A 56,650-nucleotide genomic window follows, 5' to 3' on the forward strand; every position below is an offset into this window, starting at 1 on the left:
ACTAACTGTTGAGAAATGAGGAATTGATGTTCGAAGGTTATGTCATGTAGTCATGCTTCGTTTTATGAAGGGTAATAGGGCTACATATAAGTATTAAATACATTTCTTTAAATGAAAACAGTCTAAAAATTCAAAACACATTTTCACATCAACTAAGGTAATAAATACTTGATTCAATATTTTATTTCCATTTTAAGTACATTATACATAGCCCTAAGGGCTATATATATCATTTTCCTTTTATGAAAAGGTTTTGAATCGTAGTTTGATCCTCATCCTCATCAATCACTGCAGATAGGCTTTCTCAAGGGAAGATGCAATTGCTACCTCGTTATGTGTAAAATCTTCAACCTCCACTCAAAACTCTAATTTATTTGATTAGGAGCTCAATTATTATAATGCTCTGTGTGTTAAACATGAAGATTGGGGCAAATAAAAGAAAGGTCATCAAACCCTAAACCCTAATTGACTATCCTACTGTTTTGTCATAGCTTTTGGATTCAACCCTTTGAAATTACTACTGTCCACTGAACATTGATGAAATTGCGCGGTCAGTTTGTTCGAGAGTACCTATATTACTGATAGGAATTTTGCTCAAGAAAGCTGATCATTTAGTTGCTTTGATTCTATGGCTAATCTTGTAAGGCTAAAACAGTGTTGCTTGTATAGCGGAATAGGTGCGCATTCTTATATGGAGGGGATGTGGCTAGTTTACTGTATTATCTGAGGGAATTTGGAGTTTGTCTTTTCTAATTTTAAGCGTCGTTTGGTTCATTATTTTTGGGCTTCAATAAACGCAGTCAATTACTGATTTTCTTTCTTTTTATTTGGTTCAATCCCTCATGAATCCTTTACCATTACTTGATGGTAATGGATTCCCCCAATTTGTTACCTTCCCCTCCCCCTCAAGTAACAAAATCCATTACTTAAAGTAGTGTTTGGGAATGAGCATTTCATTTAAAATGATTCATTTGAAATTTGTATTCTCAAATCATGGAATCTAAAATCAAATTCATTGTTTGGTAAACTTAAGAATTTCAAATTTAGGATTTCAAATCCATCTTCATTGTTTGGCTTATTACCATAGAATTTACAGAGAGGAGATTGAATAGTTAGAAGCTAGAGATTCGATAATGGAGGAAAAAAAGCTAAGAGATTCGTTAATGGAGGAGAGAAAGCTAGGGTTTATAATTGAGGAGACAGAAAGTTAGGAATATGTTGAAAACTTAAAGAGGAAAGTAGAAAATAGTTAGGATTTAGAATTTGCAAATGACACCCTTGCACATGAAATTTGAGAATTCTTAAAATTGGGCTATTATTATAAAGGTTGGAATTTGGTTGGAATTGGGCCAATTCCAATTCCAAATTTATGGATTTCCCAAACATGTTATTTGGCCCAATTTCACATTTAGAAATGAAATGCTCATTCCCAAACATAGCATAAAGGTAATGGTTACCCTCATTTTCATTCCTTGGCTTGAATTAAACAGTCATAAAGGTAACCATTTTTGTTACTATTCCCCTGCTTTATTTGTATCCATTCCCTTTCCGTTCCATATCTTAAACCAAACGACCTCTTAGGACTTAGGAACCTTAGACTCCGCGCTATTAATCAACTATTATATGGAGGGAATGTGGCTGATTTTCTGTGATCGATTGAATTTGATAATGTTTCTGTTCTTAGAGTATCCTCGTTTACTTTAATGGTTTGGATGATCTTGGATTTTGGTGCAAATTACAATGCATAGCATAAAACCCTATTCTGCTAAGATGTAATTTGGAGTGATTTTTGCCGAGAATACCATACTGCAGATTTCGAAGGAAAATAGGATAAAAACTATATTTGATATCTATTCAGTGATGGCGTTAAGAGAGACCATTTCCCTGAAAAATTTGTTTTTGTTACAAAGATGTGGCTCAGGAGCTGTGTTCAGTTTGCAGGAATTTTGGTACAAGTTAAAGTCAGTGGTAGAATTCTGAAGAAAGTAACACTTGCATCTGCCATCTTGCACATTTAGTAAACATACTTGACACATCTAACATAAGGATTTATGAAAATGAAGAATGTTTCTTTTCCTGTTAATTTTAGTGTTGTATAGGCCTATAGCGTGCAACTTCAGCATTCCATTGTTTTCTTGACCCTAGCGTTGTGCTGTTTCCTTACAAGTGATTCAGTAACTCTTTTGTTACTTGTGTTAGCTTAATGATGGATACTCTAACTTTGCTTCCTGAAATATGGTATATTTAATCATCAGTTTATCACTATGGTGATAACTATAGGACTGCAGGAAGGCCAGTAGGCCATACACTATTGTTGTATAGGTAAGATGTGGATATGGGCTGTTTGAAGTAGCTTGGTTTGAAATCGGATTTGTGACTGTGAACGTGGTAACTGACTAAACGCTAGTAGATAATTTTCTTTAAAAAAAAAATTGGGAGAAGGGATGGGGTTAAATGCCCTCATAGCATATGGTCTTAGCTGAGAATATCTGTGTCGAAGGAGATGCTGAGAGAGGGAAGTTCTTAGGTTTCGGACTTGTGCTGATCCAGTTCACGGGGGAGTTTGCTGTGTGTAGTGTTTGCTGTGTGTAGTAAGACAAAAACTAAAAAATTGAATGTAGATTATTGCTTAAGTGAGAGCACTAAGGGAAAGGGGGTATCCATTATGTCCTGTTGAGACAGTACACTGTCATCTTGGCTAAATTCCTTGAGTTAAAGGCTTCTAGTTCTGAAATGGTTGTGAGGAGAAATGTATGAGTCCCTTGAGTGGGGTAAACTGATGGATTGGGCTGATCCAGACAACATATTGTATAATGAGCTTGAAAGTAAACATTCTCGTCTTTTCTGTCTGTGTAAACTTTTATTTTCGTTTACTGGTTGCAAATGGTGAGGATATCTTATCCAAGGCCAAAAAGTGTGAGGCAGTTCTTATATCTTGTCATGGAGATGTTACACCTCTAGATTGACGAGATTGAAATTCTTAAGCACATATTTATTCATATAACTGCTCATAGAATTTTTTAACCACTAGTTCTGCACAGATGGTGACATTTTTTTTGCTTATCTTAGCGAGCAAAAAATCAGCATTCTTATCATTAACCTGGTGTGATGAATAATTTGATAATGTGTCGAGATTATATATTGATTTTCTATCACAATACAGAATGTAGTCAGATTAAAACTTGTACCTATTTTGCCATCATGAATTTTCGTGGCTGTCTTTTCTGTAATTTTAATTCTTTAGTCATATCATTGCAAAATGCTTTGATGCAATCTGGGTGCCTTAACAAACTTATCAAAATAAAAACGAACTTGGGGAGCCTTACGAGGGGAAGAACTCTGTCTAGAACTCTTTTTTTTGTTTCTGCAGAGCGCCCTAGAGCCAGAGGTCAGTGAGGTAGACAAAATTCGACCTCAGGCCTTGAGTACCACCCCACAGGACCTTATCTCTTAAGCTAGGTGGCATCAACTCTTTTAAGAGCTAATGACTTTTATTTCTATGTCTAATGTAGCTGTGTTAGACAAGATAATTGGCCAGAATTGAAATTTTATGGAATTTGTGATATTAGTCCTCTGTGCTCTGGTGATGTTAGACCTCCATATAGCCGGACTTTGGACGGGGAAGTGGGAGATCTGATTTTGAAGCTGTTGCCTCGAAATTGATAGATAACAGTCACCTGTATATTAACCTGAAAAACTGATCTGGAAATTTGTTTCAAATTATTTATCTGATATATCTTGATGACCATTCTGGGCTAACTGTCTTGTACTAGCAGGAAGAATTTGAATCAAAGAAATGAAGAATGCACCCCAAAAAAGGATATGTGCTTGCTTCCGAGCTAAGTAGTACATACATGAAGACTGATATACAGTCGACATACCCAATTTCAGTAGGACTACTGTTCTATAAACTTCTTATTTCTTCTAATCTGGCACTAATGTATGCTGCAGCTGATGCTTCACATCATAAGCAGCGCAGTATAAATGTATAATCCTGCCATCAGCAACTTCAAGGTCTCTCATGGCTATTACATGCATGGCATCAGACGGCGTGCATCAGCATCATGAGCCTTGCTATGTATGATGCATTCATGTATATCAGAGACTTGGTACTTGAATGGCCAGTATGAACGTAGAAACTGGTATATATTGTAAAATCATCGGATAAAATCATAACAGGCTAACAGCAGAAGTGCCTACTTCTTAATTAGGCATTTTTGTCGGTAAGGATTTTAGTGAACTCTATTTTCATTGGCTGATTGCAATCTCTGGCATTGAGTATTTGATAATTTGAACTAAAGTTACAGAGTTGCAAATTTCTGACCATTATTAATCCAACACTTCGATTTATGTAACCTCGATGCAATAGATGAAACACCAAGAAAATGTGGCTGCAAGTTCTCCTGCATGATTTGACTCTTGTCCTTATTTTTTTGTTGATTATGTTTTATTTGGTAATTAAGGAAATCTTACCAAAAGAGAGATACATATTAGTTTTATTCCATTTATTCGGACCAAGAGTACATTTTTCTGTGTTTTGTATTAGTATTCCCTTCTGCCAAATCTTCTGCAAAGAGTTGAGGAAGGGAACTCATCCCTTCGATCAGATACTGTGAACTTGGTTCTTTAAACAAACTTCCCGAGGTTTACATATACAGTCCAATAAGTGATAATATATGGTGCCAACGATAACAAATTCACAGGTAATGTTTCGAAGAAAATCTCATGTTAATGTTCATCTCCATGTCCATGATAATGCTTAGCTTGTTCATTCCCAGAATAAGAACCTCATTTTCCTTCATAAATTTCCATTACCAATTTAAAGGTGGTATTCAGTACTATTAGATTTACATAAAAAGAACAAATATTCCGTGATAGAAGTTCATTAACTACCATATGCATCGGCATGAGACCTTCTTTATAAAATTACATATAACGGTGTTATTATTACTACCTATGACCAACTAGCAGTATTTACAACTAATGTTCTAAACAAAACACCACTTCTTTATTCAGTATATCAAGTGTTATTGAAATTATTCTCTTGTCTGAAATGGTAAATAACTAAATATGCATCCTGGGACATGAAACTGGATTGTCACTTTTATCAGAAAGGGATTATATGATGTGCTTAATCATGATTATCTTTTTCCTGATTTCATCACTTAATTTCCTGCCTTTGTGTTTTGTACTAAAAGTTTTCAATGTTTTTTGTGAGAAAAAAGCACAAGTATTCCTTCTCATTCAAGTCAGTAAGCCCCACGATATGAAGCATGAAGAGGCTGCAGGTTAGCACGTATTGTGGACCTGCTATACTATCAAATCATACTCTTAGACAACAGCATGCAATGTAAGTTACCCTACCATCTAGTCCCTTTCAAGGGGGAATTAGTAAAACAACATTAAGGTAATTAAAACAAACATAGCTCATTATTATGTTTGATAGCAAATACAAGTATTCTCTATATTCTTTCCATCATGTCTTCACCTGATGATGTATGAAATCACATTAGATTAATTTCTAATCTTTCCATGTAATGTTGAATTGTTGACTATTGGAGGTTTTTGAGATGGCATTTTGTTGCTGCTTTTTAGATCAAATGCATGGTTGGTTTGAAGTCGACCTGGCAAAACATACTGCATTCTAGTAACTAAGTCTAGAAGAAACCTAACCTACATTATTAGAGTAATATTGATGTAAAAGAATAGTAGGGACTTTTACTAGTCTTAGGTTGTATTGTAAACATTATATATATTAAATATCAGGGTTAACCTAATCAGGTTAACACAATTATTCTCCACACTTGTATATACATGGTTGTACCTAAGTTGTGCCAAAAACCAGTTAACCTAATTTTGACTCTTATCCAATCACAACCCAAGTGTGGCCAAGCCGCACCGTTAATTGAAATGAGTAATATTGATTGTTCTTTACTAATAAACTAATTGTAATAGATCTAAATATGATCACATTCAATTTTGACCTGACCTGAACTAAACCGAACTCACTGACTCATCACCAAAACTGAACACCGATCCAAATGACTTGTTAAAAGGACTAGACTATAGATAATTAGTTATTGAGTTGTGATCGAGGTGGGACCAAAATCAAAGTGATATGTGGTTGAAACTTGAATGTATGCAGTTTGTAGATGTGGATAATTCCATGCGAAGGGGGTAATGTAACAATGAGCATATGTGCCCACCAAAAATTGCATGCCCACTGGAGTGATGTCTCTTTCATCAATTAGACTTAAGGCAAACATGCTCTTTCTTTGAAAGTGGCTTGTCTCTCAAACTATACCTTCCAAACGCTCTCAAATTGCTGTCATCGCTACTTAACCTTGCCAAACCTCTCTCTTTTTTGGTAGCATTTTTGTCATACAATTATTTTTGTAGTGAACAACAAACATGCTTTAGCTTTTGATAATTGGTGAAGATGTCATCAATCTGCTTTATCTAACTTTTTTTCATTTTCTGACTTGCATGTGAGCATTTTGGAGTTAGTTTTCCAACTTAGGGATTTTACAAAATGTGGTGCCCTTTTATAACATTCAATTGGATGTTCAAAATATTTAACAAATGTATGGGACAACTATGTGGTTTTTAGCCATTGTACATCATCATAACTTGCTGTTAACTTAGGGTCATTAGATGATGATGTGACGAGAAAAAAAATCTATTTTTTGACTCAAAATATGACATATTGAGCTGGAAAATTGATCCAACTACTAGATAATTATCATCTTGGTACTTCATTGTAGAGAAATTGTTATGGAAGAAGACAACTTATCTTATTGAGAAATCATGAATTCCTTACATCTAATTCAAGCGACGATTTTATGTATATTATGTATTGTGCGAAAATTAATTAAAAACTATAGATAAAAATGGCAAATTGTCCCTTAACTTCTTTTTGATTGTAAATTTTTTCTATTTACAAATCTCGGAGTATTAAAACAAATAAAGTTTTATCCAATTACATCAACATATGTATGGTTAAATTTATTTTGTTGGTTCTTGAGACCAAATAGGAATGATAAAAGTAACTAAATTTTATTTCATAGAAAGATTCCTTTCAATAAATTTCATGTGATAATTACCAAATTGAAAGATATTATCACAATTCACACCATTATCAACGTTTGATCTCCTTCATCATGCCCCACCGTCGTCGTTGGGGCATCTAGGATTAAATTTTTACATCATTATTGCATTAATTAGAAGATATAAACGTGACTAGCAAAGCTTTCGAGAACGAATAAGGAATAGATGTCTTGTACTACTTGTGGTTAAAAACTAATCCTCTTATGATATTATTAGCTTGAAATAAAAAAAGGAAAATAGAAAATCATAGAGCTACACGAATAATATTACTCAATTTGTGCTTGATGCATTTCAAGGGCTCTAACCTACGATCATTGGTTAAGGTAGAAGATTTTTTTTATTAACCGGTTCAAGCACTTATTGGTCTTTTTTAACTTTTTTTCTTATTATATATCTATATTTTGACGAACTTTCTTCCAATCTACCTCTTCTTATCACATTTGTAACACGTTCTCTCCACATTTTTCTTATCCATACCTCTACATGCAACATACTATCTCCACCTTAATACAAAAAACCTCACTTTACAACATTACTTATTAATCAAGGATCTTGTCTCACATTACATCTCATCTATGGTTCTGCATAGTTTACGTCTTACCACCTCACATACTTTAGTAATAAGGTGACTAAATTTAGTTTGATGAGGTGGTAAAATTAGAATTTAAACACAATCAAGATGAGATATTAGATCGGACATATGATCTCAACCTCTATTTTTGCTACTCACTTTGATATCTAAATTTCACTACAGGCGTATAATATAAAAGGTTGAAAAGAATTATAAGCAACAGGTCTCGCAAGAAATCATAATGAAAAGGTACTTCCTCCGTTTCAAAATAGATGGGACATTGTGATTAAAACGGACTCCTAGGCAAAATTTCATAAGTATGTTTAAGGGAGGTAGATTAAATGTAGTGGTCCCATGTGAAAAGGAGGGAGAAAATAAATTGTTGGGGACCACTTGCTGTTTTGCCGCCAGCTCTTTTGGAACAAAGGGGACCATTTTTTTTTCCCTCCATATTTTTTGGAAGTACATTAACCTTTTACACATTAATACACTACAAACAACAAAACAGAAAATTTAAAGTTTCCCTCTCAAATTTCAAAACCACTTAAAATTTAACTTAAGTTTAGTAGCAGATTTTTGTTTTCCCCTATTTAAGGGTTACAAACATTCCCCAAAAAATTTAGTGTTCCTACCAACCAAAATGTAATTAAGGAGAACATTCTCTCCTACACATTCACTGCACACACGCAGCACTAGTTTAAGCAACAGAATTCGAAGGCAAAAAAAGTCAGTTTGTTAATCTCTTCATCATTTGCTGCATCTGGACAAAATGGATGCAGCACAAGAAATGTACAATGCTGTTGTTGATGAAGAGGCTTGGATGAGTACTATCTACAACTACTTGATGAGATTGTGCCCAACTTCAACAGTCAAATCTCCTCTGAACCAATCTGCTGCACAAGACAAAACAGAAAAATTAAACCTGAGATGAAGCATGAAAAGAGAAGGAAAGCTGTAGATGAATTGTTAATTATGGAAGAGAACGAAGTATTACCATATGGTGCATTGAAGAAGACAGCAGATAAGTATGGTGTTTCAAGACACACAATAGAGAGATTATGGAAAAGAGCATGCAATCAAAGAGTTACGGGTGATGTCATTGATGTCAGGTCAAGGAAAAAGGGAACTGTGGGGAGGAAATCAATGGAATATAGTGAGGAGTTTCTCCAATCAGTGCCACTGAATTTACGCACTTCAGTTAGATGCTTTGCTGGGGCACTCAAAGTGTCTCCTTCAGCAATTTATAGACTGCTCAAGAAGGGGAAGCTCAGAAGCCATACAAGTAGCAACCATCCAAGTTTGACAGAGACTCACAAATTGGAGAGGATGAAGTGGGTGCTATCCCACATTCTACCTGGCACACCCACTGTACAAGCAGAGTTTATACACATGGAGAACATCATAACATTGATGAGAAATGGTTCTATTTGAACCCAGATACAAGGAGATTTTATTTATTGCCAAGAGAAGATGATCCATATAGATGTTGCCAATCAAAGAGATTCAAAATTAAAGCTATGTTTATGGGGGTAGTATCAAAACCAATGTATGATGGTCAAGGTAATCTCATTCATGATGGCAAGTTTGGCATCTTTCCTTTTGTAGAGAGGGTGGCAGCAAAATACACTACCAAAAACAGAGATAAGGGCACTATTGAAACAAAGGCTGTTGAGAGGATCACTCAGAAGATCATCAGAGACATGATTATACAGAATGTACTGCCATCTATAATGAGTAAGTGGCCTGCTGGTATGTCCAAGGATATATTCATCCAACAGGACAATGCTAGGCCTCACATACAAGGAAATGATGAGGCATTCAAGGCAGCAGCAACTGAAAATGGGTTCAACATCATGCTCATTCAACAGCCACCTCAGTCCCCAGATTTAAATGTTCTTGATTTAGGTTTTTTTTAGAGCCATACAAGCTTTAATGTATCAAACATTTCCTAAGAACATAGATGAGCTCATAACAAATGTGCAAGATGCATATGACAGATTTGATCCTAGTGTTATGAAATACACATGGTTACAATTACAGTGGATTATGGTTGAGATTCTACAGGTTAGAGGAGGTAATAATTACAAGAACCCTCATCATGGGAAGGCAAGATTAGAAAGGTTGGGTCTTCTCCCAAAAACTGTCAAATGTGATCAAGTTATTGTGGATGAAGCTGTGCACTATTTGAATGAGAAGTTACCAAATGAAAGTGAACAACTTGAGTACTTTGACAGTGAGGGGGTCATTGATGAAGACTAAAATGAATGGTACGTGTGTATTTTTTTGTGAAGATAATAGTTTTTTGGAAGTACATTAAAAGTGGGTGAATTTTGGGAAGAATATAGTTTTTGCAAAGAACATGTTTTATTTGGTAAAACATAACAATGCCATTGAAGTAGGAACTTTTGTTAAACTGCACACCAAACCTAAATTATGTACATGTAGTGGAGGAATGTAGGTTTGTAAATGCAGTTTATATCAATGATTATGCTTATTCTATTTACAGTTATGTTTCTTATTTACACCATTGTTATTGTTTTTTTTAGTTATAGGGACCGAGGCATACCTATGAATTAGCAAAGAACCACAATCACAATTACTCATGTAAAGACATCATTTGACCTTCTACAATCCATCAGGGAGACTTTTAACTTATGAAGGAGTTCAAATCATTAACACCTCAAGGCACAATGCGAGCAAATCAATGACTCACTTCAAGTTTTTGGTGAGTCCTTCATCATATGGATTAGGGAGTGATTTTAAAAACAGGGGGACTCAATATACAACAACAAACCAATCCCACAACAAAAGTGCTTTCTATATTCATAAGTCATCATTCATCAATTTGACATCACCCTTAAACTCTAGGTCAAGCTCAACATAACCAATAATCAGCCAACACAACCAACAGCTCCCAAGAACACAAGTATCAAACACAATCCAAGCTTATCCAATAGCAAGCCAAACATTGAACATCACCAACAGAAACATTCAACATCACCAATCAGATTCAAGATCACCAACACAAGGCAAATATACATAACCATTAAAACAGAATAACACAAACCAACAACAGAAAATATTAACATGCAAAAAAAACGCAAGTAAATAAGGATAACAATGGGACAGTAGTCAAACCTCCCTTACTGTAATTTTTTTCCAAATCTGTACCACCAATCACTATCCCTTCCTCTTTGAACCAGATTTCATGAATGATTTACTCCACCACCACTTTCTTTAAAAGAACCCACCTTAGCCTTTCCTTTTCGGTTGTATGAATAGTAATTCATCTCAGAACCCATACAAGGAAGAGCACAAACAGTAATGTGTTCAGAATTAGGTTTTTTTGAGACAGAGAGTGGGGGTAAAGTGGGAGTTCTGAAAACCACTTTTTCTTTCACATCTTCCTCGGAACTCACCAGATCTATAATTTCTTCTTCGTCAGAGGACTCATTAAATAAATCATCAGGAAACCATGGTTCCTTCATGTCCTTGATTTCCTCAAGAACAACACCCAAAGCTTTGCAAGCAGTTGGACCCATACATTTTGAAGCAGCCCCTGAATCGTAAAGTCTACGGGGCCAAGGAGAACCATTTTCAATTGATCGAATGACGTCAATTATGAACGTCGCCTCTCCCTCATCCGTAGTTTCAAAATGCGCATCAATCAAAGGTTCCAAATTGATATCACAAACCATTTTTTAGGAGAGAGAAAATGATTTTCAAGAAAATTGCGAAGAACAGAAAGAAAAACGAAGATGAGGAGAGAGAGAAAGAAGATCTGAAGACGAAGTTATGAGGGGAGAGAGAGTAGATCTGAAAAAGTTATAGAGAGATGAGCAGTTATGAGGGAGAGGGAGATCAGCAGTTATGAGGGAGATGAGCAGTTATGAGGGAGATGAATGATGAGGGAGATGAATGATGATGAAGAACCCTAGGTTAGATGAAGAGGTGGGGTGGGAATTCAATTGGGGTAGTTGGTGGGTCATAAAAAATGGTGGGAATCATTAGTTTTAGGTTAGGATTAATCAGATTATTAGATGTAGATTAAAGAACATAACACAAGTTAGTAAGGGTAAAATGGTAAAATTGTAAGGCAAAAGTTACTAAATAAGGAAAAAAAATAACAATGTATCATCTATTTGAAACACCCCAAAATAGACAATGTCCCATCTATTTTGAAACGGAGGAAGTATAAAAAAAGATGCATGTATGGCTCTATAACTCTATAGTACTTGATGAACAGGTTTTGACTAATTCATGAGTAGTTTGAATATATCGACAAATTGAGTGCTCTTTACAAATTGCAAATTAAAGTGGACTTATTATTTATTTTCAACTAGATTAGTTGGTAAAGTTTTAGGAGCGAAAACATAGTTTCTAATCCATCTACATGCATCACAGTGGGTCTTTATAGGATTGCGAAATACAATGTTAATTAGCTGGTCTAATAAGAAAAAGAAAACAAAGCACTACATATAAGGGTATTTCCAATGGCAAAAAGGGGCCTAGATGAGCTTCCTTACACTACACATAAGGTTATGAGATAATTGTGTATCCTTACGAGAAAAGGACGGTAATTAGTTATGGATTTAGGTGTATCTATTTGTTTTATTCAAATTAGAAGATGAGCAAGCTCATATGTGTTGGTTCGTAGGTGGAAAGGGGAGCTAAAGCCAAAATTTAAGAGGAATATATGGACAATTAAGAAAATGATAACCAACAAAAACCTATCTCGAGGAAATTGTCTAGAATGTCACCAACATACTCCTCACATTCTTATGCAGAAGCCTAGTAATAACTTATAACTAAAATATTCAAATGATCCAAGACCATTAAGACCCGCTCAAAGAATATTATTGATTTTGGAGAGTTTTTTTGGAGGTGTTTTTTTTTCATTTTAAAAAGAGGTTTTGGGGGGTTGGTTCTTGAAACTAGAATAATGTATACATTATGTTACCAAACCATGTGAGCTTCTCTATGGGACGACATCAATTAGGACTAGCAAAAATTAATCCGATTTGATAACTTGTTCGAACTTATCGTATAAAAGAGTGAATTATTATGGTTGGAATTTTCATTCTCATTCAATTAGATAAATTGATCAGATTAAATACGCATGTCAAGTTGTGGTTTATATTTTCAACCTGAAAAGCTCTTACTTTGAATGGTTTAGTTCGTTTATATTGAGATCTGAGATCTCCATGTAATGTTGGCTTAAATTTTTTAACACTTAACAAACTTATCCTACGCAATTTTAATGACAAACAAGATTCTGCAAGATTAGAGAAAAAGCATCTAATTACCAAATTACGAAAACAAAGGAGATGCTTAAAACTCTTCAAATTATCCATGGATAGAACTTTTTTTTTTTTACTCGACCCATGGAGAGAACTTGTTTAGTTCATACTTTCTCTGTTCTTTTAGTTAACCCATTTTCTTTAGATACGTTTGCCGAGAAACTAATTTGAACCTTTACATCTTTAATTATGAATAAGCAAACATTACAAAAAGTTGATATTTGGAAAATATACGTCAAGAAGAATCTAACAAGATCTCACATGACTATATTTTTCCTTAAGTACAAATCATAACAAGAGATAGTCAAACTCGTGTATGTGAATAGTATCAAGAGTCAAAATGAGTCATCTAAAAAAACGGATGAAGTGTCATAAAATTGTGAAGGAGAGTGATAAAGTATAAGATTAAGATGAGGACTATGACTGGGTGAGGAAAACATATTTGCACAAGAATTTTATTGATCTCGGAGATGTGTTTATGTTGGCATTGTCGAAAAGGGTGTACAATGTTTTGTTAAGAATATGTATCATGACGTAAAACATATTTTCTACGCTTTTAAAAGATTGTTATACATTCACTTTTTACGCATGTCTTTTTTTTGACATCGGGAAAACGTGCATTGATTGAAAAGCAAAGTACGACCTATTACTAAAAACAACCACAAAAAGAACAAAAGAAAGCCTAAAGGAGTTTTATGAGCTCTTACATGCCCTAAAAAACATAAATAAGCAAAGCTGATAAAAAGTTGCTTAGGAAGTAGCGCGCCGCTGGTCGATGAATGTGTTGGTGGAATCAAAACTCTGATGAGTGACAGATGTGGTAGGAGAAGCAAACGTCGATCACAATCTGGACAATGAATCAAAGGTAAGATTTGCATCTCATCGCATGAGCAACCCTATCGAACTTCTAACGCGTGAGATTCTTGGCTCATGATCTGTGGAAGACTCACAATCCTAGGTGACTCATGACACTCTTTCGAGAGTACTTCATGTTTCTCCGCAAGGTAGGAGAAACGGGGCATGCTGAAATCCACCAGATGAAACAAGGGTGTCGCCTGCAGATTTGAATTTTTCAAGGCAAAGACCATTAAGATCATTGTCGAGCGACAGGAGAGCTAAACATGGTGATCTCTCGAACACACCTCCGATTTGTGAAACCGGAAAACATAAAGTCCAACCGTGAATAACGAACATCGCCTCGACCATACTCACATTTCTCATCCATGTGATATACCCGTTCCTTCAACAAACATTATTTCAAGGAAAGTACAGACGTAACTACTACAACCTTACACCACCATCCCTTATTCGTCTGGCAAACATTTTTTAAAAGCCAGAACCAACAACAAACTATGTCCTGAACAAGGCGGACAAACCAACTAACACCAACTAGGGGGGAGGGGTAAAGGGAAGCCCAACTACTGGGGGAAGGGAAGGGGATGCCCAAACAAAACCAAACAACAACAGGGGGAGGGGGAGTCGACCGAACACTCGAACAGGGGATACAGGGGATGGGGTTAGGACTTGACTAAACCACTCGAACATACGGGGGAAAGGGGAGGGGAAGCCCGATTAACTAAAACAGGGGAGGCCCGATGAAGGAACAAGGCAGGGGGAAGGGAGCGAGGGTCGGCGAAGGAATAGGGCAGGGGTAGGGATACCTAACTGACGTGACTGGGGAGGGGGGAGGTGAACGATGCGAACTCCCGGCGACATGGGCTTACAAGCGGCGGCGGTTGACCGGAGACGCGAACGGAGAAAACAAAACACGCGAGCGAAAAGCCGGCGACAGAGGAAAAACCGACAACGTCACTACAAGCAGCAAGATCGCCGGCGACCTGCGCCCACCAGCAAGCCTGCTGCGGCGGATTTCTGTGGAGGGAGGATAGGGTTTTGTGGTTTGGGCAAAGAGATAATAGAAGGAGGCTAGGGTTTTATTTACTTTTTACGCATGTCAATGTAAAATTTTGAGCACTAATATTTCTAATTTTGGTATTTGTAAAAATTATAAAAGTATATATTTAAATATTAAGACGAACATAACAAGATTTCATGTGATTATATTTTTCCTCACGTACATTGAATCACAAACGATGGTTAAAGTGAAACTTGTGAATAGTGAAAATGTCAAAAAGTAACCATTAAAAAAATGGAGGTATTCTGATAGAACTTGAAGAAGAATATATCATACTTGATTGAATTACCATTAATTGCTTATTTAATTTAGTGAAAGTATCAAAGTAAATTACATATATATTTTCGTCATTTTAATCCTCTATTGGAATTTTAGTTTTAAATTATTATGTAATTTGGTATGTTTAAATGGCAATAACTATGCCCATCAAAGTTGTCATTTCATATATCTATTTTTAATCATTTCAAATCTGGCCTTTACATTAATTTGCAATGTGAAATTATTTGTTTTTTGTTGTTGCGAAAGAGGGGCTAATCCTCGAAAGAAAAAACAGAAAATTACATAGACATTGAGGCTCTGTTTGGTAGTACATAAAATATTTTTAGTGTAAAATAATTTTCATGGAAAATAATTCACAATGGAAAAACAATTTCAAAATTAGTTTTCCATTATTTGGTTTCATGTAAGAAAAATTATGAAATGAAAGGAACATAAAAAGAAAAGTAAGGAGGTAGTGAGAGGAGTGTACAAGAGAGATAAGGAAAACAATTTTCCCTTCATTTTAAAGGGAAAATGGTTTTCCATCATTGGGAGAGTAATTTTACTCCAATGAAAAATGGTTTTACACTAATTTACCAACCAAACAATGTAAAACTGAAAATATAGAAAAATAATTTTCCAAGAAAACGTTTTACGCCATACCAAACAGAGCCTGAGTGTGGTCAAGCCACCCCACGCGTATCAGCAACTTAAGAGGAGGCTTATGCATTAATGTGATCTGATCAAATTGCTCCACTTCATGGTTGACTAAACTATCTGCAGCAAGATTACCTTTCTTATAAACATGAATGAAGAGGACCTCCCATTGATGATCCGAAGCAAGTTGTCGATACTTATTTTATGATGTGAATACATTCTCCCACTTGAAGTAGCTACATACAAGCTTGGTTATCCAAATTTCCTCTTCTAGACAGATAACTAATAGATTTGTTTTTACAACATCGTTTATGAGCTTGGAGATAGTTTCTCTACCTCTAATATCAATTGTATGGAGTATTTTCATTCTGCTCGTCCAATTCTCTTAGGAATTTAAGCTATTGACTCAGACACATTTGGAAAGAACAAAACAAATCCTAACATGAAGAGAATATATTATATAGTCCTGTCATTTGTATTTACAATGGACTACACATTAGAAAGTTGATATTTTCCTTACTAACTGCATTGAATATTGCAGGTTCCTAAGATCATTCATGTTCTCTGGCATCCTCCTTCTCCAGATAGCTATAAATTTGATTATTATGTCACACTGTTGTGGCTATTAGGGTTGTGAGTCAAGATTCTCAAGATAGTCTTCTTGCTGCTCAAACCTAATGAAATAAGAAATAGGGCCATTTAATCCATGCTCCTACTATTGATTTTCCTGCTACCTTTGATCTCAACTTAGATTTTTCATTAGGTCACTATCTTAAAATTTGAAAGAAGGATGCTCTATCTTTCTCATTTCTACTTTTTTAAGAAAAATGAATTATTTTTTTAAGAAAAATCAACAATATTAGTAATTCTCTAGTTAAATCAGTTAAGCCAATTTAATCTATTATGAGTAAAGATCTTATGATCTACTTTCATGTACAATTCACATTTGAATCTAATAAGTTTGGTTTATCTCTTACTATTAATTGCAAATTAAACCCAAAATTTCTTTCCTTTTCCTCCCTTCTTCCTTTTATTCCCCCTCCTTTTTTGCCAAATCACATTAAAAAAAAAGTAGAGATTAACTCTCTCTGACCAAATTTTGAAGGGGTTTGGCAGTTGGCACTTGGCACCCCAATCCCAACCCCAAAGATCAAAGATGACTAGACCATTCCAAAAGTGCCAAACACAAATCTTGCATACCTAAACCATACTGACATGTGTACATGATTTACTACACAACAACCTGTAAATCTTATTTCCATTTTTTGTCAACACCCCCTGAACCCCAAGTAAAATATTTTTTTTAAATAAAAGAAAAACAATATTGTATAAAAAACAATAAAATCTACACATAAAATTGTCAAATTATAATTCCCTCCCACTTTCTTACATGTGACCACACTCTATTGCCAACTTGGTACTTCCCCCTCTCCCTCTATTTTCTCTCTCCTTTTTTTTTTTAAGTCATGTACACCACCACTATCACCACCGCGTTCGCCACCACAACCGCCACACACCACCACCAAAATTAATTAAATAGTAAACACAATTTCAATAAAAACTAAACAAACCCAAAAAAAAAACAACAACAATAACATACTAATAGTAAAAAGAAAAAGAACTAAAAAAAACCCCCACAAAAAGTAAAGGAATGTCTTAACCCAGTTCTGATTTTCAGCCCTTTTTCTCAGAACAAATTGCAGAGAAGAAAAACAGAGGAAAAAAAAACAGGGGAAGAGAGAGAAAGTAGTAGAGAGAGAAAGTAGTAGAGAGAGAAAGTAGAAGAGAGAGAGAAAGATGGGAGGGGTGACATCTTCAATGGCTGCTAAATTTGCATTTTTCCCACCAAACCCACCTTCATATAGAGTAATGAAAGATGAATCAACAGGTTTACTACTTTTAGACCCATACCCACATAGGGAAAACGTCGACGTTTTGAAGATCCCAACAAGAAGAAATACTGAGATTGTTGCTATGTATGTGAGGTATCCAATGGCAACTTCTACTTTGCTATATTCTCATGGAAATGCTGCTGATATTGGTCAGATGTATGAGCTTTTTGTTGAGTTGAGCATCCATTTGAAGGTTAATATCATGGGGTATGTTTTCTTCTTCATTTTTTTGGTTTTCTCTCTCCTCTGTTTGCTGGAGTTTGCACTTGATTGATTCATTGTTTTCTGGGTTTTTCTTGAAATTATTCTGTTAATAAAGGGTTTTTGGAATTTTTTGGAGTTCTTTTGTGTGTGTGGAGATTTTGTCAATTTGTGTGGAAAATGGGAGTGGACAAATTTGGAAATCGTTACCATGTGATTTGTGCTAAGAGTGTTGTATCTGGACATTTTCTTGTTTGTTTTTATTCTGATTGGAGATTTGGTAATTTGGGGGTTTTGGAAGATCAACTAAAAACAAAAATAAAATAAAAATAAGTAAAATATGTGGGTTCTTCTTTTAGTGGTTTTTTTTTTTTTGGAATTGATTATATAATGGGTTGCTTGAGAATTTTGCTTGTTGTTTTAGGATTGAGTTTAATCAAAGTGGTTAGAGAGAGATTCTGGACTTGGGTGTTTTTCTAATTAGTGAGATGTTATTAGAATTGCTGAAAATCTAGTGCTGATCTTTTATCCTTTGACTGTTTTTTGCTGGGTTGTTCAATGATGGAGTTTAGACCGTTGGAGTAGTTACAATCAACTATAAGATGCGATTTAGACTGTTATAATGCCTTGATTTTGGTTGACTAATGATTTTCTTGTTGAAAGTTTGTACATATGAATTGTGTATGAGAGTGGGTTTGGCATACTTAAGAGCTAGCTAGTGTAATTTGAGGATGCTAATGAGCTGATGGCTTCCTTATTTTGATCTCGTTGCGTTTGAGAAGTCGTTGTCTTTCGAGGTCCCAAATTTTCTAATTCTGTTTAGGGAAGATTTGTCCCTCTTGTGCTTGTCATTTTGGTCTTTTATTAATGTTGTAGATTTCACTTTGTAATTATCCTTATACCAAATGGAAGAAGTTGGATTGTTTACTTATAAGAAAGTTTTGTATCAAACAACTTACTTTAAGCAATCTAATAACCTTTTTTTATTTATGGTAAAGTAATAACTGAGCATATACTTGAGCTATTGAGCAAATTCCAAATCTCTGTTTGGTTTTGGTCCACCACTAGATAGTGTGGTTTAAGATTTAGAGGATCATACTGTTGAACGGTTCTTTTATCCCCATGTATAAGTTCTCTAGTATTCCATTAAGAAAGCTTAAGTTGTTGAGGGCATCGTAGAAGGTTTTAGTTTAGTGTTCTTCTTGACATATAGATTGCTCTGTGATGTCATCTAATGCTGCTAGATTTGGGAAATTTCTTTGTTCATATTGCTGATTGGCTTCAGCGAAATGTAGTTTGTATGATGCAGTATACCTTGTCCAGAACAAAAAGATCTTTAGAGCGATGAAGTATATTGGAAAATTTTACGTGAAATCTGAAGTTTTGACCACCTTGTGGGAATAATCCCCAACTTTGGATTAACTCCAGATATCCCAATATCTGGTTCAGCCTTAATTGATATTTAGTAAGTCCTGGAATTCTTAAGTATCTGTTTATGAGAACATGGCCCCTAAAGTTGGAATTCTATTGAGACAATCTTACATTGGGATTAATTTAAGATGGTTGTCAAAATATCAGGCACATAAAGTTTTCTTGTAATATATCTGTCTTGTGTCAAAGGTAGAATTTTAACACATTCACCTGCAGATAACTCTTTATGGTTTCCATTAGTATGTTGGATGGTTGATGTGGAATTTATCGATTCCTATTCTGCTAATTATGTAGCCAAACTAGTATAGGAATGTTAATCACATAATATTGCTAGAGTTATTGAGTGGGAGCGGTTCCTCTTCTTCCTAGGCTATCAACCGCAATTGTTAGCATATAGCTGGAAATGTACACCATCAGAGAGCACTACTCCTGTTCCCCTAAACAACTCTTGCTAGGCTTGACCCGATTGAAGTCATAAAATCAACCTCTAGATATTATCCACAGGCAACATAAGCGACTGATATCACATGATTACGGTGTTCAACATTGTATTGCTTTTTACTGTCCACAACTTTTGTACTGTTATATTGTTTAGTTTAGGGCTTTACTAGTATTGAAACCGTTTATTCGGTTGGGCGTAATTCTGGGATAGAGAGAAATATCAAAGTTCTGAATTCCCTTTCAGTGTATTGGATGATATATTGTGAAGGGCGGTGAGGGTGAACGGGGGGGGGGGGGGGGGGGGGGGGGAGGGGGGGGAGTGGATATAAATTCCTAGTGTCATGAAACAAGGTTGAAAAGTTAGTCTTCAGTAGGGGAGTACTTAGAGAAAGTTTAGGGGGTGTTTGGTTCATTAGTTCAAGGCATGAGGTATGGGTTTGGAATGAACAAAACCCATACCTAGTGTTTGTTTAATTTATTTCTTAATTTTAAACTCATACCTCAAACCCATAAGGTATGGGGTTTAGAAACCCATGGGGGGAGGTGGGTATGGCTCATACCTTACCTCTAGGTATCAAATAAAAGAAGATTTTTCATTCCTAAATGAAACCAAACACAAGGTATTAAGTATCAAGTTCCAAACCTATACCACCTTGGTTTCATTCCTGATTCCAAACCCATACCATTATATGAACCAAACACCCCGTTATTAATCCCCGTTCCTTCTCTCCCTTTTTCACCTCATGCATTCCTTGATTGTACTGGAAGGGCTGCTTGTACAATCTGTACGACAAGGGACCAAGAAATAATAGTTATATAAGTGCTGATACAAACCTCTTATCATGGTTCCAGACTTCCAGTTTATATGTGAATATGCTATAATCATAAATTCCCAAGTGCTTAAGGCTTTCTTCATTTTGAGAGTTTTGCCATTGTTTTGCTTGTACAAGCAGAAAATTGTGGATAAGAAACCTGTTGTTTAACTCAGCTGAAATAAATTGGTTATTGCAGGTATGATTATGCCGGGTATGGACAATCAACAGGAAAGGTAACTTCACTTATTTTCTAAATTAGTTAATTGCCTGAAAAAAGAAACAAAAGAAGCTTTTGAATTGATTAGTTCCTTCTTGCCAAAAAAAGAAAAAAAGAAGAGTGAACACCAGAGAGTAGCCACTTACTCCTGTGTCTTGATTTCTTTTGCAGCCCACTGAGAATAACACATATGCGGATATTGAAGCTGCATACAAGTGTCTTGAAGAGAACTATGGTGCCAAGCAGGAAGATATAATTCTTTATGGTCAATCTGTTGGTAGTGGCCCCACTTTGGATCTTGCCTCTCGTTTACCTCGATTAAGGGCTGTTGTTTTGCATAGTCCTATACTCTCTGGCTTGAGAGTCATGTATCCTGTGAAGCGCACCTATTGGTTTGACATCTACAAGGTACATTATCATGTCTGGTTTTAACAAGTTGCTATTGTATGGAACTGCCACATGTATATGTAATTTTGTGATATTTTTCTGCAGAATATTGATAAGATTCCATTGGTGAAGTGTCCTATTCTGGTAATTCATGTAAGTATCAGTTTCTCACCTTCATATCTTTATTTGTGTCCTTTCTTTCTGAATGCTTATGGATAGAAGAAGCTTCATTTAAGTTTCTTACCACTTTCTAGAAAGTATTGAGCTACTTCTGCTATTCTTTAAGTGGGTATCTGTTAACTGTGCATGCTATGCTATAGGGAATGGCTGATGATGTAGTTGATTTTTCTCATGGTAAAACATTGTGGGAATTATCCCAAGAAAAATATGAACCTTTGTGGCTCAAAGGAGGAAGTCATTGTGACTTGGAACTTTTCCCCGAGTACATCAAACATCTCAAGAAATTTGTGTCCACAGTGGAGAAACCACCCTCCCAAAGGCACAACATCTCAAGAAGAAGTGTAGACAAGCCTGAAAACTCACGAAAGAGCGTTGACGGTATTGATCCTTCTAGGAAAAGTACTGACCGCAGAGAGAAACCAAGGAAAAGCACAGACCGACCAGAAATGCTGAGGTTACACGAGTACAAAGCCAGCAGCATCAATAAGCTAGAGAAATTGAACATTCCTTTTGAACAGTTGGAGAGGTCCCGCAGAAGTGTTGAATATCATGACAGGTCTCGGAAAAGTGTCGATTTACAGTTTGAGAAGGGTCGGCGTAGTGTGGATTGGGTGGATAGAATAAGAGCTGTTTGAAGGTTGTGAGATCACTGTAAAGTAATGTTTCATGTGAAAGGGAAAGAGGACAGAAGAAAATACATACAAGTGAATAGAACAAGCAAACTGGGTAAAGAAATGGTGAACAATTCATTGGATGGTATAACTTAAGGATTTCGGAATTGGATGTTTTTAGATTCTTGGATATTCGATTGAAGTTTCAATCTGGAAATTTAGATATGGCGTAGGAGTAATTGGGTTCTTGTTTCATAGGTATTTCAAATGGAAGAGTCCTAACATGTAGTGTTTTCCTTCATTATAAGGAAATTATGTGTTTTTTTCGAACTCGTTGGTTTAGCAGTAAATTTGACTTGTATCAATGTTCTTGAATTTTACATTGCTTTCTTGGTAAATAGTAAAACATGGTTCAAAACATGTAATGTCTTACATGCTTGTTTACCTCGCATTATAACTTTGACCCTTGACACCTATGTGTAGACTGTAGTAGTAGGAAGAAATGATGCTTAATTAGTGGAAGCCTGAATTTGTTAAATAAGTAAGTGGCATCTTTAGAACGTGTGTAGAACTATCTGCCTGTTGCTTTTTCTTCAGTCAGAATTGTTCCATGTTTTTTTTTTTGATTTATGGTATCCCATTATTTGTTGAACTTTTATTTTTTACTGCTATCATTTTAGAAAAAAGTTTCTTAGGTACCCTTGTGGTTATGAAATGTGTTGGATTACTGTTATCTCTTAGATAAATTTCAGTAGTGAGGTAATTTAAAGTCAGTTTTTTTTTTTCCGGATCTGATTTATTAGCTAAATTTCTTATAAGTAAAAGATATATAACTTAAACCCATTTTGTCTCTACTTTTAAATATAAAATTTATTAAATCGATTTCAATTCTAGACCAAGATAAGTTTGCATAAAATATCTTTTTAATTGCAAAGAGATAGCAATAGGCAATATATGTAAAGGTATAATGTAGATTTGCAACAAGATAAAGCGATAATGCGGAAAACATATAATAACCTACGGGAGATAAACATTGATACATAATGAATGAGATTCAACTCATTAAGGGTGCGTTCTGTTCAACTTAAAAAATTAAGTTTCAGGTCCAATAAGTTTAGATAAGTTCAGATAAGTTCAGATAAGTTGCAGTAAGGTCTAATAAGTGCAATAAGTTCCAATAAGTTCCAATCAGGTCCAATAAGTTCAATCAGGTCAAGTTCCAATAGATAAAGTTCCAATCAGGTCTAAGTTCCAATCGGTCTCAATAAGTTCCAATCAGGTCTAATAAGGTCCAATAAGGGCCAAATAGTCAATGTTTGATAAACATTTGTATTATTGTCTACTATTTTGTTATTCATAATTTCATATCACTATTAGCGGATTATGTTATTATTAGAATTTTAATTAAAGTACCACAATGATTATATAGTATTATACTTGTATTAGTGTCTATTATTTTATTATTTATTTGTATTATGTCTATTATTTTATTATTTATTTGTATTATGTCTATTATTTTATTATTCATATTACTATTAGCTGATTATGTTATTATTAGATTTTTTTATTAAAGTACCACAATGTATAGTATTATACTTGTATTATTGTCTATTATTTGATTATTCATATTGCTATTGAATAATATTATAATCATGGTCAAATAATTAAGGTTAACAATAACAATAATAATAATAATAATAATAATAATAATAATAATTACATATAATAATAATAATAATAATAATAATAATAATAATAATAATTACATATAATAATAATAATAATTACATAATAATAATTAAGGTTAACAATAATTATAATCATGGTCAAATAATTAAGGTTAACAATAATAATAATAATAATAATAATAATAATAATAATAATTAAGGTTAACAATAATAATAATGATTATTAACTTTTTGATTTTCTACTAGTGTTTTATAAAATTAAAACAACACTATTAGATATATTAGTGATGAAAGTTATGTATAGGCAAATATATAAATAGTAATTTTTTTGTTAAATTAATTATCATAAGAGATAATTAATAATCATTATTTTTTAAAGGACGAATTATAATAATTATTATTCCATAAAAATTTTTGAGGGGTAGTATTTACGTTAGTGGTAATATTTATGTTATTCATGGTCAATGTTTTGTCTAATAAGGTCAAATAAGTTTCAATCAGGTTCAATAAGGTCTAATAAGTTTCAATCAGGTCCAATAAGGTCTAATAAGTTTCAATCAGGGTCAATAAGTTACAATAAGGTCCAATAAGGTCAATCAGGTTCAATCAGGTCCAATAAGTTCCAATCAGGTTCAATCAGGTCCAATCAGGTCCAATCAGGTTTAATAAGTTCCAATAAGTTCAGTTCAGGTTCAATAAGTTCAGTTCAGATAAGTTCCAATAAGTTCAGGTCCAATAAGTTGAATAGAACGCACCCTAAGTTTAATAGTTTTTGAATGTTTTATCTCTAATGATTTAATATAGATGTAAAGAGAATGCATCGAAAAACTCCTTTCTAGAAGATTTCTTGATGTGCTATCTAAGTAAAACGTGTTGGGCACCTTCACCTTGCTATTTGCTAATTGCTAGTTGCTAGTTGCTAGTTGCTAGTTGCTAGTTGCTTGTTGGTTGTTTCATCAATTTATTTAAAAGTCAAACAAGTGGTTTCATTTACAAACGCATGAAGCTGCAGTTTTAACAGTGATTACCTGGACCATTCCATGCCACGTCCTTCCTATAAATGGAATTAATAGAAGAACTAGAATCTTATTCTCATTTAAATGTGGAATAAATCCAATAATGATGCGTCCAACTCCCAACATTTAGTTATTACCCGTATCTTATCTATCTCCTATTCAATCATACACGAATATGATGTTTCTTTCTTCTTATCTCCCAATAAACGCCATATATAAGATGTTAGATGTGATCAATGAGAGAACCGGATATCCCACTCCAAGGTACGGAAACTACGCTTTCCTATTAGTTTAATTTCGCCCCTCTAGGATCACCGGGTTACCACGAAATAACTAATGAGATACAATGGAGAGAAACAATCCACTTAGATGATCTTCTAAGTGAATCAACAACAACTTGTGTTTTTTGTGTTTGTGAAGAACACTCAAGAGAAGATTGCAAGGTTTCTCTTAAGCAAAGCAAGAAGGTTTTTGAGAGTATAGAAAATCTGAATTTTCTTCTAACCTCTCACTCATAAGAATCCCAAGGTTTATATAGGAAGAATAAACCTTTCATTGACTAGAGTAGTTAATCCTAACCCCCATTTTAATCACCCATCAAAGGCCTTTAATCTACTGATTTAAGGGCCTTAAAGGTCATTAAAATGCGACCATAACATCACAACGGACATAAAACCGTCAAGGCATATTTTCGCATTCCAAGGCAGAAGACACGTCGCGAAGAAGCTCGCGAGTCGCGAGGCGCTGGTCGCGACCCGCACGCCTGTCGCGACTCGCGACGGGCCACTGGTCGCGACTCGCGACGGTTGTCGCGACTCGCGGCCAGTCTTCTGTCTCCCTTGGTTTATCAATGCGTTTTGCCACTTGATGCACTCTAGCCTTTTGCATACTAGACCTCCTCCTCTTCTAGTACATACCCTTATGAGTTTCAAACCCATTACCCTATAAATGTTCCAACAATCCTCCTCCCATTTATAGGGTAATGTTGAAAAGTTTTTCAACTTGCTATAAATCGCAAACACACATGTTCATGCATCATGGAAATATCTAACGATTGAATTTCCATTTAGTAAAAGTAATCTTTACAATAATTTAGATCATAATGATAGACAAAGCTTTGAATCATATAACCATTACAAATTATTGAAGTTACTAATACACACAAACATAAACTAGGTTCTTAAAACCTCCGACACCTATGAAGCCTTGGTGTCCATATCCATTCATAAGCATTCCAAGTCAAGCCTTAGACTTGATGAAGCGGCCAAACTTCTAGCTTACATAGGTAAATCTTTCCGGACATGCTCCTACAATTGAGCACCTTATCAAAGATTTATTAAGAATAAAATTCAACCTCTTTATCATTGTAGCAACAAGCACTAACCTCGGGATGTATTAAACAAGTGCTCCCAACCTCTTAGAGAAGTACTATCCTCCTTGAATTTGAGATCTAACGTTGTATTAGACATCAAATAGAGTTTTCCTTCACCATAGGTTGATCAATAGGCTTAAGACCCATCCCTTTGTTCATTTTGTTCACTAGTTCCCTTGACAACGGTTTTGTAAACGTATCCGCCAAGTTCAAACTAGACCGAACAAAATTAATAGTTATACAACTATTCCTTATCATTTCCCGCACATAGCTATGTCTAACTCCAATGTGCCTTGACTTGCCATTGTAGACTTCACTATATGCTTTAGCTATGGTTGATGCACTATCACAATGGATAGCAAGAGGTGACATTGGTTTCACCCATAAGTCCACCTCACTCAACACATTCCTTAGCCATTCCGCTTCTTGGCAACAAGAAGCCAAAGCAATGAATTCCGATGCCATAGTGGAATCCGTTATACATGTTTGCTTCTTGGATGCCCATGAAATGGCACCTCCTCCAAGAAGAAACACCCAACCACTAGTGGATGAATAATCTTCCTTATTCGAAATCCAACTAGCATCCGAGTAACCTTCTAAGATAGAAGGTTCTCTATTGTATGTTATAACATAATCCAAGGTCTTATTCAAGTACCTTAACACTCTTCTCAATGCTTGCCAATGCAACATACTAGGATTACTAGTATACCTACTGAGCTTGCCAATAGCAAAGGCTATATCCGGCCGAGTGCTAGTCATAGCATACATCAAGCTTCCAATTAAGCTTGCATACTCCAATTGTGAAATTGGAGTACCACTACTCGGAACCAAGTGAATACTAGGATCCATAGGAGTAGCAAAATGAGTCGAATTTGACTCATTATACCTCTTGACCACTTTCTCAATATAATGAGATTGTGATAAAGAAAACGACCCTTTCCCTCTTATTATTCTAATACCTAGAATAACATCCGCTTCACCCAAATCTTTCATGGAGAAGCTAGAGGAAAGGAAGACTTTGGTCTTTTCCACTTGTTCCAAATCAGTCCCAAAAATAAGCATATCATCAACATATAAGCAAATTATAACTCCTTTACCGTTATTATCAAATTTGCTATATACACACTTATCGGACTGATTTATTTTGAACCCACTAGACAACACAACTTCATCAAATTTTTGATGCCATTGCTTAGGTGCTTGTTTAAGACCATACAAAGATCTAACTAATTTGCAAACTTTAGTTTCTTGACCTTTAACCACAAACCCTTCAGGTTGATTCATGTACACTTCCTCCTCCAATTCACCATTAAGAAAAGCAGTTTTTACATCCATTTGGTGAATTACTAGACCATGAATCGCAGCTAATGCTATCAATAGTCTAATAGTAGCTATTCTAGCTACTGGAGCATAAGTATCAAAGTAATCGATACCATATCTTTGCCTAAAACCTTGGACCACTAACCGGGCCTTATGTTTTAGTATGGTTCCATCGATTTTCTTTTTCCTTACAAAAATCCATTTACAACCTAGGGTTTCAACCGGGAGGTAAATTAGCTAAAATCCAAGTGTGATTACCCATTATAGAATCCATTTCATCATTCACTGCCTCTTTCCAGAAAGCAGAATCATGAGACTTCATAGCCTCATCAAAGGACCTAGGATCCTCCTCCATATTGTAACAATATGAAATTTGAGTCGAAATTGACTCCCTTGACCCTTCAACTAAATATAGTTGAAAATCCGGTCCAAAAGATTTCTCTTTTCTAATTCTTTACTTTTCCTAATTTCCGGTGTTGTAGTATCATGATCATTAGAAATGTCATCTACAACATTGGAACTAGTACTAGGTATCATGTCCTTTGGTCTTGGAATCGATGAGAATCTAGTCTCATCAAATATTGCATCCCTTGACTCTATCACGGAGTGAATAGAGACAAAGTCATTGGGCTCAATGACATAAAACCTATAGGCTTTGCTATGTACCGCATAGCCTATAAAAATGCAATCAATTCCTTTTTCACCTAAAGTTTTCCTTTTAGGTTCCGTCAATTTGACAATTGCCCTACAACCCCATACCTTAAGGTAATTGAGATTAGGCTTTTTATTACACCAAAGTTCATAAGGGGTTGTCTTATTCCTTTTATTAGGAACTCGATTTAAGATGTAACATGCAGTTAAAATTGCATCACCCCAAAAACCGTCATTAAGACCCGAATTAGAAAGCATGGTATTAACCATTTCTTTTAGGACCCTATTTTTCCTTTCCGCTATACCATTACTTTGAGGTGAGTATGGGGCGGTTGTTTCATGAATTACACCAATGGAACTAAAATAACTTGGATTATAATATTCACCACCCCTATCCGTTCGAAGTCTTTTAATCTTTTGATTAAGTTGGAGTTCCACTTCGATTTTAAAGGTCTTAAACTTTTCTAGTGCTTCATCTTTAGTAAATAATAAATATATGTAACAAAACCTTGAAAAATCATCAATAAAAGTTACAATATATTTTTTATTTCCTAAAGAAGGTGAACTATGAAAGTCACACAAGTCACTATGCACCAATTCAAGCAATACCGTTTGTCTAGTCACACTAGGATAAGGATTTTTTGTAATTTTATTTAGCACGCAAGTGTGACACTTCTCTAACTTTAAATCGAAAGGAGGTATCAACCCCATTTTAGACATGTCATATAATCTACGATAATTCACATGACATAAACGATTGTGCCATAGAGAAGAAACATCAAGCATGTAAATAGAACTAGTACCAATTTTATTATCAATACTAAATTTAAACATTCCATTACAAAAGAAACCTTGTCCAACAAAAATACCACCCTTGGAAAGTACAAATTTATCCGACTCAAAAACAACTTTAAAACCATACTTATTCAAGAGACCTCCTGACACAAGATTCTTCCTAACTTCCGGTACATACACAACATCCCGGAGAGTTAAAGTCTTTCCCGAGGTTAACAAAATTCTACTTGGCCTATCCTCTAGCCTTTACCGTAGAATCATTCCCCATATACAAGATTGGACCATCATCCAAATCTTTCAAAGACTTGAAGAAATCCTTGTTATTGCACACATGTCTAGAGGCTCCCGAATCTATCCACCAAGAATCATCAACCTGCACACACATAATTTCAGAAATCATAGCAACAAAATGCATTTCTTCAATTACATTAACATGTGCATTGTTACCTTGGTTTTGAACAACACTAGGTTGTGTGTTCTTTGTCTTCTTCTTGTTGTTAGAAGGACAATCCCTCTTAAGATGAGGACCATTGCATATCCAACAAGAGAGGGTCTTCCTCTTCTTGTTTGCAACATTGGTTTTGTTATGTTGTTGTTGTTGTTGTTGGATTTCTTGGTCTTACTAGACCCACCAACCTCTACCAAATTAACGGTAGATTTAGGAATACTAGGAGTAGTATCCTTAACCCCATCTTGAGCCCGGATCCCCTCTTCAATACGAAGATGAGTTCCTAATTGCTCCATGGACATGTCTTCCTTTTTATGTTTTAAAAGATGTTTTGTATCTTTCCAAGAATTTGGTAATTTGTCAATGATTGAGGCAACCGCAATTGCCTCATCCATCACCATACCATGTGATCTTATTTGGTTCAAAATATGATGAACCTCATGGAATTGCTCCATAATAGGCCGATCATTAGTCATTTTAAAAGAATTAAAATTACTAACAAGGAATTTCTTACTTGAAGCATCTTCCGAAATGTACTTGGCCTCAAGAGCATCCCAAAGTTCCTTTGCACTCTCCACATTTTGGTAGAGATCAAACAACGGGTCGGTGAGAGTGTTGAGAATATGACCACGACATATGTAGTCATCATTCTCCCACTTGATCCTCTTCCTAGTAGTCTCAAGAGGCTCTTCCTCTCCATCTTCCGGGAGTGGTGGCATAGGAGTTGATAAAACATACACCACATTCAAAGCGGTCAACAAGAAGTGCATCTTCTTTTGCCACCTCATACCCACCCCCTCAAACTTATCCAACTTTTGGAAGTTCATAGTCATGTCCTTGAGTGTTTGAGCCATATCCGAAAGAAAGAGAAATTAAACTAATAGATTGTTAGATGTGATCAATGAGAGAACCGGATATCCACTCCAAGGACGGAAACTACGCTTTCCTATTAGTTTAATTTCGCCCCTCTAGGATCACCGGGTTACACGAAATAACTAATGAGATACAATGGAGAGAAACAATCCACTTAGATGATCTTCTAAGTGAATCAACAAAACTTGTGTTTTTTGTTTGTGTGAAGAACACTCAAGAGAAGATTGCAAGTTTCTCTTAAGCAAAGCAAGAAGGTTTTTGAGAGTATAGAAAATCTGATTTTTCTTCTAACCTCTCACTCATAAGAATCCCAAGGTTTATATAGGAAGAATAAACCTTTCATTGACTAGAGTAGTTAATCCCATAACCCCCATTTTAATCACCCATCAAAGGCCTTTAATCTACTGATTTAAGGACCTTAAAGGTCATTAAAATGAGACCATAACATCACAACGGACATAAAACCGTCAAGGCATCTTTTCGCATTTCAAGGCAGAAGACACGTCGCGACTCGCGAAGAAGCTCGCGAGTCGCGAGGCGCTGGTCGCGACCCGCGACGCTTGTCGCGACTCGCGACGGTTGTCGCGACTCGCGGCCAGTCTTCTGTCTCCCTTGGTTTATCAATGCGTTTTGCCACTTGATGCACTCTAGCCTTTTGCATACTAGACCTCCTCCTCTTCTAGTACATACACATATGAGTTTCAAACCCATTACCCTATAAATGTTCCAACATAAGAGTCCTATACAACTAACTTTTTATAGATATATTTGACTTTTCTCCATTCAAAGAAATAAAAATGACATTTTTGTTATTGTCATGATTAGAATTTTTAAACATATTCAATTACTACTTCATCTGAGTGTGATAATTAATTTACCAAACAAGGGAGGAGTGACGAGGTTGATATATATTGAATTATGCTTCTAAACTTTATTGTATAGCTTTGATTATTAATCTAAAGATAATCTGGCAAATCATCAATTTCTTCAACCCCATACAACTTAAGCACACTAGAGTAGTTTTAAGAACCAAAATCATTCCATCTAAACAGTCGCCACATCTCCTCGATCTATAATTGAAGAGAGATTCATGTTTTACCAACACATTTGAGCTCTTTTAGCCAATCATTTTTACAAGGGACTACCTAACTATTAATGATTTGTTTGATATACTTCATATAAATAGATAGATGTAAATTTTTCTTATGACTTAAATTATAAGTGTGCTGCTTTTGTTTATTAACATTCTTTTGGGAAAATCTCAAAGCCTTCGTTTTCTCCCTTGGTGGCGTTTAATTCTTGCCTTTAATAGTTCACAGTTAGATGGCATAGTTTATGTATGGGGACTGTCTATGTTCGTTATCGGTCCGACTGGACCACTACTGATCGTCATGATCAACTCATAAGTACAGAAGAGATTGACCTAGAATGAGTCAATCTCTGATACCGACATCTATGTTATGCAGGCCATATCGGAATATCTTAACGGTGTTCACCACTTGGGCCATTGTTAAATGGGCCTGGGTCTGATCCAGTACTTACTCAATGCACCTATGGGCCTAAATATAAGTATCAAAAGAGGACAGAATTGTATTCAACCAATAGGAGCAGTGTCCTACTTTGCTTAGGACACTGTTGGCTCCTATAATACCTCATGATCTAAATCATAAGGTACATACACATATACTAATATACTCTACTTGAGATATACCGGTTATTATCCTTTGCTGACTTAGGCACCGAAAGAGCGTTCCTCGAATCAACACCAGAGGTTAGTTTACGTGTTCTATCTTGAAGGACATCAAACCGGTATACGAATCTGAAGGATACCGGTTCACTCCTACAACATTTATTCCATACTGGAACAATTTCATAAGTTTTAGTTCCTTTGGCATGTAACATGACACTTATGGTGCATTTGGTAGTTGTTAATAAATGATGGTGATGGTAATGAATTATAAGAGAAGCACCTTTAAAATCTCTATGTGGAGCCAATTTCAACCCCCAACTTTGTGCTCTTTTCTTTATAGGAAAGCAATTTCCCCCCCTAAGTTTATGTTTTTTTCTCCAAGGGGAAGCAATTTTCATTACCATCCATTACCACCTACAAGCTGATATTGGATCATAATGGAAATTCAAAAAGAAAGATAGACACTTTATAATAAAGTAGCATTACCATGGGAATGAATAATGATTTTCTTTGCAAATTTACATACAAATTCATTACTATTACCACTATTTATAACTAACTATCAAACAAGTCGTTAAGTAAAGTTGCAAACTTGCAACTATTCTTAAGCATTGTTAGTGATAACCATTTCTCCATCCGAGCGATGAATTAAAACAAGCAAGCATGCATGTTTTTTTTTTGTTCTAGCTGGAGAAGTCGTCAATTCAGTCGACATAGGTTAAAACACACTTCCTCCATCGTCCTTTTTTATTACAACAATTAAGTTTTCACGCTTGCCAATGCACAATGTAAATTATGGAAATCTTTGATTACTTCGTAATGAAATTCAAAAAATTGATTTTTGAAAGCATATATCAAGACAAAACCCGCATGACTATATTTTTCCTTACGTAAAAATCACGATAAATCGTGAAAAGAGTGATGGATGAATAGTGTAAAAACTCAAGTCTTGCAATAGAAAACGAACATAGGAAGTATGAACTATGTAAAACATAGTATAATAACAAACGATGATTAATTGCGAGTTTCTAGATTCAATTCTAGTTTCAATCAAATTTCTTTCAATAATACATTTAGGTCAATTTATCGGATCGAGTCAAAGATTTTCAGTGATATGATTTCAATTGGGAAAGCTGGTGGAAATAAAAATAAATCAAAAGAAGCTGAGCTGGAGGAATTGGAGCATGAGCTGGAGGAATTGGAGCCTAACAGAATTTAGCTCAACAGTCATGAGCTCACATGATGTCAGTAACCAATTTTTTTTGGGGGGGGGGGGTGTACGGCTACCTGTCATAACCACCTAGCTATTATAAGTTCTTTTTATGTAATTTTCCTTCTGTTATTTCCTTTCTGTTAGGATTGAATGAAATGGCTATTGACAGTCAGATGGTGTAAGTATGAGATATATATGAAAATACACCTTCTCTCTCTCTCTCTCTCTTAAATTTCTTCTTACTGTTCTGTAGAGTTTTTCCTTCAGACTCCTTCTCTTGTGGAGTTTCTGAGTTAAGCTTAATTAGAATCTTCCTCCGTCTCTTCTACTATAGTCCAAGGAGGTTCATAGAACTATATCATTGGGATTCGAGCTAGCCTGGTTCTTGGCGCATCATGGTTCAAACGACGCGCAGCAGCAGTAGAACGGAAGACCGGGAAGCTATGTATGCAGAGCTTCAGAATTTAGAAACCACCCCGAGACTTCTCTTGGATGAACAAGGTAAAAGAGTCGATACTCCTTGCAATTTGAATTATGAAAATATTGAGAAGAACACTAAATCAATTGTTGATGGGTTTATTTGTGCAAATTGCTAAGTTGGTTGAAAAATCAAATGAGGGGACCCCAAACTTTGAATCATTTAAACAAAATAAATTTTCCAGTAGCTTAACTAAGGTCAATTTTCCTAAGTTTAATGATGACAAACTGAAGCTGTGGTTGTATAGATATTTGCAATTTTTTGAGTTGGATGGTATTGGAGACCCTAATTGAGTTAAACTTGCATCTATACATTTAGAAGGCAAGGCATTGTTACGGCATCAAACTTATATGACAGATGGAAAGAATGAGTCGCCTAGCTGGGAGCACTATGTCACTGATATTATTGCTAGATTTGGAGACCTCTTTAATGACCCCATGACAGATTAAAAAGCCCTTAAGCAACAACATAGATCGATACGTTATTACCATGATTACTTTGACAAATTGGCTAGCAGATTATCCCTGAATGAGGAATACATGTTGAGTTGTTATCTATGAGGATTGGATGATGATATTAGAGGGTTGTGAGAACGTTCAGTCCCAAAACAATCTAGCAGGCCCATTGTTTAGCCAAACTCCAAGAAGCCACCAACAAAGCCAAGAAAGATAAAATGACACCCCCTCCTAAACTACCCCCTACTTCCAAACCCACCTACACCCAAAACCTAGAAACAATTTCAACCTTCCTGGAAACCAAATACAGCCCCACCACAAAAAAGACCTCCATTCAATCCTAATAGAAAAACCTTAACACCTGCTGAGTTAAATGAAAAAAAAGTCTAAGGGGTTGTGCTTTCTGGTGTGATGAAAAATATGAGTTTGGGAACAACTATAAGGGGAAGAATAAACCACTCCTATACTATCTAGAGTTGGAGGAAATAGAAGAGGGCCTGGAATAATTTGGAGAAGATGGAAGAGAAGATAAGGATGAGTTGGTGTGTGTTCAAATTTCCATAGACACTATGGAAGGGGTAAACACCTTCCAAACCATGATGGTCACTACCCACCATGGAAAGAGAACCTTGCATTTACTCTTAGATAGTGGTAGCACCCACAACTTTATTAATAGGAGTGTGGCAGCTAAGCTGAATTGCAAGGTAGAAACTATTTCTCTCATGTTGGTGAAGGTAGCTGATGGAGGGCAGATAAGATGTGATGCTATTATCAAGGTTTCCAGTGGCAAATGCAAGGGAAACCATTTTAAACCGACTTATTACTTCCTTTGAGTGGGAGCGATATAGTATTGGGCATCCAATGCTTTGCTACCTTGGGACCAATTCTATGGAATTTTAGCAACCTAACTATGTATTTCCGGCACCTAGGCCGGAAGTTTAAGCAAGCTTAGGGGAGCAAATCGCCAGAAGTTATAGGGTATACAAATTAACCAATTGAATAAAATACTTCAAACATCTAATGAACTCTCAATGAATACAAATGATGCCAACCTCAATCCGTTACAGCCCACAACTGATGACCCTAAACCCTTCTCCAACTACTGAAATTTCCATTGACCTTGTCATTGTTTTAGAGCAGTTCCAACCTATCTTCGAAACCCCAACTGGTCTATGTACAACTAGACTAGCTTTTGACCATAAAATACCTCTGAAGGAGGGAACTGATACCATCAACATCAGGCCCTAAAGATACCCTTTCACTCAGAAAATCGTTATTGAAGAACTAGTGCAAGAGTTGAAGAACCAAGGCACTATTAGGGATAGTAAAAGTCCCTTTGCAGCACCTGTTGTCCTTGTGAATAAGAAATATGAATGGTGGAGAATGTGTGTGGATTAGAGAACCCTTAATAAGGCTTCAATCAAAAATAAGTTTCCTATTCCTATTATTGAAGAGTTCGTTATTAGATGAATTGCATGGCACTCAATTTTTCTCGAAAAATGATCTTAAATCTGGTTATCATCATATTAGAGTGCATTCTGGTGACATTCACAAAACTGCATTTAAGACACATTTTGGACACTTTGAATACCTAGCTAGTTATACCTTTTGGGCTAACTAATGCACCATGTACCTTTCAGGCCTTGATGAACCATGTTTTCGAAAATTTCCTAAGGAAATTTGGCCTTGTATTCTTTGATGACATTCTTGCAAACAACTCTAGTTAGGAGCAACATTTAAACCACTTAACTACTATTTTTAAGACCATGCAGGAACATTCCTTACATGCTAACCTAAAAAAGAGTTCATTCGGGTCTACCAAAGTGCACTATTTAAGTCATGTTATAACTCAAAATGGGGTGCACACTGAACCTGAGAAGATTCAGGCAATTGTTACTTGGCCTCAACCTAAAAACATTAAACAACTTAGAGGTTTTTTGGGCTTAACAGGCTATCACAGGAGATTCATAAGAGACTATGGCAAGATTTGCAAGCCTCTTACTGCCCTGTTGAAGAAGCAAGCTTTCCATTGGACTCCTACAGCAACTGAAGCATTTGAAGCTCTTAAAAGAGTCATGACTACACCCCCTGTATTGGCTTTGCGTAACTTTAATGACCAATTTGTTATTGAGATTGATGCCTCAGGTGTAGGCATTGGAGCAGTCTTAATGCAACATGGACATCCTATTGCATATTTAAGCAATGCTTTGGCTGACAGAAATCTACGCTTATGTGCTTATGAGAGAGAGTTGATTGCAGTTGTCTTTGCAGTCCAAAAATGACATCATTATCTTATTATACATCCTTTCACCATAAGGACAGATCAACAAAGTCTCAATTTTTTGTTGGAACATAAGTTGGCTACACCTTCCAACAGAAATGGCTCTCTACATTGGTTGGCTATGATTATATCATTGATTATAAAAAGGGAGTGGAGAATAAAGTGGTTGATACTCTATGAAGGATCCCAAGTGCCACTCTCCTCCAAGTAAATGTTAGCAGTATTCACTCCACCATGTGGGAAGATATTCAAGCGTAATGGGAGACAGATCCAAACCTGAAGCAGTTGATTGCAAATCTAGGGAGGGATCCCAGCTCTCATTAACATTTTGTTTGGAAAGATAATTAGCTCGTAAGGAAGGGAAGATTTGTAATTGGGCATTGTGTGCAACTAAAACACAAAATCATGCTCTGGATGCATGATTCTTTAGTAGGCGGTCATTCAGGGGTTCAAGCCACACTCAAGAGGGTGAAAACTCTCTTCTACTAGTCTGTTATGAAGAGGGTCATCACTGATTACATCAACGAATAATGCACTGTGTGTCAAACATGTAAATATGACAGTAGTGCTTATCCTGGCCTCCTGAACCTCTACCCATACCTGAGAGAGTTTGAGAGGAAGTGGCAATGGACTTCGTTGAAGGTCTTCCAAAATCTATGGGGAAGGAAGTCATTTTGGTGGTTATTAAGAGACTTAGCAAGTATGCACATTTCATTGCTCTATCTCAACCTTTCACATCCCTTAAGGTAGCCCAAACTTATATTGATCACATATATATATATATATAAACTGCATGAGACAGAGATAAAATATTCATCATTACTTTTTGGACTGAAATGATGGCATTATATGGTGTACAACAACACCTCTCCACTACATACCACCCTTAAACATATGGATAATATGAGGTTCTTAATAGGTGCTTAGAAACCTATCTTAGGTGTATGTTTAGTGACACTCCACAACATTGGGCTAAATGTATGGTTGCCTCTTGCAGAAATTTGGTACAATACTACATTCGACTCCTCCATTCATACCACTCCTTATGAGGTGTTGTATGATAACCTCCTCCCACACATCATCCTTACTTGGCTGGCAGCAATAACATGGATATGGTGGATAGAAGTCTTCAACAAAGAGAATGTGCCATTTCTTTTGCCCAAACAACATCTGACCATGCATAGAATCACAGTAAATAGCAGATAAGTAGAGGTCTGAGAGACGATTTGATTGCGAATTAGGTTTACCTCAAGCTTCAACCATACAAACAACAATCTGTGGAATACCGCAGCAATCATTAGCTGCCTGCTAAGTATTTTGGGCCTTACATGGTCATTCAGAAAACAGGAAAAGTAGCCTATACTCTACAATTACCAGCTTCATCTAAAATTCATCCCACATGTCATGTTTCCCAGCTTAAAAAACACTATGGTCCACTTAATAACCTTCCTGATATTTCTATCCCTTCTCATGAACCCTCACAACCCAAGACTCCTTGGAAACTCACGACAAAAGAATTGTAAAGAAACGCAATCATGCAGTTGTCCAGTGGCTTATACAATGGTCAGGTTCAGCACCAGAGGATGCTACCTGGAAAGAGGCGGTTGCCATTGAGGAGATGTACCCTAATTTTGATCCTTGGGCCGGGTCAAGGATCCTCTCATGGGGGAGGCATTGATATGATCTCAATTGGGAAAGTTGGGAAAATAAAAATAAATCAAAAGAAGCTGAGCTGGAGTAATTAGAGCATGAGCTGGAGGAATTGGGGCCTAACAAAATTTAGCTCAACAATCATGAGCTCACATGATGTCAGCAAGAATCTTTTGAGGGAGTTGTACGACCACCTATCATAACCACCTTGCTATTATTACAATTTCCTTTTATCAGTTTATGTAATTTTCCTTATGTTATTTCCCTTTTGTTAAGACTGAATAAATGGCTATAAATAGTCAGATGATGTAAGTATGAGATATATATATGAAAATACACCTCTCTTAATTTTTTCTTATTGTTCTTAGAGTTTTCCCTTCAAACTCCTCTTGTGGAGTTTCTGGGTTAAGCTTAGAATCTTCCTCCATCTCTTTTACTTCCTCCGTTTCTTTTTACTCGCTACACTTCTCATTTCATGAACTCCTAGGCAATTTTTGGAGAAGAGAGAGGTAGAGAGTAAAAAGAAAAGGGACCCATGTGGGAGGAGAGAGATAGAGAGAGTTTATTGCCCAAAAAAGAAGTGTAGCAAGTAATGTGAAACTTCCCATAATGGAAAGTGTAGCGAGTAAAAAGAAACGGAGGAAGTATTAAAGATCAATGAGGTTCATATCCATTTAAGAACCATATTATCCAGGTCTAGCCTTGGCACTCGAGGACTATAATTCAAGCATGATGTAAAGGGGAGGGAACAAAAGAATTAGACAACAAAATAAGGAGACATGCTAATTTCACATTTTGGTTAATCATACAGAGCATATTATTTCAACAGCCTTTTTACATTCAATAAGCTAGCAGAGACTGATTGTGAAGAATCATGTCCCTGCTGAATCAGGATCATCATTGATGTAATCTATCAAATGTCTGAATCACAAATTACATTATGAATAGCTGTAAATGAGCATAAGCCATCGAATGTTGTGCATTTCCAACAGCAGATGCAATGTTGTGTAAATAGATACCAATCAATGAGCAACAGTCATAATATCATTACAGGGAAGCAGCACCAGCGTCATCAGAACCGGTCACCACCTCAAACAAGTTTTTGGGTGAAGGCATGCCACCCACGACGTCTTCTTCAACGCAACATTCATTTGTTCCTCGACTGATCATGAAGTATCCGTCCTGTCATAATTGAGGAGCGGTTTATGAGTCCCAAACAAATTGTAATCAGGTGTGCTAAAGCTGATATTAGTACAAAGACGAGGAGAGAGAACAAACTTACATCACCCCAACTTTTGTTCCACTGATTTGCTACAAGCTGTGAAACATGACATCCAGTTAGAAGGTGCCCAAATTAAAAAAAAATGACCGATTTCTCTTTAGAAAAAAAGGTTTAAAAGGTATGAGAACAAACCCAATAATCTTCTCCATCTGCTGTAGTTCCCCATCCAATCAGCTTAACAGCATGTCCTCCAAGGTATTCCCCAGTTACATGTTTGTAAACCCCTGACTTGTAATGAGCAAAATCCTGTAAACAATAGCATTAAGATTGAGCAAAAGAGCAGAAGAATCTACTCTGTTTTAATCCTGGACTGGGGGCGTTAACGACCCCAACTGAGCCTGAGATCGGGGTCACTCAGCTCAAAACACTTACATTTGAGCTTGATGGAATCTTGAGCTTAATTTATCAAGTTTCATACCTTAAATTTCTAACTTGATTCCTAAACTTATAATCAAGCTCAAAACTTGATTTCTAATATGTCAAGTTTTTGCTATTATTCCCTTTCAGTTTCTCACCCATCTTCTGCACATTTTTACTATTAATTTCTTTCTAATGTTTAAAAGATAATAGTGAAAAAGAAAATCCAGTTCCTTTACAAGCTTCACATATCGAACTTAGCTGTGCGACTCAAAAAACGTTGAGTCAGCTACGCTCATTAGCACCCTTATCATAGACCTCCATTTTTTCTAACTCAAGTCCCTTCTCCTGGTTGAGAAATTGACTACTTTCAATTCAAAAAATTGCTGTTAAATGATTCAGAGTTCAGTCCTTTTACCTCGTAAACATCGAAAGCCACCTCAACAGGTCCATTCTTGTAGAGTTCAGCCATGATCTGTTGTGGGTCTTGTTTAATCCTGTAGGCATTTGCACCATAATGCTTTGATTGTTTCCATAGTTGGTTGCCAGCCACACATTTCCTCACACACTTTGGAGTAGGGTAACCAGGCTCACATCCTGGGTGGGAGCAGCCAGTAGTGTCAAAGTACGGATCACACTGTCACAAAGAAATCAATCTCAACATTTAGATATGAGGGGTTACAACAGAGGTTGAAAAGGTAAAAAATTAAGCCTTTAGTTCAAGAAAGATATTTTACCTCTTCAGTAACAACACCATGGTGAACAAAATAGCGCCAGGCAAAAATAGGCGTTCCACCATTACATCCGGAGCCACACATGAATCCACAGCATGCCAAGAGATCGTTAACTGATAACGAGATGTTCTACAAGGAAATATTTGGAAGGAAACCAAAGTTTTGATATATTGACAAGGAGGTGAAAAAATAATAGTTTTATAATAACAAAAATAAGAGAAAGCAATTACCATGCCATAATGTATGCAGAAACGATCTTGAAGGGCTTCAACAGCAGCATATGCCCAACAAGAACCACAGTGACCCTATTTGACAGAGAGCAGAAAATCAATTTGAGTGACTTGAAAGTTGAGACTTATCTTATTGCCATTTAATCTAATATATCTAATAGAATGTCAAGTACCTGGTCTTTGATGTGGAATCAAACAAACGCCCCAAGTAAGACAGAGGAAAAGGCAGACAGAAAATATTATAAGATGATCATTTCATGGATATAAATAGTAAGAAGAAATGAGAGTGACACAGCATTTAACTTACCATAGATTCTACCAATCGTACGACACTGAGGCCAAGCCTTTCTGGCATCAAACTCCTTTGGCAACTTTAAGGACCTATCATGGTGTACGACAGGGATATTCCTCTTCTCACCCGGTGGAGTTTTTCTAGCTCCTAAGATGCGCTTGAATTGGCCAACCTTAACAATGAAAAGAAATAGATACAGCAGTGAGAACTTTGCACGAGCCTAACAAGTTACAGTACGATCACTCGCGTTGCTAAAGACAGAAGATGAAGTCTTCCTTTCATCTGATAATTATCAGATACAATTTGAATAAGAACTCACTGTATAATCAGATAATTGCTGGTTCATGCCAGCCTTCCATCCAGCTTTTGGATTTCCATTTATTGAATTTATCATTGAGTCCTGAAACAAGAATTTGGAGTTGAAATGTTAATATAGAGATGGCTAATCAGTTATATACAGCACTCAAGTTACCAACTTACAAGAGCAATACCTGAAGAAGGTTGGAGTTCAACTTTAGCTCAGGTACTGATTCTGCCACAAAAATCTGCAATCAACATAAATTACCATAAGTTGCCACAAACAAAGTCAAGGAAGATTATATGACAATATCTGATACTGATACAATGGAATGTACAACATGCAGCTTCTGAAAAGTAGAAATCAAATTCTCTCGCTTCACAACTACTACAATAGAGCAAATCTTCCATAGTCTCATAGTTACAACTCCAAGAATGGGGCAGAGCAACAACGAAACTAGATAACAACCACTGAAGAGAAAATAGAAGATTAATGCAAGTATGCTTGCATAGATAGTCCGGTGGCTGAGAACATCCGAAATTTAATATATGAAATCGCACCTTTGCAAGGAAAAGCACAAACTTATAATTAATATGGAAGCAGTGAATTTTGATTTCAATTTTCAGCAGGTTCAAGTACGGCCAGCAGTCAATTGGTTGTCTAATATCTTTTGCAATCTATACAACCCTATTGAGTTTTCCTAACCATGGATAAGCATTAAATACACTCTCAAAATGGTAGTATATTAAGAACGAAGACAAAAGACACAAAGCTTAGATGGTGCACACGCTAGTACATGGAGCATGGTTCATGCGCACATGTACACGAATAATAAGTCAAATGTAAATAGATAACAAGTCAAATGAAAACATGTACATAGATAATAAGCCAAATGAACATATGTACATCGTTGTTGGTACATGTTCATTGGTATTGGTTTTTGTATACATAATCTAGTGCTTCATATTCATCGTGCATATGGTTCTCTTCATACTGACGTGTACATGTACTAATTTGGGCAAAACACCAAATGCTCGGCACTTCAATAAGCTTAGTATTTCTTAGTCTTTAAGCTATGTTTAAAATTTTTTACTCACTATAAGATTATTAGTAGCATAATGCCGATAATAGCAATTGAATGAAGTGTCATAGCTAAGTTTATAAAAATATCATCTTGACTTGATCCTGCTTCCTCTATTTATTTATTTTTAATACCGAATCGGGTTCTTCTCCAACCTATATCAAATAGAACATGTTGAGCCAAATCTTCTTCATGTAAAACCTGCTTGATTTAGATCCGGAAAATCGTACGATTTTATGAAAGCATGTGCTATGGCTCAAATCCGTAATCAATCCTATTTCCGATAAAAGCAGTTGACAATTGAACCCAAATTTCCCCATTATTTTTGTATCCGTAATAGTGTGAAAAGAAGTCCCGGCTCCAAGTTGTTCAAGACAAGAATAGTAGAGTAATGGTGTTGAGTTTCTCGACCCTAAAGTGCATCTAAGCGTTGAAGCCCAAGGTGATATGGAAGAATGGAAAAAGCACATTGATGCCCAGATCAACCTTTTTATATCAAAATTTATTTATTTATTTATATAAACTGCACCTCACTTCAATGACATAATAAAAAGTACGCAAAATAGAAGTTTCTAGGAAATAGAAGAATGTGGGGTTGTTTGATTGACAAAAAATAAGAGACCGTGCGTCCCAGGGATTTCTATTTCCCACAAAAATAGAGGAAGCTGGTTACCTAATAGAACTTTACCTTCCATGATGAACCAAACAAAATGTTACTACATGAAACAATTAACTTCTCAGAAACTTCCTACGACCAACCAAAAGACCGCTTGGAATTAAAACCGCAGCCCCTCTTGGCAGAAAAAGAATGCTCTAAAAACTATAAGAAATACTAAATTCAATATTCCAAATTTTAAACCTTTCAACAAAGACAAATATCTCTTACAAGTTCCAAATGATTATTAACAATTGTCACAAGTGAGCTAAAGTTCTGAATCAACCCACAAGAGCTTTACCAATATTATGGGAAGGACACAAATTTCTGTAGAGGCGGAGCCCTCAATAAATTTAAATACAGGACAAACTGTGATACAATTTACAAAAAGTTTTGCCAAAAGACAAATTTGCTAACTGACCCAGAACTGCCCACTAAAAATTCACCAAGGTCTCTCTATTGTCCTGCCCCATTCCACCAATACAAAATCTTTAAATCTTCAAACCAAAAATTGAAAATGAATTAAATGAAAATATTATCCAATCTCCTCATTTAAGAAGGTTATATAGTATTTAATTTCTTTTTAATCTACCCGATTTCACTTTCACGTTTGTTAACAGCTTAAACTCTGCTAATTAGCATTTTTAATTATCACTGATTAAAAATTATAAACTCATATCATGGAAATTTTTGTTCAGACGAATCAAATAAAATCCCGCATAGTCTTAAGTTATTTAGATAATGGAGTATTCCATAGGAATAGGTTTTGATTCCCAGTTCTTCACACAAGATCAAAATCAAACTTCCACTTTTTAGGCTTTTACAAATCAACTAAATACTAGTACTTAATAAGTAATACATGATTAAATGAGTTACACCATCAAAGTTTCACAGATCTACTCATATCAAATCAACAATTTAGGAGATGAAAGATTCTAAACATTGGTATATCTTGAAATGGGTACCAAATAATTTTGACCAACTAAACCATCTATCAATCACAACTTTATAACAAAAAATATGCCAAAAATAGAGATATTAATAAATGAAGAATTCATAAATTAATAAAGAGAGATGGGTAGATATATTACCGAAGGTGCTAGTAGTAGAAGAAGAAAAATTGATAAACCCAGAAAAGAAGACGCCATTTTTTATCTTCTACAATCAAGAGTGAAAGCTGCAATTTTTGGGGATGAAGAGAATGGTGTCCAAAAACTCAAGTTCTTACGTCTCAATTTATACACGACTCATAGTAGAAGATATTTTTGGGGTGTTAAGTTAAAAATATAGTCAAGAGAGTAGGTAACAAGGCAACTAGAAAGAAATAATAATACTGTACACTTTTTTTTGCAGAGGATAAGATGTTGGAAACATGAAAAATATGTAGATCCTGCAATGAGATCCTTTACTATTTTACAGGAATCTATATCAATGAGTAATGAGACAGTGACAATAATATTGATAGGAGTAATGTGCAATGAATGTGAAATGAGAGATGGACCAATTGAAAGTTTGATCGTCAAAAGAAATGGACAATTGAAAATTTTGGACTAACTTTCAAGGATTTTATACTAGTGGCTAATTATGAAAGTTATGGGCATTGATTATTTAATTTGTTATCTTATGGATTCAAAATTGATGGTATGAAAATTAACCCGAAAAAATAATTTGTCTCGTTATAAAGTTAAAAAGTAAATGTCATATATTTAATGTGTGATAAGTTTTTCCTAAAATAATGTAGATATGTTGATTTGTACTCCCTCCGTCTCCCCGTCTCATAATATAGTGCTTGTTTCTTTTTTACACGGTCTCTAAGACGTAACTTTGACCTTTAGGGATCGTTTGGTTCAAGATATGGAATGAAAAAGGGAATAGATACAAAGAAAGGAGGAGAATGGTAACAAAAATGGTTACCTTTATTGAGTGTTTGGTTCAAGCCAAGGAATGGAAATGAAGGGTAACCATCAACTTCAAGTAATGGATTCTGTTACTTGAGGGGAGGGAAGGTAACAAATTGGGGAAATCCATTACCATCAAGTAATGGTAAGGGATTGATGAGGGGTTGAACCAAACAAAAAGAAAGGGAATCGTTAATTGATTTCGTTTCTTAAAATCCAAAAATAGTGAACCAAACGACTCCTTAATATCTTTAATTCCGTAATAATAAAAAATATAAAAAGTTGATATTATGAAATTACACATTCAGATGAATATAACAAGATTCCACATGAATATGTTTTTTTTATATATACAAATGAGAATATTCAGTTAAAGATTTTAAAGTTTGACCCACAAAAAATGAAGTAAGCACTTTATTATGGGACGGAGGGAGTAGTATATATTTCTTGTAGTATAGATATGACTTTTGCTTTAAGTAGCAATACACAACAACGGGAAGAATTGAAATCACTTCTCTATTATGTTTCACTCTATAATTTTCTGTTTCCTTTTGTTTCACAACACGTAATCAGCACGAGTTTGCTACCGAAAAATTAAAGGTATCTTAAGAAAAAAGCTTTAGATCCATTTTGTTTCAAGTTCTAAATTTGTTTTCTCTAAGCCCAACCTTTTTACTATCGGAACATGGATCAACAAAGTAATGGATTAACATTGTCTTACACAATGTATCTTCTCGGGTGTTTATTTTTGGATAGAGCGAAACAATGTGTCATTCACTACCAACCCAGCAAGGGGTACTGTGAGACATCCCCGACCCAATAACCTCAACAACGGTACAAATACCCATACCGGAGAAAACTCACAAACCTCTATTTCTAACACCAATAATAACTCTCCTATACAACCAACTGAAAATCAACCCCCACCGAGTAATAAAAGAGATAGGGAGCATGGTAAGTTTTTCCTAAACCTATATACTACCTCTGTTTTTATTTAGTTGCAACATTCACCTTTTTACACAAACTTTAAGAAATGGGAAAAGAGAGTATAATTGACCCACTTGCCCCTGCTACTAGTACTATAATTAAATGGGGAAAGAGCAGGTGAAGTAAGGGTAATATAGTCAAATTATCCCAAAAGTTTTCCTAAAAAGGGAAATGTTGCAACTAAAAAAAAACACCTAAAAGTAAAAATTGTTGCAACTAAATAAAAATAGAGGTAGTATTAGGGTAATGTACATATATGTTGACTTGTAGTATATTTCTTGTAGTATAAATATGGCTTTTGCCATAGAATTGAAATCGATCACTTCTCTACTATCTTTCACTTTATAATTTTCTGTTTCCTTTTGTTTCACCACATGACCTAAATTTTACTCAACTACATTTATATCAATTATTGAGTTAGAGTTTAAATTTCAACTAATACTCTCCCTGTCCCAAAATATAGTTCATGTTTTTTTGCACAGTATTCAAGACGTACCTTTGACCTACGATATCTTTTATTTTGTATTAGTAAAAAATATAAAAAGTTGATATTATGAATGTACACATTGAGGCGAATCTAAAAACACCCTACATGAGTATGTCTTTTTATATACACAAAGCGTGGATTATGCTAGAACATATCTGTCTTATAAAAGAACACATAGTTTAAAATTAATGAGCATGTAAATCTCCAATTACAAAAGGAGTTGGTCTTATAAGAGACCGTCTAATTTTAATTTAAAATTAGGCAACATATTAAGCTCAATAGAAAGAAGATAAGTAATGGGCTTTTTGAATAAAGTTATGGGCTTTTTGAATAAAATGATAAACTTAAGTTAGTCTAATTTTAACATAAAATTAGACCGTCTCTTTTAATAACTTGTGTTACAAAAGAACATAGGTCATACTGAAAAGAACATATGGTAAATGAACATCTAGTCTAAACTAAAAGAACCTTCCTTTTAAAATTCAAATGTTTTTAAAAAAATCTCGCTAACAATCATATTTGAAAAGGTGAAACAAGTTGCAAGACTTAAGGAAACATATAACAACATTTTTCTCAAAATCACGGGCTCTTAAAATGTTGAAACAACGTCGTTTAGGAGATGGTGCACTATACTCTACATGCACATGGGTGCATATTCCTATTTGCAATATACTTCCTCCGTTTTTTAATAAGTGACACACTTCTCCCAAAAAGCTCTCACATAAAAGGGAGAAATGTGTCACTTATTAAAAAACGGAGGTTAGTATACATTAGTGAGAATATTTGGTCAAAGTTTTTAAAGTTTAACTCCCAAAATAACAACATAAACTATATTTTGGGACGGAAAAAGTATAAATCCGTAAATGAAACTATTAGAATATGTTAGGTTAGTGTTGACAACTCTAGCTCAAAGATACGTGTTTTTTTTGTTCAACTCACTTATATATAGAGTTTCAAAATCATAGTATTGGTAAATGTAAAATTTGGTCGAAATAAAAGTCATAGAATCTTTATAGTTAGATCATAAATTCATGATACATGTAAACTTTGCAATTTCAATTGAATTTGTTCATATAGATTCTTTTATAATTTTTTTTTAAAAAAAAGAAGAAGGAAAATAACAACAGACAATAACAACACTAATAATGATAAGGATAATTTTTCAAAACAAAAACTTCTAAATACATTTTTTTTCAAGAAACAACATTTTATATTTTCCTAGTAACTCATGACCTATACAACCTTATCCTATTCTAGGCATTGACCAACCATTTATATTGTTGACCAAACGATTATCGGAAAAATATAAATTAAAATAACTTAGCACAATTTTAATAATGGAGTTCCAATTATTGGAAAAATAAGAATTAAAATAAACAATGAGCTGAATTTAACAAAACATTACATCAACAATTGTTCTTATATGTTGTTATATATGAAAATAAAAACATAGGATTAAAGTGAGATGCAAAAATCAATTTAGAATAATCATTTGAAAATAGAATAAGTTACAGTTTATTTTGCTTTTAGCGTTGACAATGAGTCGAGACAGCTCGCGAGCTACTCGAACTCAACTTGGTCAAAGCTCGACTCGAGCTCAAACTTGACTCGACATGTTAACGAGTCGAGTCGAGTCCAAAACCAAGGTTGGAGGTTATGCATAGAGCAACAAAGCACATGGTTCGACAACTGCTGATAAATTGGACAATCGGGTAAACTATTTCATTTGTAAATATTGCTCCCTCTATTGATAACAATTTCATTGCATGCCGTCAACCCAATACTGGACTCGAAAAGCTTGTGAGATACTCGAAGAAATTATACTTTTTATTTTCTTAAGAAAGTTTAACCTATTTTCTAAAAAATACTTTGAACTTTTCTTTAAAAAACATGAAAAAAGTACATTAAATGACTAACAGGCAAAGTGAAGGAATTTCTCCGTAAGAAATAAATCCAGAAATAAGTACATTGTATTAGTTGTTTGGGATTGATCCGAAAAAACTTTTCATGTTGATGTTTGATGTATGGTAAAGTACTTTTAGGAAATTTATTTTCAGTTTGATATTTTTTGTTCATAAAAATCTAATAAAGAATGCAAATGAAACCGAGTTCGAGTTCGAGCTCGAGCTTGAAACGAGTTCGACTTTGATTTCGAACCTAGTTGGAGTTCGAGCTCAAGTTTGGATTCCAAATTCGAGCTTGAAAATTTCAAGCTCGCGAGTTTTCGAGTCGAGTCGAGTATAATCTAGCTCGAGGTCGACTCGTACCATTACCTACCCTAGTCACTTTTCCCTAAAAGATGTGTGCAGCCTAAAGATTAATAATTGAGCTTCCCCCAAAGAATGTTATATAGCCTCGTAGGTTGAAACCTGAAGGTATAATAAAGCCCAACTCTTAATGGTCAGTTGGTGATTTTATAACATAGTAACATACTATATATTTGGGGACTGTTGGGCCAGAAAGAGTGACCAAGTCATAACTCATAAGCCACCTAATTTTTCGAAACAGTGTACAATCTGTTACACACTTTGCTATCTTGTATTAGAATTCACCCTTCATCTCCAATTCTCTGAATTTTCAATCTCCAATCAAGTAAGGTACATTTCATTCAATCCTTTAATCTTCTTCTTTCTTTACGTTCGAAATTTTATCCTAATTAGTTTTCTTGATGTTACTATAGATCACAGATACTTGTAATCCTACATTAATCTTAATCTTAATCTTGGATGTAAATTAATTAGTCGGCAATCACAGATATTTTCTAGAGATACATAGATTGATAGAGTTCTTATACGTACATAAATGTTTACCCTCCAATTAATTTTATCCCCAGGAGTTTATTAGAGTCTCAAGAGGTGGTGATTTGTTATTTGTGATTGTATGTATATAGATCTATATTTGAATATAAAACTAGTTATTAGGCCCGGGCTATGTCTCGGGTAAGAAAATTTTCATTTATTAATATCATATCTTATGATAATAACACTAAATACAACTTAGCTTAGTGGTTAAAACTTTAGTATATGTACTTAAGGTCTCGGGATCAAGCGTTTTAATATATTTGTATAGATATATAGACGTTCCATGTTCGTTTTTCCATCGACTACAATGGCTTTATTCGAAATAACATCTAATTATTCAGTTATATATACTTCTTACGGTTTAGAATACTCGGAGCCAGACTCCTTGATCTGGAGAGTTTTGTGGGAGAATGATGGCAAGATAATGATGGAATTATTAATTGACTTCTCCTATGCTTTGCATCTTCAAACTCTCCAGAACATACTAAGAGCATGTTTGATTTAAGATTTTTAGGCTTAAAGAAATGGAGTTAATTAGCTTTATTTTTTTTTTTTTGGGTTCAACCTCTCCCCTTAATCCATTAAATTAGTTAGTGGTAACGGTCTCCTCTAGTTTGTTATTCTTCCTTCGCAAATTAAAAGATACTCCTTGGTATATATACGGATATACCTTCATCAATCATCATGGTAACAAAATTTATTTCTTCGTGTTAATGATTAGCATTCTCTTTCATTACATAGTTTGAACTAAACACCTCGTAAATGTAACATGGTAACAATCTATGTTACAATTCCCTTCCTTCATTTGATCCATTCTATTTGGGCTTGAACCCTATAAGCAATAAGGGGTCGTTTGGTTCAAAATAAGGAATGGAAAGAGAATGGAATGGGATGAAAGGATGGAATGGAAATGGAATGTGTTACTTTAGACACTTGTTTGTTTTGATGTAGGAATGGAATCATTGGCCTAATGACTCCCTTACTTTTTGTTTCCTGTGGTGTGAGGAGGGTTTCGAGATGGGGGAATCAAAATTGGGCTAGTAAGGGAGTGAAAAAAATGGATAACCCAACCAAACATAAAATAAGGGAGTGTGTTACCTCAATCCGTTTCCAAGCCTAAAATATTTCCAACCAGACGGATCCTAAGTTGATTGTTATTTGAGTGCATTCTTTATACACTTACAAATTTGCTACATTACATAGTATATTTGACACTAACTTTTTTACTCACTTTGAGCTCTCCTCATTTTGCTTGTTTTGTTACCTATTCTTTTCTGGTTAGAACCAAGTATAGGAAAACTAATCTATGATTGTTTCTTCCCAAGGAAAAATGGAGAAATATTCTTCCTTGACGCATGGTTGGATTGGATTGAAATGAACGTAATTCTAATACAATTGGAAAACTTTCATCTGACTCGCTCAAAAACCTCGATTCCGCCTTATACATTAGGGTCTCTAACACAATTTCTAAACCTATAATCCGAATGGAATACAATGAAATTATAGTTTGATCCAAAACAACAACGAAACTGACTTGGTCAGGTTGTTTGACAAACACAAACCTCTCTTATTGACTTATTGTAGTTGGTTTTCAATGAATAAAATCATAAAATGTACTACTACAAGTGAATTGTTATGCTTGTGATGCAGAATGACAGAATCACCATTTTTTCCAAGAGAAAAGCTATTTGAGAAGCAAAAGTATTTCCAAAACATGCGCAGACACACTCATCTTAAAGGACCCTATGACAAGATCACCTCAGTCGCCATTCCACTTGCTTTGGCTGGTTCATGCATTTTCTTGATTGTGAGTTTCTTTTTCTTAATAATACTAGCACATCTCCTTTGGTTTCAATTAGATCCTACATTTTGACTTTCGCACAATTTACGACCATATTTTTCTACACATATAAAATCTGACAGTAGCATACAACACGTATAATTTGTCTCGACTTATATTTTCAAAATAGATAATAAGATGAATTAATTATCAAAGTTATGGAATACAATGAGAAATGTGAAAGTCAAAATGGAGCATCCATTCAAAAACGAAGGGAACATTACTCAGCATCTTAATTATCTTATATCCACTTCAAATAAGCTTAATTATTTGTTCAGCTCTCTAATATATATTCTTTTTTCTTGGTTTTTTTTTTCAGGCAAGGGGAATTTATAACATGTCCCATGGAGTTGGGAAGAAGGCATGAGTGTGGCAACCCTATTCGGTTGGTATACTTTAAATTTAAGAAATAAGAATTTACTTTGGAAGATAGTCCCCAATTCATGAAGAATGAAGAACAGAAATAGGCAAATGCCCATTTAATAGTTTTCTATGCACTGAAATAAGATCCTTAGTTTGCAAAATTTTGATCAACCCATCAGGAATTGCTTTAAAAATGTTGTTTCTTTGTGATGCTACATTTTTTTTCTTTTGGACTCCCTTTTCTAAAAGATAGTTTGAGCCTTCTCTTTTTTTTTTTTAGTTCTGATCTCTAGAACTTATAGGTTTTGGCATTTGAAATGAGCAAAAAGGTAGTTGCACTATTGCATTATATCTAGCTCCACAACTTTTTTTTTGGTTATAGAGTTAATAATCAAACTTAGTGATGTAGACGACATTTAATCTAAGGTTTTGAGTATCACTCTTACAAAACTTTATAAACTAATTCTTAAACTGTACATCTAGATGTATAACGAATGGCATTTCACGCAGTAATGTATGCACTTTAAGTCATGACATGTCACACGTGCTATCACATATGTCAGTCATGTGCCAGCGTATGTGGTACACATAATAGTTGTTGCATGCTCTTTATAATAATTAGATACATAAATAATTTCCTCCCTCAAAAAGAAAAAAAAAAAAAAAAGTGAACCATATCCCAAATTTTATAACTCCTCAAAGATTTGAATTTTATTTTTTTGCATCAATGGCTAGCTGGTTTAGTCAATTATTTTGGTTTAATTCACAAGATAACCCAATTACAAATCTTTAATTCACAAGATAACCCAATAGTTAAATTAATTGATCAAACAAAAAAAAGTGTCGGAATTAATTTATTAATTACTCTACAATTGGAGGAGTTTTATAATTAAAATTATGTTCTTTACTCAACTATATGTATAAAATCGTGAATCCAGCTGATCTGATGCTCACGTTTTATAATGAGAACTAGTAAAATACAGATAATAACCATGAATGACTGAATATCATACTGCTTATTATATGGAAATTGTATCAGCCAAATATCACTTTCAGATTTTCAACTCGATCATAAAACACAACTTTGTACGTACAACACAAAGAAATTTTCAAACATTCCTATTCCTATACATGTTTTCACGTCTACATCAGATAATCTAATCAAAGTCTCAAAGACTATTTCCCCCCAAAAAAAATAAGCTCATTCTACCAAACAACATCATATAAGCCTGCCAACATACAAGTATACAAGTAATACAACCACACCATTTCATTTCATATCATATTGTTAATATGATCATGAAAATTTTCCCAAGTCTTCCCCTGTCTCTCCTCTTCCTCTTCCTCCTCTCCTATCCATCACCTTCCCACCAACAATCCGATCACACATTCGCCAACCCGAGGCTCGAAAAAGCCTACGAAGCTCTCCAAGCATGGAAAAAAGCCATGACAGACGACCCTTTCAACTTCACCAGCAACTGGTATGGTCCTGATGTCTGCACCTACCGTGGTGTCTACTGTGCTCCGGCTTTAGACGACAGTTACATACAAACTGTTGCAGGTATTGACCTTAACCATGCCAACATAGCCGGTTATCTTCCTAAAGAACTCGGCCTCTTAACCGATCTTTCTCTCTTCCATCTTAACTCAAACCGCTTTTGTGGCACAATCCCTTACACTATAAAAAACTGGCGCCTTCTTTATGAGATTGATGTTAGTAACAATAACTTCAATGGTGGTTTTCCTAAGGTGTTATTATCACTTCCTTATCTAAAATTCATCGATGTTCGATACAATTACTTTGATGGCCCTATTCCTTCAAAGCTTTTTGACCTTGATCTTGATGCTATCTTCATTAACAATAATAACTTCACCTCTAAGTTTCCTCAAAATATTGGTAACTCCCCTGTATCTGTTGCTGTTTTGGCTTACAACAACTTCCAAGGTTGTCTTCCACCTTCGATTTCTAAGATGTCGAAAACTCTCAACGAGATCATCCTCGAAGACTCCGGTTTAAAGGGTTGTTTGCCTTCTGAAATCGGCGAGTTGACTCAACTCAATGTGTTGGATGTGAGCTACAATGATTTGTCAGGTCCATTACCAGAATCCATGGGAGAAATGAAGAATTTAGAGCAGTTAAATGTGGCATTTAACATGTTTTCTGGATCAATTCCTGAGAGTATTTGTAGTTTACCCAAGTTGGAGAACTTTACTTACTCTTCAAACTTCTTCAGTGATGCACCATATAAGTGTTTGAAATTACAGGAGACAGATGATAGGTTAAATTGTATTGCAGGAAGACCATTTCAGAGGTCTGCTTCTGTGTGCAAATCTATCAATGATTATCCTATCAGTTGTGAGAGCTTAAGTTGTGATTACTAAGAGTAATTATGTTGGATTTAATATAAGGATTACTTTGCCATATTATATTTGTATATTAGAGATGTGATTTATTTGATTGGTTATAAGATTTTAAAGGAATAAATTGGAACATTGGGAAGTGGATTATATTCATTTGCTTCCTGTATCCTTGTGTCTTATTGCATTGAAATTTATGTATCCTAATAATTTCAAAAAAAAAAAAAAAAAAAGAAGTTTATATAGCTCAATTTATGTGGTTTTACTTAGCTTGTGTGTGAGTGTAAATATAGGATTGAACAATAAGAGAATTTGGTAGCTCTATAAATTCTTCCACTTTGATCTTCATTGCCCAAGAACAATTTTATCCACTGATGTTTATATCTATTTATTCGTAAAAACTATAAATATTGAAATGTTGAAATTATACTATTGAGATAAATCCAATTAACCCATTTGCATGCCTGGAACCAAATCTTTCGGAAAGGAATAATGAATTTGAGTCTTATCTCAAATCTGAGTCCTTTTCCCCATATTTTGTGTGCTACGTGAGACTGTCCTCTAGGACTCAATGCAAATTAAATGCTTTAAATCAAACCCTTAATTTTAAAAATAACTATATTTTAGTCCAGGAGATGTCCCAAGTCAGTTACGATTATTATATACTATTTTTATATTTTTTATTCATAAATTTCATAGATTGATTCTATTAGCTTTTTGTAATATTTGTCTAGTGTGAAATTGAAAAATAGACATCATGGCATGATAAGTTGTTTACAAAAACTTCTAAGCAATTATGGATAAAAATAACAATTTCAATAGAATTTGGGCAAGAAAATTAATGTTATTCCTTAATAAAAGGGTTAAAGATTAAAAAGCTTGTCTACATGTTTTTATAATTACATACAATTATAAGACTTTATTATTTATTACTTTAAAACATTAAGCATTGAAATTATAATAGATTAGTGATTTAACTCTCACATTTCATTTCAAATGTCACATGTTAGAATCCTAATAACTACGCACAAAATATCATAAGGTGTATTGTTATAATTATATCTCATTAAAATATTTGCACGAGTAGTAAGATACCTAACTTTTTTATGATAGCAACAAGGGAATATTATAGATATAAACTCTTACTCTAATTCCTTGTCGAAAGTTAACCTATTGCTTTCATCCCCAAACTTTTCAGGGTTTATTTTTGAAAAAGAGTTACGAATAGTAACAACTCGGGGTATCACTCGGAACACTCACTAGTTTTGTTTGATTAATGGCTATTTTCAAAGCAATTATATTAGAAATTAGATTTTTATCATCACCTTATTAATCGGATTCTACCCAGTATCCAAATATAAAGGTCTAAAAGAGCAATGTACGTAGAATAAATGATGAAGGAGATAAACAATTTTGTGAGATAGAGGGATCACATAAGCACCACTAAAAAGTCAAATCTTGCAACTGAAACATATAAAACACATACTCCTTATGTCTCAAAATATAGTTCCATCTTATTTTGCACAGTCTCCAAGACATACCTTTGACCTACGATATCTTCTATTTCTTATTAGTAAAAAACAAAGTTATTAAAATCGCGATTCAAATCTTAAAATCTTACGATTTTACGATTCAAAATATGGTAGACGATTCGATTCGCGATTCTAGACGATTCTATACATTTCTGTTGACTAGCGAAAACCTCGCAAGTTTAAATCATGCTAACAAAGAAAATAAGAGATATATATTGTTAGTTATTGCCAATATAGTGGGTAAACAACTATTTTTTTTCTAATTTTTAGGTCTTTTAACTTATAATTTTAGCATATTCAATGAACATTGAGTGCAATATCTTGATTATACATGTTTGTAGAATCTTACGATTCTACGATTCGGATTTTACAATTCGATTCTAAAGGTTGTTTTCGATTCAAACTAAAATCTCGATTTTAACAACATTGGTAAAAAATATAAAAAGTTGATATTACGAATTTATACATTGAGATGAATCTAACAAGACCCCTCATGAATATGTTCTTTTTGTATACATTAGTAAGAATATATGGTCAAAGTTTTTATAATTTGACTTCCAAAATAGAAATGGGGAACTATATTTTGGGACGGAGGGAGTAATATTTTAGTCCGTTTAAAAATGAATGAAAATGCTACCCTATATGACATACACCTCTCTTATAGGAGTATTTATCATACAGCGGGTGTATGTTGCATACACCCAAGAATTTTTTTTGTTCATTTGCTTATTTGTTTATTTAGAGCTTTCCCTATTGTGTAAATTTGGCTCATTTGGAAGTTTCAACTTATCAATGAGCAAAAAAATAACCCCGGGTATACCATGCTCATAATACACCCGAATGTATGATAAATGTGGTATATCTATCTCTCTTCATCACATTGATCCCCTGCTTTTGTTTCTCTCTATCTCTCTCATCTCCTTTAATCCCGATATCTACCCTCTACATTTCATTTATTTTAAAAATGGAGGAAGTATGAAACACAGGGCTAACAATTAGGTCAGATTCATGTTTGAGTCAATATCCCTCAACCAAAATCTAACCTATTAAATGAACTGGTTGAAAATTTCAATCCTAATCCGACCTATTTAATATACAGGTTATCCATATTACTATATTGAAAAATAATTATTTTCTCAAAAAGCTAAATGAGCAATTTCACTATTTAAAGTATGCATGTTAAGAATTTCTTAGAATACTTATGACCTATTTTAGCGACATTTTACTTTCTTTAACCAAAATTTAAATCTATCAATATACTTTTCCGATACTTTTTTTTTTTTTTTGGCAATTCAAAGTTGATATTAATAACCAATTTTCGATACCTTTTTATTATGTATAAGTTAATAAGGTCAAAGCAGATAATTATTTGGGTCAGAAATGTCAACTTGAACAGAACCCGTTAAATTAAATATGTAAAAAGTGTCAACCCATTTCTTAATGGGTCAAAAATCTTAATACTAACCCGATTATTTCGTGTTAGGATCGGTTGGATCAGTTTTCCCTGCAACTAAAACATATTGGATTTAACCAGATCCAGAA

At 34.8% G+C, this 56,650-nt stretch overlaps 5 protein-coding genes across 5 annotated transcripts; 4 read left to right on the forward strand and 1 right to left on the reverse strand.

Moving 5' to 3' along the window:
• The first annotated feature begins 17,043 nt into the window (after nt 1-17,043).
• On the forward strand, nt 17,044-22,453 carry LOC104908566 (uncharacterized). Its single transcript, XM_010697685.4, has 5 exons — nt 17,044-17,907; nt 20,785-20,821; nt 20,977-21,213; nt 21,298-21,345; nt 21,513-22,453. The coding sequence occupies exons 1-5, from the start codon at nt 17,606-17,608 to the stop codon at nt 22,005-22,007; spliced, it is 1,119 nt and encodes a 372-aa protein (XP_010695987.1). The 5' UTR covers nt 17,044-17,605; the 3' UTR covers nt 22,008-22,453.
• Nucleotides 22,454-35,748: 13,295 nt separating this feature from the next.
• On the forward strand, nt 35,749-36,264 carry LOC109133579 (uncharacterized mitochondrial protein AtMg00860-like). Its single transcript, XM_019247080.1, has one exon. It carries the CDS (start codon nt 35,749-35,751, stop codon nt 36,262-36,264), a length of 516 nt encoding a protein of 171 aa, XP_019102625.1.
• Nucleotides 36,265-38,670: 2,406 nt separating this feature from the next.
• On the reverse strand, nt 38,671-44,295 carry LOC104908565 (cathepsin B-like protease 2). Its single transcript, XM_010697684.4, has 11 exons — nt 43,934-44,295; nt 41,300-41,353; nt 41,128-41,208; nt 40,824-40,980; nt 40,690-40,694; nt 40,517-40,591; nt 40,290-40,415; nt 39,971-40,189; nt 39,328-39,441; nt 39,196-39,231; nt 38,671-39,095 (listed from the first exon to the last, which is right to left on the reverse strand). Exons 1-11 carry the CDS (start codon nt 43,988-43,990, stop codon nt 38,961-38,963), a joined length of 1,059 nt encoding a protein of 352 aa, XP_010695986.1. The 5' UTR covers nt 43,991-44,295; the 3' UTR covers nt 38,671-38,960.
• A 4,393-nt stretch (nt 44,296-48,688) lies between these two features.
• LOC104908563 (hypothetical protein) lies at nt 48,689-51,567 on the forward strand. Its single transcript, XM_010697682.4, has 3 exons — nt 48,689-48,811; nt 50,666-50,822; nt 51,175-51,567. The coding sequence occupies exons 2-3, from the start codon at nt 50,667-50,669 to the stop codon at nt 51,220-51,222; spliced, it is 204 nt and encodes a 67-aa protein (XP_010695984.1). The 5' UTR covers nt 48,689-48,811; nt 50,666; the 3' UTR covers nt 51,223-51,567.
• A 144-nt stretch (nt 51,568-51,711) lies between these two features.
• LOC104908562 (leucine-rich repeat extensin-like protein 6) lies at nt 51,712-53,745 on the forward strand. Its single transcript, XM_010697681.4, has one exon. The coding sequence runs from the start codon at nt 52,512-52,514 to the stop codon at nt 53,598-53,600; it is 1,089 nt and encodes a 362-aa protein (XP_010695983.1). The 5' UTR covers nt 51,712-52,511; the 3' UTR covers nt 53,601-53,745.
• The last annotated feature ends 2,905 nt before the right edge of the window (nt 53,746-56,650 follow it).

This window comes from Beta vulgaris, chromosome 7 (assembly GCF_026745355.1).
Source record: "Beta vulgaris subsp. vulgaris cultivar EL10 chromosome 7, EL10.2, whole genome shotgun sequence".
NCBI lineage: Eukaryota > Viridiplantae > Streptophyta > Magnoliopsida > Caryophyllales > Amaranthaceae > Beta > Beta vulgaris.

Bases quoted from the DNA above. Each gene is read 5' to 3' on its own strand.
- LOC104908563 (XM_010697682.4), top strand. From the start codon at position 50,667: ATGACAGAATCACCATTTTTTCCAAGAGAAAAGCTATTTGAGAAGCAA. The intron at 50,823-51,174 runs GTGAGTTTCTTT...TTTTTTTTTCAG, and splicing joins GTTCATGCATTTTCTTGATT to GCAAGGGGAATTTATAACAT.
- LOC104908566 (XM_010697685.4), top strand. From the start codon at position 17,606: ATGGGAGGGGTGACATCTTCAATGGCTGCTAAATTTGCATTTTTCCCA. The intron at 17,908-20,784 runs GTATGTTTTCTT...TGGTTATTGCAG, and splicing joins TTGAAGGTTAATATCATGGG to GTATGATTATGCCGGGTATG. The intron at 21,214-21,297 runs GTACATTATCAT...ATTTTTCTGCAG, and splicing joins ATTGGTTTGACATCTACAAG to AATATTGATAAGATTCCATT.
- LOC104908565 (XM_010697684.4), bottom strand. From the start codon at position 43,990: ATGGCGTCTTCTTTTCTGGGTTTATCAATTTTTCTTCTTCTACTACTA. The intron at 41,209-41,299 runs GTATTGCTCTTG...TTCTTGTTTCAG, and splicing joins TGAACTCCAACCTTCTTCAG to GACTCAATGATAAATTCAAT. The intron at 39,442-39,970 runs GTAAAAGGACTG...TATTGTTTACAG, and splicing joins TGGCTTTCGATGTTTACGAG to GATTTTGCTCATTACAAGTC.
- LOC104908562 (XM_010697681.4), top strand. From the start codon at position 52,512: ATGATCATGAAAATTTTCCCAAGTCTTCCCCTGTCTCTCCTCTTCCTC.
- LOC109133579 (XM_019247080.1), top strand. From the start codon at position 35,749: ATGCAGGAACATTCCTTACATGCTAACCTAAAAAAGAGTTCATTCGGG.